General features: G+C 37.3%; 3 protein-coding genes across 3 annotated transcripts; 2 read left to right on the top strand and 1 right to left on the bottom strand.

The window, feature by feature from the left end:
• Positions 1–2,950: 2,950 nt before the first annotated feature.
• On the top strand, positions 2,951–12,916 carry LOC128998816 (loricrin-like). Its single transcript, XM_054425172.1, has 2 exons — positions 2,951–3,136; positions 12,614–12,916. Exons 1-2 carry the CDS (start codon positions 2,951–2,953, stop codon positions 12,914–12,916), a joined length of 489 nt encoding a protein of 162 aa, XP_054281147.1.
• An 11,965-nt stretch (positions 12,917–24,881) lies between these two features.
• LOC128998815 (DNA-directed RNA polymerase III subunit RPC5-like) lies at positions 24,882–45,331 on the top strand. Its single transcript, XM_054425171.1, has 10 exons — positions 24,882–24,914; positions 28,663–28,764; positions 29,489–29,637; positions 30,295–30,488; positions 31,858–32,033; positions 32,854–33,013; positions 34,975–35,063; positions 43,324–43,443; positions 44,292–44,458; positions 45,157–45,331. The coding sequence occupies exons 1-10, from the start codon at positions 24,882–24,884 to the stop codon at positions 45,329–45,331; spliced, it is 1,365 nt and encodes a 454-aa protein (XP_054281146.1).
• A 4,482-nt stretch (positions 45,332–49,813) lies between these two features.
• Positions 49,814–55,615, bottom strand: LOC128998814 (chromobox protein homolog 1-like). Its single transcript, XM_054425170.1, has 4 exons — positions 55,541–55,615; positions 53,013–53,499; positions 51,474–51,615; positions 49,814–49,910 (listed from the first exon to the last, which is right to left on the bottom strand). Exons 1-4 carry the CDS (start codon positions 55,613–55,615, stop codon positions 49,814–49,816), a joined length of 801 nt encoding a protein of 266 aa, XP_054281145.1.
• Positions 55,616–72,089: the final 16,474 nt, after the last annotated feature.

Below are 72,089 nucleotides of genomic sequence, written 5' to 3'. Positions count from 1 at the left end.
CAGTCTGTAGGCTACTGTGGCATTTATATTAATAAAGTGTAATTACAAAGTATACCATAATATATAGGTACATTGTTACAAAACAAAACAAAAAACACTCCAAAAACTTGTCGGCACAACTACATTTTAAAGTTTAAAATATGATATGACAATATTTTATCCTATAGCCCATTTCACAGGAGCAGGACTCTGCGGATACAAGGATACAATCATTTATAATCAATCTAAATCTATGATAATCACAGATAGGGAGTGTTAAACCTAGTTTTGAGCATAAAAATGTATTCGTGCTAAAGGACTTAACTTTTACCAACAATACACATGTTTCAATATTCTTTAAAAAATAATGACATTGATTTTCTCAAACCATTATTTATACAGGACTAGAAATATAAACACAGTACAGAATCAAGTATGGGATCTTCAGTTATATGATCTACAACTTACACTGGCTGAGGTGGGATGCTATTAGAAGGTGGCGAGTCTTTGACTACTCTCCCTCTCTCCATCCTCTTTTCCTCCCCCTTGGATCTGTCTCTATCTCCACCTTCGCTTGTGGACTTCCGAGGAGCAGGGGATTTAGACTTTGCCCTGGGAGACTCATGTCTTTGTTGGTCCTAGGAACAAACATGTTTTTATGTATTGTTTAAGCTGATAAAGATATAAATGAACATATAAAAAAAAAATGATCAAACAATTCCACACAGCTACAGCTTATGAACGCTTCATATTTCAGAATGACCAACACTGGCACAACAGGCTAGAATGCTTCAGTCCCTCCCCTAACCAACCCCGCATCAACCACCGATTGTATATTCCACCTCTGCCAAAAATAGAGAATGGTTTATCCCACTGAAGTCTCAAATCATTGGTTTACTGACCCTTTCAAAATATCCTGAGACAACTCTTATCCTCACGGCTGTATCAAAATGGAGTCTTGTCCCTGCAGGTCTAGTATTGCTCAGAGCCATAGGTGAAATTCACACGGGAAAAGATCACTCTTTTCAGGTATATTTTAGAGCATGATTGTACTACTGTGTAAATGATTTATTTCAATAATATTTGTATACATTAACATTAATAATTATATGTAATATTAATAAGCACGGAGAAAATTTAACATGATACGTAACTTTTCTAACAAAATACAAAATCCCAATTTAATTAAATATGCACTAATTGTCCAAAACTCTGGCCCTGTTAATATTTCATGTTGATCTGTTTCTAGTAAGCATCTTTAATCAATAGCCAAATAAAATTTTACATCAAGAATCAAACACATTTTTGACCGAACCAGCACCTTCGGATTTGAAAGCGAGCACTGCAATTACTTGGCTGATACAATCAATTGTTATGTTGGTGTAGTTGGTAGTTTTCATCCCTAGAATGGATTACTGTTTAATGTGTTTAATCTTACCAATTTAGGAGGATCGGAATTAGTGTGTTCTTGCTTGTCCCTATTACGTCCACGACTGCCAAGGTCAGGATTCTCTTCTTGTTTGTTTTTTAACACAGTTCGTTGAGGAGCTGTGTATTTGTTTGGCCCCCGTCTGTGTACAGAACATATCAATATGAAAAAAATACTATCCACGAGTCAATTTTAATATTTAAACATACAATATATACAATAACATACAATTTTTAAACATTTTGATTCACAACATATTCAACGAATTACAAATTTTCCCAGCTTTATGGTACCTTCCTAACCTACTTATACACACTGGACCAAAGAATAATTATTCTTTCTTAGTTAAAGTTTACAATATTTAACAAAGAAGTTTGATCAAAGATCGTGTGTAACTTAATTAGGCATTATGACAATGTGTCTCACAAAGTAAGCAGATGTGTTACGAAATTTTACATTATGCTACAGTGAAATTGGACGCAGGTCTGTAGGCTACTGTGGGATTTATACAAATAAAGTGTAATTACAAAGTATACCATAATATATATGTACATAATGACAAAAAAAAAAACAAAAAACACTCAAAAAACTTGTCGGCACAACTACATTGTAAATGTTTAAAATATGACAGAACAATATTTTATCCTATAGCCCATTTCACAGGATTTACATTTAGTTTAGCGACATACCCGTAACTCTGACAACGCCGAGCCTTTGGTGGTGCCTCCTCGTTTCTGATGTCATATCCATATTTGTCAATTAGCTCCTGTGTGGACTTTGGTTTTTGATCGTCCTCGTCGTACAAGTCGTGCTCCCACTTTTCATCTTTCTTTGTCCACACCTTTCCCCCCGCCTTCTTGGGTCCTGCAGCTTCGGCCACTGGCTCCTCTGCATCTGTGTTACTCTCAACTTCCTTTTCTTCCACTTCACTGAAAAACGTGAAAAGTTAAGTAAGAAAAACAAAGTTATCACAGAGCGAGACAATGTCTTTAAACAAAACACAAGTTAAACCCTTTTTAAATTAAAAATACTATTTTTAGATTGTCTTAATCAGTTGGATGGATAGCTGCATTGGATGCTGTCTTTTGCGCAGCAGCTCAGATCAATTGCAAATCGGTTTTCTTCCCACCCTGAATCCTAGCAGCAAAAAAAAAAAGCATTTTTTTTCTAAACACGATTTGTTTCCACTATCCAAAATAATTCTGATCTGATACCAAGGTGGCTGAGCTGATAGGCAGAGAAAGGTGGCCGGGAGAGACAGTTTGATAGGTATTGAAAATAGCTGTGCTGTTGAAATTATTGCCGTGGACTTGGCGACCAAAAGTATAAATGGTTTAAGTTTTATACTGTGGAATCCTTGACACAAGGTGTAGTAACAAAATCAAATTGATTATTGATATTTGTAGGCCTAGTTTAGATTCCCCCCTTTTGATTAAAATATTTGTTGTTAAGTACAATTTATTTTGTACTTTAAAATGGCATTTTTGTTGGTTTTATTAAATATGAATATTACTATGAGTCACTGAGGTAAGTCGTAGAAGTATGAGATGGGCAGGATATATCACAAGAAAAGAAGACATCTCTTTACGAAAGACAGTACTGGAGATGGAGAACAACCCAGAAGGAAGAAGACCCTATGGTAGACCGATAAGAAATCTGGGAAGAAGAAGGATGCAAGATGCAGAGATGTATGAAGGCAGTCTGTTGGGAGGCCAAGTACCATTTAGGGTAACAGTGATCACAGCAGTAGCAAGAAAATTTCAAATTTTTCTTTTTTCAGGAGTTATTTAAAAACAAATAACAGTCACAATTTCCAATGAGTTAAACGTCAACTCAAAGATTATGTAACTAATTTTAAATACTCATTATTTTATAATTTTTCAAAGGCTGATATATTTTGTTTATTAAGTGTTTTCTACAAATATTTTCCACTCAGCTGAATTATAAATTGTTCATGATTATATTCGTCATTGTTGCCAGTATATCTTTAAAAATAATTATTTATTTTTTTACTTAAATAACGATATAATTTTTTCCCATTATTACTAAAGAACTACCTGAATTCCAGCATAACCTGTCTGCCACAAGGCTTAGTTGTTGTAATAACGTCAACCTGAGAAAATGCAGAGTTAAAAGGCCTGATGTTGTTCAGATGATTTTTTTGTTTCCCTTAACTATGAATAATAATTGAACGCTTCTATGAAAGTTTCATAAAAAAAGGAAAAGTTTCTTGGGTGTGTAATATACTTCTAAAACAACTTGACTTTGATGAAAACAAAACATATTTTTTAGTAAGGACTAAATCGGGTTCTACAAATTTCACTTAGCCTAAGAGGAGTTTCCGCTGCAATCATCACAGAGTTAATACAGTAGAGGTTTCCTACTAAAAATGGTAGCCCTTTGGCTAATATTCTCGTTCACCGTTTGTAGGAATCATCTTACGGGCATTCTTTATTATAGGCTAATAACTTTTTTTTTTTTTTTTTTGTCCTAAGGACGCTAGACACGAGCCTGGAATTGTTTTTCACATTACTTCAGGCTAGACCTAGGGGTTGCGGCATTATCACTTAGATAAAATCCATTGGTGACTTGGCGGGGATCGAACCCGGGACCTCAGGGACTGAAGTCCCGCGCTCTAACCACTACGCCAGCTCCCTCCCCTAGGCTAATAACCTTAAAAAAACTATCTCCATTTCTACTAATTGGTGGCATTCTATGACTTTTCAATGTTTCCATAGTTTGAAACTTGGTTCTTTCAAGGATCGCTCAAGAAATACAACAGCACTGTGTCAATTCATTTTTCTTAATTGGTGAATTATATCAAATTGTGTAGGCTATCTAATGTTTTTCATTTGTAATATGTATGTAAACAAAAATTTAAATATTAGGCCTAAATATTTAATTTAAACCAAATCAGTAAATCTTTACACTGAATTGCAAAAATAAATATTAACAGCAATTGAACAAATAATAAGTAATCAAATTGTTCTTAATAACAATATCATTGGGACAGGCCACTGGGGCAGAGCCCAAGTTTGTACGTAATGTAAAAAAATTACAACTACGCAATACGCTCCAAATTTTCAATGAGATGAAAATCGTCAAAATCGGTTAAGAAATGGCGGAGGAGTTCAAAAGACAAACTTCCTGTTGGCATATTAATTATATAGCTAATAGTAAATACATAAAATTTTTGTAAGTACCTATTTTATTGTAAATAACAAATTGTTATGTAATTAATGATAAATTATTTATAGAGTAATAAAAAAATACATATACCTGTCAAACTAAACAATAATTCAATTACCTAATATTGTAACCATTTACCATTACTTGTTATTTCCATTTATTAAATTAAAAAAATTTGGAAGAAAGAGTTAAATTTCAGTTAAGTTATGGAAAAAATTCAATAACATTTATTTTTAAATCCCTACAACGACACACAAACACAGGACGTTGAGGTTTTGACAGAAGACGACAGTGATAACAACGACAATTTGACGAGTGCAGTTTGGATGTTCCATGTTCCTTTCCGATACCATTCTGTTGTCCCGGGCGCGGTGGTGGGAGGTCTGGGTAGTCCAAGGACGGTATCATCATACAAAAAGTAGGTCCATGAAATTTTTTATGTTTTCTTCAAATTTATCTACAAAATGTTTTAATTTACTTACCTCCCTTCAGCCATCGTTCTGTCATCGTGCTGATAAAATTTCCCTTTTTTGGGAACATATTGTGGCTTTCGCTTATCCTCATCATCGTCCTTTTTTTTTTCTTTCCGAATAGAGTTTTTCTAGACAAAACATTAGTCATTATTATTTTTTTTTTATAATAAAATAGAATGTAAAAAAGACAACTGAATGCCGATATATGAAGATGTACAGTATGGTACACTAAGTAAGATAATTAAACTGACATGCTCTTTATCATCAATTGCCTTGAATAATACCAACAGCTAGTCTTGTAAGCAAACACTTTTTGCCCTGAGGTCTCAGATTCAATTCTCGCCAATCACAAAATATAATTTATTTGCTATGAGCTAATGGCATGACTTAGTGGTTCGAATTATACCAAGGTCCAAGATAAAGAATCACTTTTCAAGTATACAGTCCAACCTTTGTAATCCACAAAATAACTCAACCTCTTGATAATTCCCATGACATTTCGTTTCCGACAAGATTGTGAGATTGAAAGGTGTATTTTATATTTTTATAATGTATTTTTATATTTTTGGGTGTGTTGTCGTCATAGTGATTGTCTCGTACTTCGATGCAGGAGGGACGGTTTCAATTCCCAGAAAACACAAAACCTTGGGTTTGGACCGCTTTCCTTTTAAAACTAAGAGCGTTTGACTTTTGAATCAATCAATATTCAAAGATATAACATAAGATAGGCTATTGGACATGTTGCAAAGGGCTGTGGGAATGGTTATTGTATAGTAAATCAGTAAATTTAAACTATTATAAATATTTGTCTACTATGTTGTACTTAAAAAAAAGATTGTTGTAGCTTCTTCATGCAATTAAATTGTAAAAATGATTAAATTGTTAGGTCTTCAAAAAATAATATTTTTCTAATTACATATAAAAAAAAACAGATAAACCCTTATGGGTTGAAAAAATATTACTCCCGCGGTCACGAAAAACTCATCATCGTCTTCCGCGGTCACGGAAATATCATCGTCGTCTCTCGTGGTCACAGAAACGCCATCGTCGTCTCCGGCGGTCACGGAAATGTCATCGTCGTCTCCCGCGGTCAAGGAAACGTCATCGTCATCTTCCGCGATCACGGAAACGCCATCGTCGTCTCCCGCGGTCACGGAGACGTCGTCATCGTCTCCCGCGGTCACGGAAATGCCATCGTCGTCTCCCGCGGTCACGGAAACGCCGTCGTCATCTCCCGCGGTCACGGAAACGTCGTCATCGTCTCCCACGGTCACGAAAACGTCATCGTCGTCTCCCGCGGTCACAGAAACGTCATCGTCATCTTCCGCGATCACGGTAACATCGTCTTGTCACCCGCGGTCATGGAAACGTAGAGGTGTCTTCAATGGTCATAGTCCGCATGCGCGATCGCGGCAAAATCACTATCCCGTAGCCGTTTGGACATCATCATCGTCTCACGCGGTCACGGAAACGTCATCTTCGTCTCCCGAAGTCACGGAAACGCCATCGCCGTCACAGGCGGTCACGGAAATATCATCGCCGTCTTCCACGGTCACGGGAACGTCATTGTCGTCTCCCCCGGTCACGGGAACGTCATCGTCGTCTCCCACGGTCACGGAAATGTCATCGTCGTTTTCCGCGGTCACGGATACGTCATCGTCGTCATGCGCGATCGCGGCAAAAAATTTCCTGTTAAATACAATATTCAACTCGACGTTCTGTACCCACGAGCATCTCAGCTTCCACATGCACAGAAGGCCTTGGAACAGTTCCTAGGATAACAGCTATTTGTGTAATAGCTTCACTGTACATCTTTATTTGACTGGTTAGATAGTTGTTTCTTTCAACAGTTAGTTGCGAACTGTGCATTGTTATTTTTGTTAAGGCGTTTATTCTTTACTGTTTCACTGTTTGTTTACTTTTGACTTGAGCTTTGAGCTGCTTGAAAAGGTGTTTTATGATTATGAAAATTAAAGTGCTGTGAGTGTAATAAAGCTGATTTTTTTTATATAAATGTTTTGCGTGCATGAATTATTTATGAAGTTTTAAATGTTCACTTAACCTATATTTTTCAGATTCCTCAAGAAAGAGTGATTGTTAATAGGTTGGGTTGAGATGTGTTTGTGTGTGAATTTGTTAGATTGCAGTTTTGGTAGTGGTAGGTCTAGGTAGATTTTAAGTTAGTTGAAAAATTAAAATATAATAATAATAATGTTTGCGTAGAATTTTACACATTCCAGTTGACATTTAGAGCCTAACTTAGGCCTACTCTTATAAGTAGATAAGTTATTAATTTAACTTTTTCAAAGGCAATAACTTAAACTTAGACCTAAACTCAACTGAAAGGCCCAACTAACTTAAAAAAAACCTAGACCTACCCCTACCAAAACTGCAATCTAATAAATAAATTCACACACAAACAGAACTCAACCTAATCTAATTAACAATCACTCTTAAGTAATCCCAAAAATATAGGTTAAGTGAACATTTAAAACTTCATCAATAATTCATGCACGGAAAACATTTAATTGTCAATACCTAACAAATCAGCTTCATTACACTCACAGCACTTTAATTTTCATAATCATAAAACACCTTTTCAAGCAGCTCAAAGCTCAAGTCAAAAGTAAACAAACAGTATAGAATAAACACCTTTACAAAATCAGTAATCACAATGCACAGTTCGCAACTGCTATCTAACCAGGTCCAATAAAGATATACAGTGAAGCTATTACACAAATAGCTATTATCTAAGGAACTGTTCCAAAGCCTTCTGTACTGAGGCTCGTGGGAAGCTGAGGTGCTCGTGGGTACAGAACGTCGAGACAAAATTCACGCATAATTCCCGGTTCCAACAATTCACGCATAATTCCCGGTTTTCCCGGTCGGTGGACACCCTGTAAATTGTTGAAACGGATATACATCGATAAACTTATTTATTGTTATTCAACCGATAGTATAGGCCTATTAGGTTCTCTGCTGAACTAGTAGGCCTATTCCACCACTTAAGTGTAGGCCTACCATTAAAGTAAGTTAGACCTAGGCCCAACTAGGCAAGACTAAATTAGTAGTAGGCCTAGGCCTAGTAATTTAAAAGGCCTTAATATTTTAAGTAAGCTATTAACTACTTAAGTAAGTTATTACTTTAGTAGGCTCTGGCTAGCCCTACCAGTGCCAACGAGCGTAAGTTAATACGCGCATTCGCCGTGACGCCTAGAATGGCCACCATCACCATCGTAATGTGCTAGTATGGGCCGACATTTTTTAACGCTGAAAAACCACTTATATTATTGTAATCAACTATGATGTGAACAATATGTAAGTTAGGCCTATATACATTTATTTGATAATAACTTTACTTACCTTTTCCATTTTCTCGCAGTTAGAATTTCTAGGATCAGGTAAACACGCTGTTAACGACGCTGACCGAAAACCGAAAATGTTCAATGCAAATGTTATTCCGAACTCCAAAAGATTTGGGAACAATTGGACTGGATTGGGTTTGGTTTTAGGTGGAACTGGAACTGCAACTGGCTCACTGGCTGAAATTTGATTAGGTCTCGGTTTTGCTTGCTTAGATGTCAGCTTGGTATGAGAAAAAGATGCAAACTGCCAACAATAGTGAAATAGTCATAATTGATTTAGAAATAATCATAGCCACATAGCCCTCTTAAAAATAACAGAACTAAATGTAATTTAATATTTTTGATCGGTAGTCGCTCAAACCCTAGTATTTGTTTTACACGATTCCATTTTTATAAAATATCTTTAATCTTATCGGTGTCTTCCATTTTGCGGTCAGTCCATTTACCGGTTAAGTGTGGAGGTGAGGAGGCTCTAGAAGGGAAGGTTTTGGATTTTGCGGTCAGGTTTCGATTCCTAGAATACCTCACTATTTTGAATGAATAGGTTCCATGCTCATAGAACATCAACAGTTCTTGATTGTTTGCAGATGTCGAGTTTTAGATCTTCACGAAGAGTTGTTGACCTAGCCACTTTTATATTAAGAGACAGATTCTTCTTAAATCACAAGTCATGTTAGTTTAAAAAATTGCTAGATAGGCCTAATACAATAAACAAATTGCGATTAAATAAGAAATGTATAAATTATTAAAAAAACACAGTTCAATACAAAAATCCGTATAAAAATAAATCTGTCCAAAAATTACAAGTTATTAATTAAGACAGTATATACACATACAATATGGGACAATTCAATACAGGAAATAAAGTACCAGAAAAAATCAAATCAAATAATAGGCTACGAAATAACAAAATAATACAAATGGAAATAATTATAAGTTAATACAAAAATTGCAAAATAGGATTAAATGTAATTTAATAAGACAATTAGGAAATATTCCAAACAACAACAGTTACTATTTAATGCAAAAACACGTATTGAAATAAATCAGACCGAAAGATAAATATGGCATGGGACAATACAGCCCAATAGAGCAAATAAAGTACAACAAAAATCGAATTAACAACATATAATTCAATAAGAAACAATAAAATCGGCCTGGCTCGCCACTCTGAGTGATCAACCTGGCTCACATGTTCTCGGGATTTTATTAATATGTGACCACAAAATGGAAAACTATTTTTGGGGACGCGGAAAAGTCGCCCCCGGAAACATCACCCCCCTACGTCATATTGACGTCAGAGACCGGGGGGTGATGTTTCCGGCCGCGGACACTCAACTTCAGTTGCAGCATGCACTCGTCGATATGACGAGTTATTTTTTAATTTGCGTATTAATTAGATAATTATATTCACTTATCATATACAATTTCCAGATTTTCTAATTAGAATTGATGTTAACCGGATACGTTAGCCCCGATCGTTTTCAAAATGCACACCCCGGAAAGGTCCCCCCTGCCAAGATCTCCCCCGGTATACCTGCTGTAGGGCTTGGGCTCGTGACTTGAGCCAGCTATTGTTCACAAGGGTAGAGACTGTCCCATATTACCACCGCTCGACTGAACTCGCAAGAATGGGAAGGATTTGGTATTATTACGCAAATGTTGTGGATATTAAGATAAATACAAATTAACACTTTGATATTGTGCTTTCTCTAGACATTTCCCCTTAATTTTTATACATCAAATGATGTATAAATTACATATAGTTTTTTTCCGTCAACGTATAAAATGTATTTGAAACACGTGGAAATGAAATAAAATGTTTATAGTAATAGTGACAATTAAGTAAGGAATCAACTCGTATTAATATGAGCATGCTTCAACCACTCAACATCATAATACAGTCAGTACACACTTGACAAACATATTTTCACATTTCCTAATTCTTAAATTGTAAACATTGAGCAATAAATGACGTATATAATTTTTATACATTTATATAATTGTCTGGATTTTATGGTAAAATAAATGCATTGAGAATATTCCTGATTTGATATTGGTGAAGGACTCTTTCCCGTAAAAAGAATTTAGAAAGTAAATATTGGTTAGTTTCTTCGGCTCAACACTGTTTACGTTTGCGTTGACAGAGAAGCAAGCAACAGTGTCACATTCACTTTATTTCATGATTTCACACTGCTGATATTAAATAACTAAATTGACATTGAAGTAGTACAGTTATTCCATGAACGGTCGCCCATTGTTTTGAAAGTTACACATTTAAATCTACCTGTAGTTCGCAGAATATTAATACGTATAACTTAAAAGTTTGCAAGAGAACATAATCCTAAGTATAGTATCCACTATTCTCAGAGTATTGATTTATGGAATTCGTCTGTAATTTGCAGACTATTAATTCGTAGAGTACAACTGTATTTATAGCGGGAAGTATTTTTTTGTAAAATAGCTTAGACTTCCCCACTTTAGGTATCCCTCCCAAGAATACCTGAGCCAAATACGTTTGTTTAACAAAGTCAAGGAAAAGTTTAGTTAGTTATTTACTAAAGTCAGTTTCATCTTTTTACCATAATTCGTACATTAATATAATTCATAATTTATCAGTGTTATCTAGCCTATGTACTTAATTAATTTGGAAGGGGTTAATTTGTGAACAGAACGCCTCATTGAGTTTTAAACAGATTTTGAAAATGTTAATGTAATTTGTAAAAAGTATACTCTGAAGTTGCACTAACAATAAAATCAGCTCAAAATATTGTAGGGGATTTTCCCCAGTGTTTTCTAGAGACCTGCTACACCGGTTCACATTTTTATAACCCTCGAAATTTTGGTATATCGATATAGACTACACACATTCTACAAACATGACATAACTTTCATGGCATAAACTTATAGGCCTACTTACACAGATTTGATTTCAGACAAATCTTGATTTTACCCAAGGGTAGAAGTATTAGAGATGTATAGTTCAAATCAAATCTACAGATTTCCTGAATACGAAGATCCGTTACGGTAGGAAAAAACAACATTTAAAATTGAAACAGTATGCGGGCAAACACCGACGATCAATATTTAAGTAAACTACTTGTAACATAAAAACGTCAATGACAGTTTGAAACCAGCTGTTAGTTAAAACAGCAATGAAACGACTTTAAATTATTAGCGTCGGCTGCTAGACTAAAAAAATTAAACTTTAAAAAATGAAATCATGGCATTGACATTCCCTTCCTTAGAAAATTATATTTATTTCAACACAAAAATCACAAAATCGCGAAAGTGGTTGATTCAGAATCCTGAAATGAAAAAAAAACTCTGTCACGTTTAAAAATATAATATATCACAATTAATTGCACACTCTAGTGGAAATCGATGAAACCCACCCATATGAATTCTTGCTTATCCGTTTACTTTTCCACTCTTTGCGTTTTTGTACATGCCAAGTCAAGTCTTAAAACATTACATATAAAACAATTGTATTAAATCTTCCATAAATTACAAGAAACAGTGACTCATCCATTTTCCCCGATTCCGAATATTTGTGCGCAATCTTGGCGACTTATGTTCAGTCTCCAGCATTTTGGAGGTGTTCGCAATTCAGACACACCCGTTCCCATAGTCCGATTATGCTGGTTCACGAACTCGTTCTAATAAACTTAGGCTTACACGTTTGTAACAAATCTCATCAAACTCGCAGCGTTGTTGCCCGAGTTACCGCGCTCACGGTCACATATACAGGGTGTATTTATAAAGTCCCGCATGGGCTTAATATTTTCAAAACGGCAATAGATAAATCAATAAGATTTGGTACATAAACACCACACCTAAAAACAACGTTTTAAAGACTGTCAGTTTTCTGTCACATAATGGGGACATCCCGCAAGGAGTCAGAAGGAAATCTTAAGAGCATAGGTTGATATTTACAGATAACCGTAGGCATATTCTACAACTTAGTAAAACGTTATTTTTTGTATTAAAGCCATTTTTCATTTAGGACACAAATGATTTTTCTTTTTGCTTTCTTTATTTCTGGTTTCTTTTCTGGCTTCTAAATGAATGTTTATTATTCACGTCGTACTTGTTAGCACTAATAATGATAGTCAATTGAAATGTTTTTAAAACTGTCTAAATAACAGTAACCAGGTTTAAATTAACAATATAAATAGGGATTCAGTGGCGGCAAACCAAGAGGCACACTAGGCACGTGCCAAGGGGCGCCCGCCGTTGAGGGGCGCTTGGTCGCGGCAGGTAACGGGCGGCAGGTGGCGGGTGGCGGGTCAGCGGGCAACGGGCGGCAGGTGGCGGGTGGCGGGTCAGCGGGCAACGGGCGGCAGGTGGCGGGTGGCGGGTCAGCGGGCAACGGGCGGCAGGTGGCGGGTGGCGGGTCAGCGGGCAACGGGCGGCAGGTGGCGGGTGGCGGGTCTGCGGGCAACGGGCGGCGGGCGCGAGGCATGAAAACAAAGGCGTGAACGTTGAATGTTATAACATACTTTCATAATTCCTTAACATCAGTCTGGTTTTCGTAGTAAAACTGTTAAAAAATTAACAAACTTTATATTCCAGATAGAAAGGACATTAGTGATAATTGACTATTTGTAAACTGTTTTAGCAAGTTCCCAACATAGAGAATAAGCTATTACCAGGGTCTCATGGTAAGGCATAGACCTGGGACCAATTTACTTTTTTGTTTTTAGGTCCCCAGAGGCCAAAAACACCATCTATTCAAATTCATATATTATATATGTGTGTGTGTGTCCGTTAGCGCGATAACTCGAGCAAAAATGATCCGATTTTGATTAAATTTGGTACAAACGAGTAAACCTACGTGTATTCGAACGAGTTCGCGAACCAGCATAATTGGACCATGGGAACAGGGGTTTTTGGGTAATAATGGGAGTTTCCCATTTTTAAACCTAAAAATAAAAAATCAATTTCTTTGTCCTATTAATTAATTATTAATTATTTTAATTATTATTTTAATTATTTTTATTATTATTATTTTAGTTTTATAGAGCCTAGAAAAATAAATAATTTAGTATATTGAAGCGCTGTTGTATGCCTAACGGCCATGGAGAAAATTCAAAAAAAGTGTAATTTAAAATTCCCATGTTATTCTTATGGAGAAAATGAAAACTATTGTAGTTTACATGCTGTTTATGGATATATGTTAAAAAATTAGGCAAATTTATTTATTTCATCCTTTACTATTGACGTATGGCCAAAAAAACATTTTTTACCTTCCCCGTATTAGCAAAACTAAGCACTCGTTAAATCTAATGTTATGTAAATTGGGAATAAATATGTATTATTTATGGACAGTATTTTAGTAAAATGTAATTAGACAAGTTGAAATTCGCTTAGTCTGCAGGTTTTCTGCGGCGGGGGTATTTAACATTATATTGTATTATATATTCCGTTACATTAAAAATAATACCCCCGCCACAGCAAACCTACAGACTTACAGAATTTCCATTGCCCTGATTGGATTTAAACAATATAAATAACTCCTTAAAAAGTTCAGATTTATTCCCTATTTTAATAGCATTAGTAGGTTTGCTGCAACGGGGACGGTAAAAAAGTTTTTTTAATAGTTTAGTATGAAATAAATTTATTTTCCAAATGTGATCAAAATATGCTCATAAACAAGCAAATAACAGTTAACTTATTCTCCATAAGAATAACATGAGAATTTTATATTTACAATTTTTGTTATTTTCTCCGTCACATAAGAACGCTTCACTATACTAAATTATTAATTTTTTTGAGCTCTACAAAATGGTTTGGAATGAAACTGCAAAATTTTATGTTTTTAGGGTCAAAATGGGAACACCAATTATTCTCCCATAAACCACCGTTCCCATAGTCCGATCATGCTGGTTCGGTTGAATATATGTGGGTTTACACTTTTGTACCAAATGTCATCATAATCGGATAATATTTGCTCGAGTTATCGTGCTAACGGACATATATTTAAGTGAATTCGAACGGATGGTGTTTTTGGGCTCTAGGGACCTCAAAACAAAGTACAGTACTACGGTAGTAGTTAATTCCCTATATGGGAAATTCACCAAAAATAAGAGTTAAAAAAGAATTTGACCTGCTTTTGTTTAAAAAGTATTGCTACAATATTTTAAGATTTTTTTTAGAGAGAGGAGGGAAAATTCTTTTACGCACACAGGTAGCCAGCCTAGCCTGTAGTGTGAGACTCCTGAAATGATCAGACTACTCACTAAAAAAGCCCCTCTACTCTGTTGGACACAGACCTGGAATTGTTTGTCACATTACTTAAAGTCAGGCCAACATGTGACCTAAGCCCTCGGGGCTAGCACAGTTTCTGGCATTTAGATTCTTTATGATCTACACCACATCCCGGTCAAGGTCAAGCTTATTGGCGCGGAGAATACGCTGGATGTAATGTGACACACAGGTCCAATTGTCCTCACCCTCCGTCATCATCGGTATGACCGTGTCCACCGACAGCAGCCCTGCTAACTGTTGAGCCTTCAGGCGGGGCCTTTCTCAACGCTGGCAGTGGAAAAAGGTATTTTCCACGTCATCGAGAATGCCTGGGTAGTATATGCAATCGGGTGACACGGCTTTGCCCATCCTAAACAGATACGACCGGAAAAAGCCGTGCCCGTCAGAAATAGGGTGAGGTAGAAGTTCACCTCTCCGCACCGCCGATTAACCCAAGGTTAGACTTGCTGTATCAGTCGCCTTGCCCAGCGTCCCCGACCGAGTCTCCAGTTTCCAGCTCTCCTGCCACAGCTGGTAGGTGCGGGTGCGTTTCTCTGTTCATGCCTGGTCCTCCCCACGGCGCCAGTAAATTGTCTTTCTCTGCCGCCAAAAGTTTGACGGGGATGACTCCAGCAACCACCAGGACGGCGGGCTCGGACACTGTTTGGTAGGCAGATGCTACCCTCAGTGCTGCCTAACGCTGCACTCGGGTGAGCCGCATCCTGCATGCCTCCTTATTTAGTGCGTCTGCCCACACCTCCACACCGTACAAGAGTACGGACTGGACCAAAGACATTAACAGCCTTCTACGAGTGGACCGAGGCCCTCCGACATTGGCCATCAACCGGCTAAGAGAATAAACCACCCTAGCAGCCTAACCCACTGTACAGAAGATCTCATCTCGCCAGCTAAGCTTGCTGTCTACCATGACCCCAAGATACTTGGCAGAACAAACGGTTTGAACCTCGACGGCTCCCACCCTCAACGGCACGATGGTGTCAATTCGTTTTTTGTCAAAATCACGATCTCGGTTTTGCTCAAAACAAGCGAGAGACTGTGGTCTTCCATCCATGCGTATATGGTAAGCATAGCTCGGTTTAGCTTTAGCTGAGCCAGTTCAACGCTATCAAAGCTATCAAAGCTGCAACGTCGTCTGCGTACCCAACCAAAATAGTTTCCTAAGGTATTTCAGTCCTCAGAAGGCTTCATAAGCGACATTCCAGAGGTCTGGGCCGAGTATTGAACCTTGGGCAGCACCAGAAGTGAAACTCATCGTCCGCGGGCCCTCCGTAGTGTCATACGTGAGGAGGCAGAACCGGAGATAATCCTTTATGATGCGCATGAGGTATGCCGACACGTGGAAGGTGTTCTCCAGAGCGTCCAGCATATCGCACTACCTCGCGGAATTAAATGCATTTCGCACATCGAGCGTTACGAGCAGCACAACCCTACGAGAGTAGTGGTTAAAATCCTCAGCTCTCATCACAGCTTGCTTCACCTCCTCAATCGCATCATTCGTTGATCGCCCCATCCTGAATCCATACTGGCGAGGGGAGAGGTCCCCCGCAGCGACAACGGCTGAATTCAGCCGGGAACGGATCAATTCCAGGAGGACTTTGCCAGCCGTATCCAACATACACAGAGGTCTGTAAGAGGATGGCAGATCTGGTGCCACTTGCCCTTCCCAACAAGCACAAGCCTAGCTGTCTTCCAGCACAAGGGGAAAACCCCTTCGACCAGGCAGGCGTTGTACATGCTCAATAGGATCAATGGGTTGGTAGTCTAAACCTTCTTGAGGACTTCACCGGGTACCCCATCGGGACCAGGAGCATTGTTGTTCTTCAGAAATATGACGGCCACCCCCAGATCTTCAGGGCTGAAAAGTGCGACGTCGTCCACCTTTCCTAAATCCCGCAGTGGGCGCAACGCTTGAGCCGGGAAAATAGACTCGACTATCCTCTCCATAGTTACCCCGTCCATGACGGAAGGTGGAGAGCGGGTTCCAAGTTTCTTGGTTACAAGTTACCCAGGCCCCACGGGTTGGAATCAACATCGTCCCTTAATTTATCCCAGCAACTGCGTTTACTCCGATTGATGGCTCGACGAAAAGACCTCCTAGCAACCCTATAAGCATCCGACTTACGCCGTCTTTCTAGGGGTTCACTAGCCCTGGTATCAAGTCTTCTGGCTCTCATTGCTGCTCGACGCAATTCCGCAATCTCGGCAGTCCACCAGTACACAGGACGCTTATTGCACCGGTATCTCCTGCGAGGCATAGACTCATCGCAGTCCGAGACAATCAGTTCCATCGTTGATGCAACTGACGCCTCTGCGTGAGCCACGCCAGTTGCGGGATGAACCACCGGCGTTCTTCGTAGGATGGCTCTATTGAATTTTGCCACGTCCAGTTTTTTTAAATGTTCCATCGAACGGACACTTGACGAAACGCGGCCACTTGTCTCTGATGTCCATCCAGGACGTCAAAAATTGTGTACTGGTGGTCACTGGCCGTGTAATCCTCCAGGACTCTCTAGGACCTGATCCTTGGCAAAAGGGACTCCGATGCAAGGGTAATGTCTGGGCAGGGCCGGGGAGCTTAGCTACTATCCCCGGCCCTGATGTCTGGGATCGTCCCAGGGTGAGATCCCAGGGCGGCGGAAAGTTGGCGTGTTACCCTCGTTGACGACAACGAGTCCGGCTCTGGCAGCAAATTCCAGAATGTACTTATTTATTTATTTATTTATTTCATACGGAAACACCATTATTACAATGATATACAATGGCAGATTGCACTGTTTTGCATGACAATATAATACCAATAACAAAAAGATTGGAAAAAATAGCATTATACAATAACAACAAGAATAACAACAACAAACATAACGAGAATCAACAAGAACAAGAACAATGAGGTGAAAGTTTATCAGGTACTTATGCAGATACAAGAATTGACTTTGGCAACAGATTAATTTAACATGGTAATATGCAATAACAATAATAGAGTGGCAAAGAATAAATAACAACATATAAATAACAGCTTATAAATAAAATGACAACAAGGAAGCTACAAGACACATAACAATGATAAATAGGTAACATAAGCGTGTAATAACATGATAGTGTAATTTGAAAAAGAAAAAAAAGCCACGATCACTGATGAGATAGGCAATTGCAGTGGCGAAGGATAATATGCATATTCCACTCAAAAACATCTTTTGTGGCCCTTTAATGGCACCACCTAACTCTTCACTGACACCAGTTAAACACCTTCTAAATATGAAGATGGGGAGCCGTGGAAGAAGTCTACCCTGGAAGCCACGTCACTGCCACTCCTGAGAAGCCTGGAAATACCACTGTTGAGGGCATAGCTTGTAGGTCTGTAGCATCTTTGGAATGTTGAACAGGAGCGCGTCCCACGGGGTACAGTGAAGTCTATGTCCTCAAGTAGGCTGGGGCAGTCAATATAACCATTTACAAGCTTGAAGAGAAAATGGAGGTCACTGACCTTTCTCCTCCAAAGAAGTGGTTGAAGTCCAAAAGCTTTTTCCACCTCAGATGTGGGTGTTTCAAAGTATGGATAGTTCAGTCACTCCAAGCATCCTCACAAAGCGCAATTAAATTCTTTCAAGCGTTTGAATGTCTCCAAAAGCCCCGGGAGTTGGTGAGGCTCATTCCCCACTCGACAACCCTAGCATTTAAGTCCCCACCCACGACGAAGTGTCCGGTGGTATCGCGCACGCTCTCTTCCAGGCGGTCTATCTTCTCAAGAAAGTCACGGATTGCCTCGTTGGGAGTGAGGTAGACACTGAAGTAAGTGAAATCCCAGCGCCGAACCAAAACAAAACCACGGCCCTTCGCGTGACCCCGCACTTTTACTTTAGCTGCATTACGCGCCCAGAATGCAGTAGTAACAAGACTATCAGGGAACCATAAAGATGGGTCCCTATCTCGATTTTAAGAGTAATAAATCAGCAAACTTAACAAACCTTATGAGCTGTTATTTTGAATCTTCCTCCCCAAAATTGGGAAAATTAAGGTATGAATATTTTCATAATATACATTAATATAACATTAAATATATGTAGTTCATTATTATATGATACATGATATTATTACATTAAATAAATATCTATATATGTATAATTAAGTTCATAGATATTAGAAAAAAAACCAAATTAAACTAAATACATGTTAATTTAATTTTGTAAAGAACGCAAATGCGTCCGGCGATTAATTTAGGCTATTCATATATTCTTGTATCAACCACAAAAGATGTGTTTTTCCTAAAACCTATAAATAAAACATTAATATAATGTACTAATAGTGTACTATGTATTTTTTGGGAAAATGCATTAATAAGGGTGCCAACAACGGGAAATTCAATTTCGTTTTACATATAAACCTTAACTTTTTCGCGAAACAAGTAATTCACGCTACTACTATTCTTAATGAATTTGCAAATAAAGATGAATTGTCTATTGTCTATTGCCAAAAAACCAGAAATGGGCGTCCAGCCGAACGGGCCTAAGGGCGGCACCGCAAGTCCATGTTAGTAGTCCTGGGTAAGTACTCCACTGTAGGGATTTACAATTAGTTAAGCTTAGCTCTAGAACTATTTATTTGTCTATACCTGTTTTGAGTATTACGTTGTTGGTTCGCAGAAGAGTAGTTGTCCATTTCGAACCTTACTGTACGGGATGTAAGCAAACTTAAAACTGTTGCTCCCAGGGTAACAGAGTTGTAAACTCTACTTGTCGTAGTGCTCTTATACTGGTTTTAACAAATTTTCGTAATAAAAAAAACTTATGGTAATTCTCATATAAATATTGTTATGGTAGGGGGCTAGTGTGGCTGAGCCTGCCGCACAATCGTGGGCCCGTGTCCCGGTAAAATTTCCAGAAAAATCCCGGCCAAGGCACAGGGCTGATGCCCAGTTGCACCGATGATCAAAGGAATTTGCAAGGGTCGACAAAGTCCTTCATCCCAAGAGTGCCCATTTGCACCGGCGGTCAACAATCTGTCATACTTGGATTCTCCTTCCCCCGTGTAGTAGCAGTTGCGCCGAGTAGCATTTGCGCCGCGGATTAAATCGTGCTTCCAGCGCCGCGGAGTTTGATTAGTTCAATGATGCAGAAGTGACGAGGGTCATAATTAGTTACACATTACTTGACTGAGTTGCTTGTAAATAGTGTCGTTTTCCATACTCCTAATTAACTTGTACTAGTAGTGCACTATTGCACATAAAAAATTATTAAACACTTGTATACCCCCACATGCAGTATTGAGTTAGTATAGATATTTTTCCTGAACTATAATTATTATAACCAGTAGACATTTTCTACTTATCACATTACTAATTTAGGAGAAAGGGGGGCTTTTGTTTTCCTATGAAGTTTTTAGAGAATAGTTGCACCAGGATAGTCTGCGGTGCTATGTGGAATGCAAACAGCTCGGCATATTGGTAATAAGGGGATTTGCTAGGGGTATATATCCCCATACCTTTCGTAGTAACCCACTCCCTTATGTTACCTTTGGTCGCTCAATGGTGTTGTCATTGTCAGTTTCGAGTAGAATTTAGCAGAATGAACATCGTAGAATCCACAAAGAAGGGCTCAATTTTCAATCATTTCGTATACTACAATTGACCTACTGTACATTATATGATCGATATGTCGCACAATTGATAAGAATGCAACAATAAGCTACAATAAAACCTTTCTGAAACCTCTAACCGAATAAATGAATCGATAAATAATTTCGTACCGTGCAATTGCTTACAATCGACATTGTAAGTTGACTTGTACTCCCTAGGGACTAAAAAGGCTTTTTACCACTGGTGATTAAAACGTTAGCTACCATTCGTCCCTCTGCTATATCATAAGATGTACAAGGACACCTACATCGAAAACATTGGTTAATCAAAACGGGTGAAAAGTTATTACACAAAAAACCTTATGGTATCAGGTACACAGTTTTATTGTGTGTTAACACTTAGCTAAACTAAACAGACAATACCCCCGCCGCAGCAAACCTGCCGACTAAGCGAATTTCCATTTGTCTGAACGAGTACCTAGGTTAGCTGCTACGAAGAAACGGGGATGCGGAATACTATCCCCCGGAAAACTACCCCCCCAGGTGAAACGTGACGCCACAAAATCTGCTAACTAACCAATATGGAAGCCGTGTCCGCGACTGGAATACTACCCCCCCTCCCCCTAGACAAATCATGCTATGTAATTTTAATTTTAATTCGAGTAATTCCGTTGGATAATAGGAAAGGCATGTGGTGAATATAAAACCGATTTTCGAAATGTTACAGCAAGTTTGGTTGGTTAGGTTAGGTTAGATTAGAACTGTTTGACAACTAAATTTGAGTGTCCGTGACTGGAAAACTGCCCCCCGGTCTCTGACGTCAATATGACGTAGGGACCTGCTTGGGGGGGGGGGTAGTTTTCCGGGGGGCAGTCATCCGGCGACCCGAGGAAACTATTAAAGTGGAGTTTTAGTAAAATGTGGAAAGCTTAGTATAAAATAAATAAAAATACATCCATTTTTTGCGAATTTAACATTATGGTACAGAAGACGTAAGTATCGTTAATTTATTTATATTAGGACCTATATGTGTAGGTAAATAACAACAGGTTTCATTCCGATATTCGTTGGTGGTTCGTAAACTTAATCAAGGTGATTCAACCTTACACATTCATGCCAAATTTAATCAAAATCGCACGAGAAGCGATATGCACAGGCCGGGAGCGCGCCCGAGTTCACGTGCAAACCTCGCACTGTCAAGTTGATGATTTTTAAAATATTCGTGGGAATGGATGGGGATTTGTAATGTTTATCGAGTTGTACAATAGTATTGAACATTTGCATGGGCTTGTATAGGCTGAAAGCAGGGTCATTAGAAAATGGCTAGAAAAACTCACCCATGTTATTCTTATGGAGAAAAAGTGCCTAAAGTGAGGTCATATTACTATATTATACCTACTGTACTTTACATTTAATGGGTCAGTAAATTAAAGAATTAGCCTTTTTAGCTTGATTTCGAATATAGTATATGAGGATTATATGTAGGGATATGTAGGCAAAGATCAGGATTTTTGGAATTAGTGGCAAAAAAATTATCCCCATGTTATTTTTATGGTGAAAAACGACTAAAGTGGGGTATCTTTGTGGTATTGCCACTACACGTTTTAGAGAGTTATTTTGTAAACTTAATATGTACTTGTATTTCTAGACTTAAGATAAACTTAAATTGATATAAGGCCTGTCTCAACTCCCAGGCTTCACGAAGCGCGATGTATTACTACCAAACCTGGTACAGAAACAAACTAATTTTTTTTCGTAATTTCCTCTCTTTTGAGTTATTGGTAATTAATTGGTTTTAGGTAGCCCTTATACTGAAACGGCGGAGTGTACTGTGTATTGTTGTCAACCAGTGAACGATATGTGCAGATATTTTTGGTGGCATCAATTTTGCAGTTAGGCCTATTAGATTTAAAATTATGTGTAACCATTAGCATGGGTCACGAGGTGACTGCATGCAACCACTTTACGCTGAAAGTAAAATGTGGTAGGAACATAAGTCCTCAATAATCCTATTAGTGGAGTTGATTGGTTCCGCCATTGTTAACCTGTCAAAACTGCTAACCCTCATCTAATTAGCTGGCGTGGCGCTGGTGCTACGCGGCGCAAATACTACTCGGCGCAAATACTACTCAACCCTCCTTCCCCACCTCGAACGCTCTTATATACCTATCCCCTCTTTTACGTTCCATCGTATATAGTCAGCGCTAAATATTTACCATGTATAGGGAACTACAGCTAACCCTTTTTTGCTACAGGGTAAAGAGTAACAAACGAACATTACAAACACATAGGCTGATATCAACACACTCTATCATATAATTTTACCATAAAACGTTTATCTCTTTGTCTTGAAATATATTAACTGAATTGTATTTTTTGTAAACCCATCCAAAATTAACCTAACCTAACCCAACCCAACCTAACCTAACCGTTTAACGTACTAACTACGTTTAACAACATTTCAATTGAGGGGAGGGCGTCAGGGATGATTGACCGCCGGTCCCCGGTGCAACTGGACATCACCCTAAAATGACCATCGGTTCAACTAGGCATTCGAGATTAGGGCTATCCCTAACCACCTCGGCAACTGCCAAGGCACAGAGGTCCCCCCCCCCGCACCACGGGCCCACTATCTCCACCACTGAATTTATTCAAGATTATTTGTGGTTGGATAAAAGTTTATGCTGGGAAACTAAATTTGTTAAACGTGAAGAAAAATATTACACAGTACGAAATAGTTATCAATTATAATTCATAAATAAGTAAGTAAATCAATTAATAAATAAGTAACACGAGCAGTATGAAATTTATGGTAATATTTTTCAGTGTACATATTAAGAAAAACAATAGATACCGAAAATATGACATTTTTTGGCCTTCAGGAGTATGAAATACGTTTGGTTTCGTTACGTTGGTGGTTGACTTAACGCAAATTATTGCCGAGTAGCGGCTGCTAGTCCATGCGATAACTTGAGGTTCATTTTCGATCCCCGATGACGTCATTCCCGGGCAAATAATTATAAGCTATGCCACGTTTTAAGAAAACCGTTATAAGCTATGCCCAGTGCCGGATTTAGGGTACTTGCGGCCCTAGGCCAAATTACTTGAGCGGCCCTCCCCCTGTGGTGAAAATTCCTTGCGATCGCGGAAGTAATAGTGACTATCTCCTATACATCAAGGGGACATCATCATCGACACCCGTGATCCTGGATGAAATCGTGGACATCTCTCCTAAACCAAGTCAAAGCCATCATAACTATATAACTATATATATCATAACTATCCGGGACCGCAGTAAAATCGTGAACATCTCCCGCGGGCCGCAATCACGGGGACATCATCATCGAAACTTGCGATCGCGGCAAAGTCGTGTTAAAAACCTCTCCCGTGGACTGCGATCATGAGGACTTCATCATTGTCACCCGCGGACGTGCCGAAATCGTAAACATCCTCCTCTGTAAGCCACCACGGGGACATCCACATTGACACCCCCAGCCGCGGCGAAATCGTTAACATCTCCCGTGAACCGCAATCACGGGGACATCATCATCAACACTCGCAGCCGCGGTGAAATCATGAACATCTGCCGCGGGCCGCAATCACGTGAACATCATCATCGACACTTGCGATCGCGGCAAATTCGTGTTAAAGAAATCTCCCGTGGACTGCGATCTTGAGGACTTCATCATTGTCACCCGCGGCCGTGCCGAAATCGTAAACATCCTCCTCGGTAAGCCACCACGGGGACATCCACATTGACACCCCCAGCCGCGGCGAAATCGTTAACATCTCCCGTGGGCCGCAATCACGGGGATGCGTCGTCAACACTCGCGGCCGTGGTGAAATCATGAACATCTGCCGCGGACCGCAATGACGGGGACATCATCATCGACACTTGTGACCGCGGCGATATCGTGAAAATCTCCCGCACACGGGCCGCAATCACGGGGACATCATCATTAAAAACTCGATACAGCATCTAATTCGTGAACGTCACCCGCGGCCGCGGCTAAATCATGAACGTCTCCCGCGGGCCGCAATCACGGGACATCATCACAGGCGCCCGAGGCCGCGGCAAAATCGTGAACATCTCCCACGGTCCATGGAGACATCATTATGGTCACCTTTGATCGCGGCAAACTGGTGGTTTAAAATAAATTATTTTTTAAAAATTTTATCTAAAAAAATGTTTTTCCCAATCCTCTGCGGCCCCCTCTTGCTTGGGGCCCTAGGCCGCGGCCTAATCGGCCTAGTGGTAAATCCGGCACTGGCTATGCCACATTTCTACGATTGTAAGCTATTGAACAAATTCGCAATTATAAGCTATGCCATTATAAGGTATGACCATAGATAAAAGGAGTATGTTCACTTCTTTTAATCTATGGTAAGACACTGTACCGTTTTTTACTCGAATCCAATCGTAGTATCGATAGATCGTGTGAGATCTAGGCTCTCGAGCGAGTCTCGATTCGATAGATGGATTCAATCGCATCGGGTCTCGTGTCTCGTCGTCTCGTCCTCACCTCGTGTCTTGGTCAGATTACTCAGATTAGAAATCTAGACCTCGTGATATAGAAGACGCAAAGTTTTTGTGGAGTGGACAAAATGAGTGACGAAGAAGACCCTGTTGTTAGCGAGGTAAACTATTAAGTTACAATAATGCCTATACTCCGCGCCAAAGCTGGTGGCGGCTGAGGGATTAGGACGGCCAGGTCGGTGAGCAGGTCCAACCTATAGTCCTACCTGGCCGTCCTAATCCCTCAGCCGCCACCATCTTTGGCGCGGAGTATAGGCCTACAGTACCTTGTTTTAAACATAGACCTTAAATAAATGTAATAGCACAGGCCTAGGCCCACCTTGTAGTAAAGAGATTTAGAGGCTAGCCTCTCTAAATTTAGGTATCTAAGGTCTAGGCTAAGTTAAGTTAGGCAGGGCCTAACTTATTCATTTTTTGCACTTGGGTAAGTTAGGTAGGGGTCATGGTTTATGATTTCTAATTAGTCTACTAAGGCTAACTGGCCTATCTTAAGTAGGCCTACCCTAGTATAGTATGAAAATTTTGTTTGGGTTTTGTAAGTTTGATCATCATTGAAAAGAGGGGCGTTTATACTTCGATTCTTACGTAGGTTTTTGTTTACATACCATCCAAGGATGTACGTAAGGTTACGTAAATTTCAAATCGACTTAATAGTTTTAAATTAGGGATATAAGTTATTTACTAAGATTTGTGGTGAACCAATTAATTTGTACCGAAATTCATTTAGACCCGCAAGCATAACTGACTTACAAAACAAAAGTAGGCTATGACCAAAACATTAGGTTTATTTCAGAATAAATCAGATTAGTATGGTAATCAGAGTAATTAAAAATCAGAAAAAGACCTAATAATAAATAAATTGAATAAATCAACGACAAAATTTGAGACAGATTTTTTATACATAATCAACCCAGGGAGCAGGGATTACAGTCTGAATTTGTTAATTCTTAGAAGTGGATGTGGATGATCCGTCACAACGAGTGGCGTAACAGAAAGGCCCGGGCCCCCAATGTAGGGGGGAGGGGGCGTAAAGCGGGAATCGGCGAGAAGAGAGGCCCGTGAGACGAATGGGACCAAGAGATTGGAGTTAATTCTTATTGAAATTGATTAGCAATCATTCAATAATTGTATTGAATAAGTAATTCACATTAATGTAATTAATATGTTGTTATTTTTAATTTTGTTAGACCTATTCGTGATAACAAACTAATTTACGGTAGTAAATTTAACATTTAATAATGTGAGTCATCTATATAATTAATACGCTATATGAAACTTTGTCGGTTGGACTCCTCCGCCATTTCTTAACGGATTTTATCCATTGACATCTCATTGGAAAGAGTGTGTCACATAGATTTGCAAACTGGCCTTACATTTTTTTAAAAGTCCCTTGGGCTCTGCCCCAGTGGCTTTGAAAGTTCCCATATATTATCCTTATGAAGAACATAATTGTTTACATTTTGATCAGCTGTATAATTTTATTGCTGTTATTTATTTTTCAATTCAATGAAACATAAGTATTGAGTACATTTAATTACTATTTAAGTTTGTGTAAACATAGCCCCCAAGACGGATGTATTTATTGTTGTTTTGTGTAGCTATGACGTATCGTGTTAGCATGATTGTAACTTAAATTTGTGCATTTATCGTTGTTTTGTGTAGCTATAATTTGTTTATTTGTTGTTTTTTTCTTTTAAATGCCTCCGACCACAGGCCCGGTATGGCTCCATTGGAGGCCCTCGGCTAGATGGTGATTTGAGGCCCCCCACCGGAAAAAAACCAGGGCCATGGGGTCCTCTCATAGCAACAATATTGCCAATGTTTTTTGCTGCTTGCGGCTAAGGTGGTCTTAAATGCTAATTTTTAAAATATAATTTGGTTGAAATTAATAATTGACAAATTTCCATCAATTAAAAATTGTTGTGTTGTATTTATAAATCTAATTCCAATCAATCAATTTAAATTGTATAGGCCTATACCATTTGACCGTAGGCCTATTTGTATTCACCTCTATAGCTGCAAAAAAATGTAAAAGGCCTATTCTAAAATTTTTTTTGAAGCCCAGCCTTGTCAGCTGGGCAGCAACGACGACCTATGTCGGCGTGCGCTCCACTCACCGATCCTGCCTGGCGTCCCGTGCCTCACTGTCTCCTGTGTCTCATCTCATGATGTCCTCTCTAAACTCAAACCTAAAAAATAAACCTAAAACCTAAAAGAACCTAAACGATTAAAGATATCCTAAAAGATATCTTGGTCAATATGACATTCTATAAGCGAAGTGGTACGGTATATCAATTTTAACCCCTTGGGGAAGGAATTAATGCGCTGCCTGCAGCACCCTCTGTCGGCAATTAATTTTACCAGATTTGTAGACATTTACTCTAATTGCTATAGAAAGAAAACCTTAGGTAATAAATTCTTTCACCATTTTGTTCACAGTAAAATTGTCTACAGAAAAGTGGTAGTTGGATAGTCAAAGTGTAAAACTAAAAAAAAAAAAACTAAAATTATAAAGATTATAAAAATAAAAGTTTAAAAAACAATTTTATGAAAGTAAACTTGATTTACAAACTCCAAGATTAATCCAGACGCCAAATAACACTACTATTATAAAGTTCAATTGATTCCCTACGTAGAAAAATCTAATTGAGATAAGCAATTGATCTTACAACAAACAAGCCTGAATTAATTTGACTACAACCAAATACTTAATATGTTCATTCCAATTTAGATGTTCATCAATGATCAAGCCTAAAAATTTGGTTGATTTCACTTGATTGATCGGGTTATTAATTAGAGTATTTTTAGGGGTTTGATCTTTTTTGATCTTATTTGTATGAAAGAGAACAAAATTTGTGTTGTTTGTATTTAGTGTTAAATTGTTGTTTGTTAAGAATTGTTCAATATTTTTGAGCTCCAATTCAGTAGAATTTTTAATATCAGTAATTGAACTACACAAAGTTTTAATACTGATATCATCAGCATATATAGGCCTACTTAATTTACTGGCTGACTCAGTAAATGCATTTGGGAGGTTTTTAATGTAGCATATAAATAAAATAGGGCCCAAAATAGAATCCTGAGGAACCCCTAGATGCATTTGTAGTAAATCTGATTTTGTCTTCTGTTTCAATTGTTTTTTGATAAATAAGAGAGTTCTACAAATTGATAGCGATCCTCCAAATATGAAGTGAACCATTTATGTGCAACACCCTTAATGGCCATTTTCTTAAGCTTGTTTGGCAAGGCCTGTGACATGTCCATAAACGTTCCAGCAGTATTTAAGCCTTTATCAACAAAATCTATAATGGCTTCAATGAGACTAGATTGCTGCAGTGACTGTTAATCATAACCTAATGATTTTTTTGTATTTAGAATATTTGATAATTGAAACTATTTCAGTGTCAGTTACGGGTTTTAGAAAAAAATTGAGTTCAATGAAAAATCAATATTTTTGTCATCTTGAGTGGAGAAAGATAGGCCTATAGGCTCGGGCCTACCCTCTAGAGCCGCCCCTGACTTTAGCTCATCCCCAGCAAGGGGCCTTGGGCTCCAGCTCTCCCAGCAGAACCCTGTCCTACAGTACACCGCGCTAAACACAAAACTGACCCTCTGATCAAGTGCACTGACCTACTGAAAGCAACAGCCTCCTGTATATCAGCACAACAAGCTATTGTTTTGTTACATATATAATGCATTATGTATAGTATATGTGATCATTGGTGGATAATACATTATATATGTAACATGTTTAACAAAGCTTTCAGCCTACTCACAAAAACATTACCAAACATGCCCTCTTCACAATATTTGCCCTCTAGTATTAGACTTATATATTTTGTTTCGCAGATGCCAGTGTTCTTGTCACATGCCTTGGAAAATCAGCTGTTTGTACTCCAATATCCTACAACACCTGCAGGACGTTCTCAAGAGAATGACAACATTATTAAGGTATGTAGCAAACCTCTATTCTAACTGTGAGGATGCAAAACAGAATAATTTGGTTTTGGAAATACATTGGTCATATGGATTGCCAAGTAGCTATAATAATTTACAATAATAGTTATACTCAAATGTAAACATAGCAATGGTAACATGTGCTTTAACCATCAACAGTATTATAGCAAATTACTATAATACAGTATAAAAAAGAACATTTGGATGGATACAATTGAATATATAATAGTCCTACACTTAATATGTATGTACATTGATGTGAAATGGGATAAATAGGTTTGTTCAAATACGTAGACTATTTTACAGCCAAATTGAAATTTTACCAAAATTGAACTAAGAGCCTTGAGGAAAGGCCTTGGACATTTTGTAGTTTTTAAATGACAAGTGGCTGGCACGTTACCACAATCGCATTGCTGTGACATTCCTCGAACCCAGTCCCTCACGTGACGCAACAATGTTGGTCAACAGATGTTTAATATCACGAGTTTGTAATTTACATTTATTATAGACATTTAAAATTTTGATTGCTGGTCCGTATGAAAAATGTTTGTTAAGTGAATTAAGAATGTAGAGGGGTCTTCTACTGTAAAGAAATTGGCTTTACAGCTCAATTAGATGTGGCAAAACTGAAAATAAATTTGACATGCAAAACCTATCAATTATATTTTTGTAATATGTAGGTCTAAATTTAAATTAGGTTGGTTATTTTGTTTGACAGTGCTCCTTCAAACCAAACAACCAAGAGCTTGTGATGGAGAAGGCGATTGACACAAACTCTCGTAACTACGACATAAGCCACGGAAAGCAGATTGCAATCGACGTTGACGACAGAAAGAACCAGAAGCCCAGTGAGAAATATTTCCAAAGGTACAATAAAAATGTTTTAGAATTCATTCCGAGTAACATATTTTATAAATCATCTACAGAACTACTTTCAAAGCTCTGTGATTTTCATAAGATATTTATTTTATGATTTAACATTTCAATCTTGCTATTTATATACATATCTGTTATCCTGCTTATGTTTGTGTCTATTATTATCTTGTTAAATGTTAACACATTATGATATTTATGATGACCATATTATATGTGCTAAATATTTCATATTATTATTATTAGTGGGTTAGAAGTCAGGAAATGGATTAAGTGATATTTAATATAACCACCTTGATTACATATAATAAAATATAAAAACACCAGTAGTGCTACATTGTATAAAATATAAAAATAAATAGTCTCTGTAGGAAGCAGGCACAAAAAAATTGTGTGATACATTAATCACTATTTGGATAAAGAACAACTAAGAACATAAACCTTAACCACACAATAAATTAAATAAGTATATTAAATGGAAATCAAAAGATCTCCAACAAAGTATTAACTATTCTCCAAATTATTTCAGCATTTTTGGAGGTAGGGTCAATTAGGAGCTAGTTGTACAGTTTTCTTATAAACTTAAACCACAGTCATACTTTTAGTTTAACTTCTCAGAAGGTGATGACAGTAAAACCTGATTTGTTTTAGTAATGCGATGGACAAACAGACGCTCCAGTCCACTCGAGTGATCACAGACGAAGGCACTGTTGCCGTGGCTACCGTCTGTGATGGTAAAATGATCATTTCTCCTATCCAAGGAGTATTGAGTGTAAACCCAATCTTACCACATCTCGATGTCACATATAAAAGAGCCAAGGAAGAGGCTAAGGACATGGGAGAAGGTAAGAGTGTATTTGTATCGGGAGAGGTTAGATTTGGATGGCAAAGGTTGGTTTTAATACATATATCTAGTTATCAAACTAACTGTCATGATTTATGTTAATCTTACTATATATGGTAACCTATTTTTATATAAGGATCAATAAGTATTAAGAAATGGTAAGTTATCCAAGAAAAATATTTTACTAAATTTCTTTTTATTGCGACTGAACTGGTTTGACTTATTGAATGATTATAGATAGCCTACCTTTGTTTCCAATTACGATATTGCTACAAATTCTACAACCAGATAATGGTTATGTTATGTTCTCAAAGTCATTGTCAAACTTTAAACTCTTTTTAGTCCTAAAGTTGTCAACCAAAGTCAATTTGTAAGAACAAGTCTTCAAAATTTACTATTTAATGATGAAATGATGAATGACGTTTTTGTATTAGCAGAGTGTCCAGGAAACAGGGAATTGTATGTGAATTTTGATGATAGGAATGATATCTGTAAATTTGTATGGGCTCAGGAATTTTGGAATAATTGCCAATAGCTTATCAAGCCCATTCGTTGACAGTTTTATGTAAGTCATCTTTTAAGATTGTTGTGTTAAAAAATAAAATTTTGACTGCGGTATCAACGAGATCACAAGAAATGGTTCCTACGTTGCTGCAATTCTAATATAAACTATTTGAAAACCAAAAACAAATTTTGAAACAGAATCAAAATAAAGTAAATACAGTAATAGTTAGTAAGTAAGTAAATAAGTAATATGATTTCATAGTGAACTTATATATATATTTTTTCAATTTCACCTTGATCCAAGATTTTTATTTGGATTAGGATTCAAGACAAGATTTAAAATTCCTAGATCTTATCATCATCGAATATATTCACAATAATATATGTATAAAAAGGTTTGAGAGAAAAATTTTCTTCAAGAATTGAAGTTACCATAGTAAAAAAAAAAAAATTAATGTACAAGTAGGTAGGTACTAATAGCCTATGTTTAGTTTTATCTCGTTAACGGTAAGTTTTGAACTGGGAATTTCAACTTTGGAATTTGAATAACCTGAAAATGTTGTTGAATTTTATTTTCATTTCTTGCTGGGCACAAAGATTACCTAGTTTTTAAATTGTAAATCATAATTGAAAATTTTTTATTGTCTCAAGACATATTGGCAAAATATAACTAGCAATGTACTAGCGCTTAATATTTATAAGCTAATGCAATATAGTTAATCAATATTGAACCTTGTACTCATTATTACTGTTCAATAAAATAAAATAAACAGATTTCCCAACAAAATTCACTGTTTTTATAGAACAGGTCCCGAACCATGTTCAGTGTAGATGACTAATTTAATCTTACATTTTTGCTATCACAGATGTTTCGGAAGAGGAATCAGATACCGGTAATAAAGAAAGATGTCAGGTTAAGTTTGCTGGGCTAGAGAGCGATAAAAAAGCAAAGGAAAAATCATACAACTTCTTGACTAAACGTAGTGCCGAGGAGAAGTGGTATGAGACACAGTACCATCCATCCAGTAGTAAGATGGCCGAGGTAATAGTTTTGACTATTGTTACAACTAGACATTCCATCCCCATGTTAAAGTTGTTGCCAGTTTTTTAATCAAAATTGTCGTAGTTGATGTAAGCCAGACAGATTGTGAAGTAAATTACTAGTTTCTGTCGAATATACAAAATCTTTTACCAAGTCAACCTGATGGAATGACTTATTGAAAGCTGTAGCAAATGCTATGACCCATGAACTTTGTCAGCAACAAAATACATGGTAGAATATAACATTTTAGACACTAGCACATTCTGTGACTGGCTCACACAACTATATGTTCTTAAGTAAAATATTTGTGACAGCTGGTCCATATCGATGGGATGTCTACTTCAGTGTCCAATAGCTGTCAATAGTAATAGTCATACTCTCCATAAACCAGCTAATCCAATCCAGACCAGAGTTGCTTTAAGTTTGTGGGCACAATTTTACATTTAAAAATATGCTGAACAAATGGTAATTAATTAGTTAAAAATTAACTAATTAAATAGTTAATTTCAGTGATCCAATAAGGCTCGGCCTTCTAGACACAAGAGTTAATAAGGTTCAACGTACAAGATAAGTTTATAAGGTTGTGTTTACAGTTAGAGACAGCGGCATTTATAGTTGACTTGATGCAGTTTGGTTTCTATTTAACCTTACTTCATTGTCCAAATACACAAGTTTGATTTTATGTAATAGGTACAGATCTGCTTTTTCACTGACCACATGTAAGCTGTAGCTTTTCAACAAAACTCAGGCTATATAGTCCTAATCTGGCTTAGTTTAAATCTTCTGGATTCCTCTACTTGTTATTTTGACATAATTTCAGGTGGAGAGGTCCAAATTGACAGCTGTAGAGCTAGAAGATCAAATGGACTCTATGTGTTTAACACCCCGTCAGTACATGGACAGTATTGTCCCAGTGCAAATGGACCCCCCCTCGGAGTTTCCGAGTGTGTCTGATTTTGTGTTGGAAATTATAAAACGAGGTCAGTGTGCACAAATATTGAGAAAATGAATCCGTTTTTATATATGTCTTAGTTATAGTACAGTCCAACCTCAGTATAACGAATCTGAAGGGACCGAACTGAATATTCGTTATATCAAGGATTTCGTTAAAACAAGGTTCGTTATATAGAGGTTAGGTTTGCAGGAATTTCGCTAAGTTGAGGTTCAGAACCAGCGTCGATCAATATAGGTCGGGATTTGACCTCATTAAAATACAGTACAATTAAAGTAGCATAGGCTACAATACAGTACTTAACAGTACAGTGTTTAGGCCTACATTGTACAGTAGAACCTAAATTATCCGGCATAATAAAGGGGAGGGATCTTGAATATTGCGCAATCATGGCAATGGCATTGACCTTGGTACAGGTTAAAAACTTATAAGTTTAAAATCACAGCTTGTTCTAACCCTCCTAAAACCTAGCCAAACACTGTATTGTGTAGTCATAAACCATGTAAAGAACAAAACAAAACAGTAAAAAGTTTTGTAAGCTACTGCTCGCGATGGCCGGTAGGCTACTTACAGTACAGTACTGATTTATCACAACAGAGGAATGACAATAATAATCATTAACTATAGCATTGGTGTTGCTAGTTGAAACAAATCGTATTGAAAACAATAAATTATTAGATAAGTCATTATAAAAGTGTATAATCATAGCCAACTTAAGGATAATAAAAACACTCGTAAAAGGAATGTTAAAATAACGATGTTGTTATTCTTTCTCTTTGGTTTTGTTTTTATATTCTTTCTTAGGTTTCTCTTTATCCAAAAATTGTACAATTCACCATAGTTATGCCATATCACCTAATCACAGCTTACTAAACATTACGTCATCAGTCCTCCCTCAGAGAATGAAATCAGTTCTCAGTTGCAAGTTGCAACATAGCGCGCGCAGGGACAGCAGACAAAGATGTAAAACGGAGCAGACGAATGTTAGCGCAAGCGATGACGTGACCTTTCCATTTCATTTGATAAAGAAACAGATTTTCCCAAAACAATAATTGGGTGGGGGATTTGTTATATCGAGGGAAAGACGTAGACAATTCGTTATGCAGAGGTTAAATTCGCAATGTAGAGGTTCTGACAATGATAAATTCGTTATATTGAGGTGTCTTATTTTAGCCGAAATCACAAAAAATTCGTTAAATCAAGGTAGTTGTTATGGTTTGTTCGTTATGTAGAGGTAAAATATACATTGTGTCTTATGGAAAGTTCTAGGGGATTAAAAAAAATTCGTTATATCAAGGAATTCGTTATATCGAGGTTCGTTATATCAAGGCTAGACTGTAGCTAATTATAAATACTTCTAGTTGATGATTGAGTTCTCATCAAGCTGTAGAAGGGGACAATGCAAGTCTAAAATGTTTTTGAAGTGTTTTAAAATTTGAAAGAATTTCAATTAATCCAAAAATATTTTTTAGAATGTTTTTTGTAAAAATTTCGTCAATCAGGGTAAGGTGTAGGAGGGATGAGGGAAAACCCCCAACAACCCTGAGTCACACCGCTAGGCGCTAGTGGTTTTAATTAATTTCCACTGACCACACAACTTGTTAAAGTGGTCAGTTATATTTCCAATATTAATAGTGTTCACCTTGCAAATTTTTGATGGAAATAAAATCATTTAATCATCATTTAATCATTTAATCAATTAATCCGACAACAATTCATTTTTGAGATGACTGAACAAAATAACGAAAACGAAAGTGAAGAGGGAAAGGTTCTTGTGTGCATGCAGCTTCCCAATCTAAATGACACAATCCATAAAATGTTTTTATAGTGTTTTTCAGTATGTCATGTAAATGACTAATAAAAAAATGTTATCTTATCCAAAAAATTCCCTGCAAGAAACAACTAATTCATTTAAAGTAAATTCATAAAATTTAGTTTGGAATCAATAAACTACTTCCTTACAAAAAACTAATTAAACACTTTTCACAGTGAAGATAATGACATTCAGTCAATTGTCATCATTGGCGGCAGGTGCAGGAGAACCAGATGAGGTGGAGCTGTTACGCAGCATACAAGAGGTAAACTCTACATATTGTCAACTGTATCATTTCATTCAGGTTGGCCATAGACTGGGAGTTCTGGGAATGCTGGGTATAATAAGTTATTTTTTTTATTTCGCCAGAAAACTGGATTTTAGTGCCATTTTGTTGTAATATAAATCTAAGAGGAAGTTACAAAAAGCATTGCTTACTGCGTAGTCTAACTTTTAACATGTTCGCTACCGAGCGTATACAATTTAATCTTACACATAGACTGGCTGTCACTTGGTTAACAGTACATGCAGACCACTGGCAAAAACCTGTGAAACAGCGGTTATTTACATTTACTGCAGCCTATTACCTGCAATCGTGTTTGTAAATAATATATTTTTGCTTTTTTATATTTTTAATACCTCTTGCATATTTGCGATGCCCGATCTATATAGCAAAGACAATAGTAGTTTTATTATTCTTGAAATAGCCCAAACGCAGCAATTATGCGACTATTCATTTTTGTTTATGTTTTTAAGTGAAATTAAGTAAAAAAAACAGATTTTTTATGAAGAGTTTATAATTGAACAAATATAAAAGCTGCATAAGATAATTCAGCATACTTACAGCATACATACATACAGTGATGCAGCAAAGTAAAGAACGGGTTTTCCAACTATCATATGACGTCATCAATCATCCATCATATCCATAGACCAAATGACGCAATTGTGCGACAGACATTCCTGTAGACCACTGCAGAGAATTAAGGTCCTTCAAATGTTACAAAGATGCGTTTTGATTACATTGGAACACCGACACAAATATGGGACGTCATTATTTTTAAGTGACTAGCAGCCGCATATATGTGACGACATTCTATGGGTGGTAACCAGCTGTCGTATATTTGCGTCGCTGGTCCATGTGAATGAAACATTTTATACTATTACGGTAGCGAACATTTTAAAACATTGAGAGCATTGTCTGAGGAATGTCTTCTGCGGTTACAGCTAGACTTCAGACTAATTTAGATTACTCTATGGAAGTTGTAGTTGTCCATCTGCTGTAATAATTTAGTTTCAAGAAAAGATAGATATCATCTGAGTAGCGAAAACAATTTTCAATGTAGACTGCAAAGTATGGGGAAAGTATGTAGTTTACCACGAGTACCCTCTGGTGTCGTGAACTCCAGGTGATCGTCATCATCAGAAAGACAGTTCTCTAGGGGGTGGGGCCCTCCTGAGGACAGATGTCTAGGCTATCAGAAGCGCGGGTTGGTCCTACGATAACATAGGCGTCACAAGTGTGGTCATCCCAGAAAATTGAATTCCTGTTACCAAAAATTTCATAGTATACTACATATAATAGACCCATGGTTTAATCAAAGCCAAGTACAGCTTTTAAAACTTGAAGTTTTTAATTTTTATCTATTATTTATGGTACATTTTAATGTATAATAAATTATCTACATACCATGGAAACAAAATATTTTTCTATCAGAAAATTTGGTGTGTGGACTAATAACAATTGTTCCATTGTCTGAACACCAAACTTTGACACAGACCTTTAACCAGTGATTGGGTCTAGAGGTGCACATCCCCTCCCCAAACCCAAAGGCGCAATCCCCCCAAGCCAAAGGAGTAGTTCCCCCCAATTTATACTGCCGTCTATTTAAACCTACCCTCCCCCGCCAATTTACATGGCAATTTCCCCTTTACCTCTTAAAACAAGCATTTCAAGTATTTAGTAAACTTGAAGTAAAAAAAAAAAACTTGCTGATAATCAAAATTAAATCATGATTGGTTTGTAGCAAACGTTTGTGTTGTAAACAAAATTAAATGTTTAATAGGAAACGTCATTTAACAATACAAAATTATACAGTATATAACTAATGGATTAGTTGGATAATGAACAATATAGGGCAGATTAGGAGGGGTTGCTCGCCATTCCCAGGCTGCCTTCTACAAACATCGGTGGGCAAAATGTCCACAATACCTTAATTGCCACTAGCACAAAAGGTTTGTGTGACAAAGTAATCTTACAATTCATTTTGATAGACCCAGAATTGCGTTTTATGACTAATAATGGTAGAAACACATCTTTTCAGATGATCCTTACATCTTACATTGGCGCTCCTCTTCACAGTTGTGGAGACCGGAGAGTTGTCAATTTCTTGTCAATCCTTGATATACAAATATCTTCTTGATCAGCATTGTACATGTATTAAATTTACGGAAATTAAATAAAAGAAACGTCTTATAACACTTAAAACATATATGTACGCTTATACTGATACTCACAAGACGGTAAATATACAAAAAAGATGGTAAGTGGTGATCGATTTCGATTGGACACTCCTAATGTTCTCCTATTGGGTCTGATGATACGACTACATATATCCTACATGGCTTACAAAAGGATCCACTTCTTCAGGTGTCGTCAGTATAGGCCTATGTTACAAACCAGATAGGCCTATTAATTCACACGTGTACATTGCCATGGGCAGGACTGGATGTAAACTGAATCAGGCTATGACGGACCGACGTAGTCTCTGGATTGTCGTCTGTGTTATCAATAAGCTGATAGGTATTGGACTAATTGTAGTGACGAAGGAGAGTGTTACAAATGTAATGGGATTCATAATTGAATTTTCATGATTTAATAATACACAATAAAAATATTGACAAAAATAACTAATTTATATGCTGGATATAAATTATGGTCTCGAAATTCTAAGTTACTACAGAAAGGCAATTTATTAAATACTTTGAAAGAGTTTGAAATTTATAAATACATAAAACTAGGGACAGCACACAAATTTTGAATGAAAAGACTCAATTAGTTATGAGTCCCATCATATTTTTAACACTCTTCTCAGTCACTATAATAGTCAAATATCAGCATCAGCTGTTAAAAACGCAGACGACAATCCAGAGACCTTGTCGGTCCATCATAACCTGAACCTGATTCAGTTTACTTCCAGTCCTGCCGACGGCAATGTACACGCGTGAATAGCAATGTACACGCCTATCTGTAATCGTTTTGTGTTTTGTGTTAAATGTTTGTAACGTATTCTGATGACACCTACAGAAGTGAATCTTTTTGAAAGCCTGACAATCGTGGAGTTAAAGAACCGCCAAAACAAATGTAGAAAGTAAAATTTGACATGAGACGTAGGAATTGGCTAACTCAGGAACTCACTAACTCGGTCGTGTGTCGGAACTGGCTAACTCTGGAACTGGCTAACCGTCTCAGCCAGGAATTGGCTAACTCCGGAACCCGCTAACTCGATTTTGTCTCGCGGCGGAATTCGCTAACTCTGGAAGTCGCTAACCCGGCCGCGCCCACTGCACGGAGCGTTGCCAACCTTGTTCGACGAAATACTCGCACACTGCCGTATTTCAAAATGTCAGTGTCAATGAAGATACAGTAAATGTTATTGTTTTTTGTTATCAATTCCACTTTTAACAGATAACTAGCTAGCCCAAAGTAATTCAAAGACAATAAAAAAATCATGAAAAAGTGTTTTTTTATTTTTATTCAACTGTACAATGGCAAATTAAATGTTTATTATTTCGATCTTAAATATAAATGCCATCAGTATAAAATAAAATAATATAATATGAAAAATATTTAAAATTCAGTTTAATAGGTACTAAATAATTAAACCTCTACGAAATTAAGCTAAAATACACGCAAGTTCTCAAACACGGAAAACAAATTTAATCGTAATGTCGTAATAAACCAAAACTATTAATTAATACAGTCATCAACCATCGTAACTTTCATAACTAATTCATAGACTTAAAATTAAATGTTCGTCGTTGAATCGTTCAACGTGTACAAATATGACATAGACCAAGTTTCATATCAACTTATAGAATAGCTGTAGGCCTAATGGTTTAAACCAAAGCATGTTAGGCCTACTAGTAAATAGTTGCCTAATTCTAAAATGTGTTGAATTTTTAGTAATAATGTTACATGTTTTAACACAGTTTTTAGATTGTACACCTAAGCATCACACTAGTAAATAATAGGAGAAGATATAATATTCATATAATAAAACGTGACGGGTTTATTTTAATTCACGATTTTTAATCAACGACTTGAAGGATTTTTCTGATTTGAGTGTTGGGTTTCCTTTATATTGCTTTCACAATCGAAATAAACTATACCAAGCCATTGCTCGGTTCCCTATTCCCCGGTACTGAGCTACTCAATAGACTATAGCTTTGTTTTTGGATAAGATCAGGTAATTTTAGCTATGGCCACCATTCATAAAAATGATAACAAACAAGAACGTCTGGGTCCATTTAGAACTATAAAAAATCCACACTTTTAAAAAAGTAGGCCTACTGAAAGACGTAAAATTAATATTAATTAAACAAAATTAAGAGGATGACCCGACTTCTAACTAATAGCCTACGATAACAGAAATTTACAAGTTGTATTTATGCATATACAAATTTGTAATGAAATCCATGAATACATTAGGCCTACCACTTTATAATGTATTGATCAATATTTATTTAAATTCAATAGCTCTATAAAAAAAAAAACATTACCATTATTTCTCAATCATCAATCATTTCAATTTATTTCTGTAATGACGTTTAACGTGTACATTTTATCATGATTTATGATTCAATTTCGTGATTCAAGGTTACAAGCCCAGTATATAAAATACGAACTTAATAATTATATTTGCAGAAGTTCACAAAATGGCATTTATTTGAATAAAAGAAACAAATGGCGGACTACGAAAATAGATATTTCATAACATGTAAAAGATCCAAATTAAATGTACAGTATTATCTTTTTGCATCCCAATAAGCTACTATTTAAGTGAGAAACCCACATATAAAACATACCCCCTTATATTAGTACATTTCTCATCCTTATGGATCAGCTGAAGACAGTTTTATTGTTAGATCTGTCCGGTGCACTGTCTTTAGAGGTCGTGTTTTGTTTACATTTGTTGCTTGTTTTCAGTCATCTAAAACCTCGTTTAACCAAATAAATCGTTCTAATCACAACTAATAACACGTCCCCTAGTTATATAACCAAACATTAAAGAACTAATCATAAAGTTAACTATAAAATAATAGAAACACAATTTCGTCGACACTAGCGATCAGTGTCACCGGACATGAACTAGACACGAAAAACGAGCTTCAAAGTTTACTTGTGTTGGTTAGGCTATGGTAAGACTATAATACATTTTCCACCCTAATAATCATAAAAATAATATTAAACATACTTCTAAATATAGTTTATCGACTATCAACTATAATGTAAGGTATATTTTTGTCGATTTTATCAACTACGTTGCTCTTAATCCTATAATTATTCGTAGGATAGGATTTATTGTTGTTGTTACATATGCACTTATTTATTGCTGGGTTGAAATGTTTACAAAAATGTATTTAAATTCTACAGTCACCTAAGAGAAATATTGTTATGTCTAGACTATAAAATTGGAGATGTTCCGTTGGTATATAAAATAAAATAAAATAAGGATACGACATTATGGTACCGATACGATATAGGTACTACACTTTCGGCAACACTGGCTAAAAATCTTCGTGCTTGGCTCCCATTGGACGGCCCGCGAGGCTTCTGATTGGGAGTTAGCGAGTTCCGCCGAGGGACCGAGTTAGCGACTTCCGTACGAGGACGGAATTCGCTAACCCAGCTCTAGAGCGGGTTAGCGGGTTCCGGAGTTAGCCAATTCCGAAACTGAACAAGTTAGTGAGTTCCTCTCATCGACCAAATTTGAAGATAGGGCGTTTAACATGGGGTTAGCGAGTTCCAGAGTTAGCCAATTCCGCGGACCCCGTCATTAACATACACATATTAACATACATATTAACCCTCTAGGTTAATAATAGGCTCTAGGTTAACCCTCTAGGTTAATAGGTTAATAGGCTCTAGGTTAACCCTCTAGGTAGAGGGTACATATTAACCCTCTAGGTGTCAATCAACGTAATTACGGCGACTATTTTTTGCCGCAAGTGTCAATCGCCGTAATTACGTCGACTTGACAGGCCTACGGTTTCAGTTGATATAATTCCACAAGATCGAAAAAACCCGGTCATCGGGCATAATATCCTGTTCAGGAGATTCTGGGCTTCATGTTGAGCATAAAAGACGGCCGTTTCCCGAACTATTTTTCTTCTGTGATAGTTTTCCCATATGTCATTGTTTGTTTATGTTGCTAGGGAACGAGTGTTTACGTTGTACTGTTAGTTGTGTAGTTGTGTGTCGTGATTTTTAGAGTTATTATAAAGAAAAAAAGGTTAAACTATCTATTTTCTTTTTCCTTATTACATTCAGAACAAAATGTATACCTCAGTTTTTGTAAATATAGCGATTTTTATTTTTTTACAATTGAGGTTATGTAAAAAATTTAAAACTTATTTGGAACATCTGGATTTGAACCAACAACAAATTGCTTTTATACAAGGTAAGACACAAATATCATACATTTTTAGATAGACCATTTTATTTGCTTTAAAAAAATATACAATGTTATATATCTATGTCATCATTTAGATTTTTTATAAATTTTTTAATTAAAATCCTCAAAAGTCTCGAAAATTGAATGACATTTACAGGTGTTCAATGCGGCACCTAGAGGGTTAAGGGTTGTCTGACAGGGTGCGTTTTTACCATTCTTAGAAGCAATATTAATTATGAATGGTAAAATGTTGTTGGTGTTGATAGTGAACTACTTAGAAACACTTTTTCGGGCTGCTTATAAAAAAATATACATACATTATGACAGCTAGCAAAAAAATATCCCCCAAAAAAGCCCCCCCCCCCCCCAAAAAAAAAATTCCTGTGGCGCAATTGCGCGACAGTACCCCCCCCCCCCCTCTGGGCACCCCTGATGGGTCTAAAAGGCCTGGCCTGTACTCTTTTAGTACTCCAAAGTATTGCAATGAAAATATGCCCTAATTAAATTCTATTGGTTGTCTAGCCAAATATACCACAGAAAAAAATACTTTAATTAAGATAAAGTCTACTCTTAAAGATGTAACAAAAATAGGTTCATTTCACAAACTTCAAAGTTAATTTAAATGATAGGATACGCTAGGAATACAATAATTATTTATAAAACAAGAAACATGAAATAGTATGTGGTAGAAATTTAAATTTAATTAGCTAAATTTATAAATTTCTTAACTTGTCATATAGACTGATTAATCTTCTCACGACCGCAAGATATGTTCATATATTGCCACGAACATGAAAGACGATGATTATGTCTACATGACCGCACAAAATATTCCAAATTTTTTTGTGCGATTGAAAGAGGCGACGATGATCTCTACACTACCGCTGAAAATAATTAACACATTGCCACAATCGTGGGAGACCATTACAATCTCTATATAATGCGATAGACGAGACGGCAACGGGAGACGATAATGAAGTCAAAATGGCCACAAGGGATTATCAGAAGTTTACCACAATCGCATGCTAATACAATCACCAAATTATATTTTTTCAAATTTTTTAAATTTAATCCACTGAAACATTTATAATAAAGTAAAAACAACTAAAAATCATAGAGCAAAATTATTTTAATTATCCAACATGATTTCCAATACGCCTTAAAACCTAGAATAGACAAAATAAACTTCCACTTGATTTCCTGTAACGTCATCGTTTTTGGTTTTCATTGCTGTAGCTCCCAGTTTTTCAACTTGAGCAAAACTACAATTTTAAAATCCTGGTGACCCATACTATGCTAAAGATTGGTGGAGACTCCTCACCTTTGATACAGCCCTTTTTTAACAAGACATTTCCCGACAGAAAAATAAATATTGAGAATTTCTGGCACACTACAGATGTTATTACATCAGTCCCAAAAAAACACCAAAGAGCAATGTTAATAATTCTAAGTTCAATGTAAATCTAAATCACAACTGGTCTTTAGAGAAAAAAATTAGCTAGTTCAAGTTAATAAAACTGAAATGAAAAAAATAATATTTGACAGATTGGTAATTGAAGGAAGTAGGCCTACAACTGGGTTCAGTTTAGAACTATCAAAAATCGGTCGTCTTTTCTCTATACTACCTTACAGTATAATACATACGTTTATTGCATATTATAGTCTTATTAGCTCTCTCTGTGTTCAAATACATGTGAAATATATTTCAACAGCTTAGGTTTTGAGCAGTTATAAAATAGATTTCTATATAATCCTTTAAGCTACTGATTACAACCACACTCACCAACTTATTAATTTTCTTTTTTCAACTCGCCAACAGTTAAAAATGGGTATTACATTTTTGTAAAGGTGGCAGTTTTAGTACAAGGCAACTGGGTGATCAACAGCAAGTGCCTCTATGGTAAAGGCACATTGAGTCCTAACAACGGGGTGTCGGCAGAACTCATGTGTCGTGCTCGAGATTACATTGTGAGTAATAAGTTCTATTAAGGATTACATGGTTCATATTGTAGCTGTCATATTTTCTAATTGTATGTTGGTTTAATTCTTAGTTTTCATCTTTTTTTCTTAATACAGGTTAGAAAAGCTATAAGAAGGTATTGTATGTATTCAGATGCGATATTTAATTATTCTTTATCCCATGCCATGGAATGAGAAACCTAAAAGAAGAAGCTTTGCTGGTTTGCACCAAGTGTCCTTGGCTTGGAAAATCTCTCAGGTTTTTAACAAAAGTGGTAGGTTCCTTGGCAAAGTCATACTTTGAAGATTGTGGTTGCTCTTAACCCGTTCATTGATGTTTTCTGGAAACAAATTGGTGGCTGCAGATAGGGAAATATAAGTTATTGGTACTTTAACGGCAGCTATGTGTATTATGAGGTGTATTTTAAATCACACTCATCACAATATTTCTGGTAAAAGAACCCCAAAATCTTGCCCTGCAGTATTTCACCCAAGTTTTGAAATGCAAAAACTTGACAGGATTTACATGTTTCTCCTTATGTTCCATGTGAAGTTTTATCAATCAATAATCAATCAGTAACAGGTAGGATTTAAGTCAAGTATCTATTATGTTCTTTAAAGATATCAAAACAGACTTTTCTTCTTATAATAAAACAAAATCTATTGTAACTCATTTAATAATTGAATGATTGATTTGATAGAGATTTGATTCAATACTGACTGAGTTACTGAGCCAAGTGAACTACGTAACAAAATCATAAGTTCAACTTAGGTGTTGATTAAATTTATTGTTTTATTTTTTTTTACTAAACTACCTTTGAGAGCTCAGTAGATTTCATTTGAACCTTTTCCTACAGCTCTACGAATTTTCCGAGGGGAAAATTCTTCAACGGAGGCAGGTCGCTGAAATGGTGGCACTGCCTCCCGAGGAAATCGAGGGGATGTTTTCTCAAGTGGCAAAGAAGTCGAAGCCAAAGAAAGGTTGGGAGCTGGCATTGCCTCCCGACAATGACTTCATAGAGAGGTAATAGAGAGAACTCGAGTAGGCTATGATATTTTTGTTAATAGTTAATTAAGTAAGACAAATTTTGCCAGGACCAAGAAGACCAGAACTATTATTCTGTCATAGAACTAGCACTGTGTTTTTTTATTTTCAAACCAAGCCAAGCCTAGTCTATAACCTGGAGTTGTTGAGCACCATGCATGAAATCAGGCTGATCTGAGCTTTTATTTGCAATACCTTTATTGTATAAATAGAGAGTAGAGACACAAAAGATGTCTCAAAATATTGTGCAATTATTCATTCCCGAGGCTTGAGACTATGATAGTTGATAGTTCCACGGCACTGCTGTGATCCTGGGTGCGATTTTTCAAAGAAGAATTAATTGTAACAAGTCATCTTATTGAATGGAAATGTGACACATACATTATAATATGCACAATAGCTTTGTTGAGTAGGATAAGATTGAGTATTGATAAAACTTCTCACGCATGCACATCTCTGAATTCAACAATTAATTACTATCTAGTTAAGAGTTCCAAATCAATACAAAATCGATTATAAAAACATGATTTTGCAAGGATTTTTAAATCTACTACTTATCAATTCTATTCTTTGTTTGCATTTTGAAAATGTACTAATGTTCAATAAACAATAGCATTTATGTTCTATTGAATGTTTACTTTTAAATTTTACAACTTACGTTTTACAATTCTACTCAGGAACCCAGAGGTGGTTAGTCAGCAAAAAAGAGCCTGGGCGACCAAGTACAAACAACTCATGGAGACTTTCAAAGAGGAGAAAACCTTGAGATCTCTGAGAAGGAAGTCCTCTATGAGTGGATCTGACTTAGAAACCATTCGTCCAAAACTCAGAAAAGATGTAAAAAATGTATAATTTGTCACAAATAAATCAACATTCAAGTTACATTTTATAATTATTGTTGTAGTCCCTTGCAACATTATTTTAGACATTCTGTTGAGATGTTTTTAACCGTAGGCAATAACTAGGAAAGTGTTAATATAAGTTTTTATTCTTATAAGAAATTGTTAAAAGAAATCTACCTTAATTGAGTTTCACTAAAGCGTATATGTGAAACTCAATCTCGAAATGTTATGGAGGTATAGTAGGCATAATCCAAATCTACAATAGGTTTTAAGCCTATAACAAAACAGAGGGAATAAAACTATTTTCTAAAACAAACTAAAGAATTTCAAAATTAATATTCTGAAATGTGAAGAGTACACATATAGAATCTCTATGGATGAGAACTGTCAATAGAAAAATAGCAATAAAAGTCCATGTAGGCCTTGTATTAGTTGAAATCTAGACAGGTCACTTAGTCTGCAGGTTTATTGCGGCGGGGGTATTTGATTATCCAATGGGGTCCAGTCTAAATTGAACATTGTAGTTCTAACGTACTGCATAATCATATTTTATGTATTCGCTTACAAATAATAAACAATGCCAAATCATATTTAAACAAAAAAATGATTTGTGAAATAAAACCACATGGTGTAGCATTGATGGATTAAATATTGGTCTCAAAACCATTATAATCCATCTTCTTTCTATATAGCTATGTACTGATTACAATAAGGGTGTTCTCTGTAACATTTCCTTTTTCACCTGTGACGATTTTTACGATTTAAGTGTCATTGTAAAGCTTATGACCTGGAGTGACAAATGGTAATTAAAAAGGTAATTTCCTGTTTGGGCTTCACCCTCTTAGTGTTTGATATATTTCTGTACTTTGCTCCAGTGATACTACCAAAATTTCTTTGTAATGGTTTTAAGTGAGAATCTTAATCTAATGGCTGATTCTGCAGTTTAATGTTAGATTAAGTTAGATTGTAAACAGGAAACCTAGCTGACTATTTATGACAGACTACTTTTACATTTACGATTGTAACCTGATTAAGGTTGGTAAATCACTCTTCACTCTTCAGGGTGTAGATTTACAACCCGCAAATTTAATTTATCATATATTAGAAGTTTTCATTATACTGTATGACAAATGACTAACTGTCTGAAACAAGCTTAATATTTGAATGAAAATAGTTATTTGTGCAACTAGTGAGAAAAGTAAGCAATTGACTCACTCGAGAGAAATCCTTATGGTTTCTCGAGTGAGGCAATTGCACTTTGAACTCGAGTTGCACATTATACTTTTCCTACAGTTACCATAAAACAAATAAATTTGTGAAGAAACATAACCTATTTTTACACAGAAGTGAGCTTTTAATATAACATTTAATGTGAAGTGACAAATACAACAGTACAACAGCTGACCAGCTGATTTACAGCCAGTGCTGCCAACGTATTTCGCGCGCATACGACGTTGCCTGCATGTTACGCGGTCACTATTTCGTGCCTTCACGTTGCAAATCTGGAGTGAGACAAAGTAATTAGAGTGAGACAATGTTAACATGAACACATGGATGTTAACATTGTCTCACTGATGAGCGAATTGGCCACTTTGCTTTCTCAAATCAGTGAGAGAACATTTACATTGTTAGGTAACTGTAGGAAAAGGATATTTTTTTCTTTGCAAACAAGTTTCAAGCCCTATTGAAATGTACAATTTGCACATGGGCCCTCTCGTATTTCCATATTTGTCCTGAGCGAATTGGCCACTTTGCTTTCTCAAATCAGTGAGAGAACATGTACATTGTTAGGTAACTGTAGGAAAAGGATATTTTTTTCTTTGCAAACAAGTTTCAAGCCCTATTGAAATGTACAATTTGCACATGGGCCCTCTCGTATTTCCATATTTGTCCTGAAAAGCTAAAAGCCTCCAATATTCTTAATTCAGGATCATTCGCAAATATAGTACTTGTTGATGCTCCAATAAAACTTAGTAAAAGTATTATTTCTTGAGAAGAAAAATGTGACAAAAATATTTAATATTCCACTAATTGCATAAAATAAATAGTTAAATTAGTTGAGTGGTTTCCATCGGCTCAGACAGCAGATGGTCTACAGTCTCCTCAGACGGCCCACGCACAATACTTTATAGACTGTTGAACAATGCAGACGCTTTTTCAGGTAAACCCATAATCTCATAGAAATAGCATAAGAATTTTTAATTTACAATTTTTTTAATTGTCTCTGTTACAGATAACCTTACAAATACACTTTAAGACACCAAATCACCTATTTGTTTTTTTAGTTCTTCAAAATTGCTTAGAGATAAATTGGGAAATTTTATGTTTTGATGGACAAAAATTAAAATACCCCCGCCACAGCAAACCTGCAGACTAAACAAAATTCTATTTGCCTGATTTAATATCCAAAGTCTGATGAAAACATATCCATAAACAAGCAAACTACAACAGTGCCATAATAATAACATAGATATTATAAATTTACAATTTATAAAAATTTCTGGGCAACCAATAACCGTACAAAAACACTTAATATACTAAACTATTTTTTTAAGCTCTTCAAAAATGTTCAAAGACAAATTGGGAAATTTTATGTCATGAGGGTCAAAAATGAGAAAAACCAATTTTTACCCCATAACACCCTTTTCCCATGGTCTGATCATGCTGGTTCCCAAACTCATTCAAGTTTATTCCACCCTACACAAGCCAAATTTAATGAAAATTAAATAAAAATTACTTTATTAGCGAATTTCCCGTATAGGGAATAAGCTATTAGCATAGTACTAATGGTAAGGCCTTTCGTTCAAATTTTTATATATGTATATATATGTATACGTCCATGAATGCGATAACTTGAGTAATTTTTGTCCAATTTTGACAAAATTTGGTTTAAAGGTGTAAAGTGGGATAAACTTGCATGATCGGACCATGGGAACGATGCTTTACAGGGGGTTTTATGGGGTGAAAATTAGTTTTTCTTACTGTTGACCCTCAAAACACAAAATTTCCCAATTTATCTTTAGACCATTTTAAAGAGCTTAAAAACAAAAGTAATTTAGTATGTAAAATTATTTTTGTTCGATTATTGGTAACGGAGAAAATTTAAAATTCCCATGTTATTCTTCTGGAGAATACTGTCAAATGTTGTAGTTTGCTTGTTTATGGATATATTGATCAAATTTATTTATTTTGTACTAAGCTATCAATATTTTACTAAAAAACACACTTCATTAGTTTCCTTGTAGCAGCAAACCTAGGTACTCTTTAATCCTAATGTTATTTAAATATATTTAATTGAAAATCAATTCAGACAAATGGAAATTCGCTTAGTCGGCAGGTTTGCTGCGGCGGGGGTATTTTGTCTTAAGGTACCTTGAGGCCAAAAACACCATCCATTCAAATATATGTACGTGTCCGTTGGCATGATAACTCGAGCAAAAATGATCCGATATTTTAAAATTCCTGTTTTATTCTTATGGAGAATAAGACGAAATGGAGAATAAGACGTCAGCTGTTGTAGTTTGCTTGTTTGTGAATATATTTTGATCGAATATGGGAAATACATTTTTTACAAAACTATTAAAATTTTACTGTACACTGTTGCAGTAAACCTAAGTACTCTTTAAACCAATTCTATTTTGAATGGGAAAAAATGTGATATTTTTAAGGAGGCATTTTAGTGTAAATCCAATCAGGCAAATGGAAATTTGCTTAGTCGGCAGCGGCAGAGTATGTATATATATATATAAATTCAAACAAATAGTGTTTTTGGCCTCTGGCGACATCAAAGTGAAAAGGTAAATCGGTCCCGGGCAGACCACATCAACCTTGGTGCAGAGGAAGTTTACACCCTGGCTGCCTCATGGATTATGGCCCCCTCTAAGCCCTGTTTTTTGCCCCTCCGGTGCTGTTCACCTGCCCAGAAGATAACCGTCCTACTGCAATTATTGTTGTGTTATATATTTATAGGTTTATTTAGAAATTAATTGTTGCTGTTGACAAAGAGACTTTATTTGATGTTGAATTTTTAAGCACATAATTATATTTATTGTTATTGTTTTTTCCTTTCAAACTTTATTCTATAGCCTTTTATTAATAATTAAATTCATTCAAATTGGGGCCACTAAAAGGTAAATTTTTTACAAAGACTAAATGCTGTGATAAAAGAAATACAGTTGAACCTCGTTTGTACGAACCTCGATAAAACAAATTCCTCGATAACACAAATTTTGGTTAATTCCCTTGACACTTTCATATAGGTCAATGATAAAAACACCTCTATACAACATAGTAATTAAGTTAAAAACCTTCATAAGACGAATTTGTTGGAAATTTATTTGGAAGGTTAAATTTTACTAAATTCTTTTACAGAATATGTTCTGATAGTTTAAGTTTAGGAAATGGCTCTGAGCTAGTAGTATAGATGGAATACAAATTTTTTGGGCTTTGAGAATGATTTACTTGTATTATTGTTGGTATTGTTATTAATGGTTTAATACAGCTGGTTTCTCTCAAATGTCGTGTTGTTCTTGATTCTTCCTCCAGGGGTTTTCTTGTTGTTTGGTAGATTTGTGAGCCCCTCCTCGTCCCTGCACATGGGATTATGCTTCCAAATGGTTTGCCTGGGTGCAGGTGTGGGGGCGTGGTTCAATACTTGTAACATGTAGAATGTTACAGGAAAAGTATGTAATCAGACAATCTATCACGGCCACCTTTAACTCCAGGCTGCGACCTGGTAGAATTGGCAAAGTAGCAAGTAGTGATGTCTAGTGTGAGACGTCCCATAAGATAACATGGCAGACAGGTGACACCAGCTACTTAATTAGCATATTAATAATTTAAATTTATGATCATCAAATTATTTAAAGATTTAAAATGAAACTTGTAGAATTGAATACCCAAACAATATTTAAATTGATAATCTATTTTTGTACATTTAAAGTGGAGTCAATATTTTCATAGCTGAGTAACCAAGTTTTCCTATTCTTAAAAAATACACAAATACCATTAGCTGCCTCCAAACAAAACAGCTGTTACAGTCAGCTGTAACAGTGTTAAGTAGTCTACTTAAGATGTTGGCACTTTGAAGGCCACTGCTTGAAGTTAAAGGTGGGTGTGGTTCTACACAAAGCCTAAAATGAACCAGGCAAAGTATGAAATAGAGGTCATTATATACTTTACCTAGTCAATTGCAAGACCCTTTAGGCTTAGCCTGAAGCAATGTGTAAAACAGTTCGGCTAGAGTAACGTCCTAGGATGTGGAGGAAGAACCTAAAATATATTAGCCCTAAAATAGTAAATACCTTCATTACAGATCATATGAAGTAGTTGAAAACCAAAAGAATAAAAACATCAGTATGAATAAAATTTATTTCCCCGTTTTTACATATAGAACAAATCTTAACATCTTATTTATTTATTGCACTATTATTACATTTGGGGCACAAATTCTAAACATTAAAAAATTAAAAAACATTAATTAAGAGTGTATATGTAAGGCATACAATCACTGGTTGTACATCTGAATATATTATTTACCCAAGTTTTTATTTCTAAAAAATATTGATTATAACTAAGTACAGTACAACTAACAATTGGTAATTCAATAATTGCAACCAACTAATTTGTTTGCTTGATTGACAGGACTAATAAAGATGGTCGAGGTTATTTAAAATATTGCCTCCGTATCAATACAAATTTAGTTTTGGTTGATAAATATACATCACACATAGGAAGGGTAAACAGCAGTTAAATAAAATATAGGTTAAAATATAGGTTAATATAGGTTAAAATATAGTTATAGGTTATATAGGTTATTAAATATAGGTTAAAATATAGGTTAATATATTTTGACATATTTTTTTATATTTTACAATAATTAGGTTTTAGATATACTGTACAACACACAAAAGATTCTAAAATTACTCATAAAAAATAAAAATAATATAAATATATAATATAATAATATAAATAATATAAAAAACTGTATTTGTCAATTAAAGAATTGAAACTACACATAGACCTACAATAAAAAATCCTGTAAAAAAATAGTATCTTGCAGTAATATACACTGGTACTGCTTTTAAATAACTCGTATTAGAGGAAACTCACAACAGACCTAATATTTTTCGAGTAGGCCTATTTAAAAATACATGGCACAAGGAAGAGACCTATGAGTATAAGGTTCCTTCAGAGGGGGGATCCAATCCAGCCGTTCTTCGTAGAACTTGATCACGTTTTGGGGAAACTTTAAGTTTGCCTCTTTGGCAGGCACCACACTAATCTTTTTTGTGCCTGGAATGAAGAAATACAAGTATTATAAACAGTAAAATAATTTGTAAGCACTTGACAATAGTCAGTAACACAGTTATTACAAAGTAGAAAAATATATTTAAGCTAAACCTCTTGGCAGATGATCGAGTAACGTGAAATCATACACTTGTGTTTTGAATGTACACCAGAGCAGGCACAATGGAACGCCATTCCTTGTTTGTGCTCCAAAGATTGGAGCCAGGCTTTAGGCACCTGCGTACCTCATCACAGTTTGTCAACTAATTATAGACCTGCAAACCTCTCTACTACTCTTCCACTACTCTCGCCCAGTGACAGATTTACCACTAGGCTGACAAGGCTGCAGCGGACTGTAGTAGTTGCTTAACAATCTTTTAGAACATGATAAGATTTTTTCAAACAAACAATAATGATGTCTACGATTTTTTACGATCAAGGGAAATTCCACCTATATCGCTCGGTTAAATTTGGCCTAATCTGTTGTGTGTATGATGTTACCCGCCAACCCGGATGGTGCACTTTAACAGTAGCCTATAAACATTTAAAACAAAGTATAAAAATATAAGAATAAATAAAACCAGTAAGAAACTTACTCAAACGCAATGATTGTACACAAAAACAAACAACAATAACAACATATTTGACAGGTGGCCCAGCTGTGTGAATTAAAAGCAGTACCGTCCGGGTCGACGGGTGACATCATGCGCACGTCTTAGGCAACCTCTTTCTCAGTTAAGATAAGATGAGATTACTAACATAAACCAATTCAATCTAACAGTTATATCAAGCTTTTTATACTGCCTAGGCCAACAATGATAAAGTTCAGTTTGAGAATGACATTTTCAACTTGCTTGATCCTGTGTGCTGTTTAGCCAGGGACAATAGCTTTAGTACCAGTACCGCCAGTAGACGAAAAACAATAAGTAGACTTGACAACAAAGTAGTATTTAGGTTATTTAACAAAAATCAACACTAATACCGAAACCCCCGGTCTGTGAGACCCCCATTTGAAAAATAATGGAACCCGCTTAGAAACACACAAACTGAAACCCTCGGCCTGTAAAACCCCGCTTTAAAATACACTAAAGCTGGGCTTCTGAGACGGACATGTTATGAACAGATAACCTGTCAAGGTCACAGCACCCATGCAAAATGAAAAAACAATAATTAATTTGTATTGGAGGAAAAGGGGGGAAGGTATTTGGGGAATGGAATCTCCCAAGTAAACAGTGTTGCCAACATGCGTTTTTGAAAATTCCCGTGGGCCTGTCAGACCGGGGTTTCGGTATTAGTGTTAAGGCTAGGCTACAATTATAGGTTTGTTCACTAGCTTGTTTCATAATATAATAGCCTTATATATTTAGCTAGCTAATCATAAATTAAAAGTTTAAAAAATGTACCTTTCCACTTCATCCAAAACACTAGCTCTCCGTTGGATTTGTCTGCATCTATTATTTTCTCTGGGATTAGCTTCTTATCAAAACCCTTCGGTGCTTCAGCCTCATTTTCCACCTTTTTCTGTTTTGAAGGTTTGGGCATATCTTTGTCCTTATCGTCTTTCCTGTCCCTTTTGCTGGCTGGTTTTGAGGACGTATATGGTATCATCGATTTGTTCTTCGATGCCTCAGAAACAGAGGGTTTCTCATCCTTCTTCTTTTTTAAGTTCTCTTCAAATTGTTTGATAAGGCCAGGGCAATGAAGGTTCTCAGTCGGTTCCCACGAGTTTTCACTGTCTGGATAACCTTTCCATTTAATAAAATATTGATTTTTGCCTTTGACAATCCTTTTTTTTTTAATTTGCTCTACAGGATATTCCTGCTCTCCACCTGCTTCGGAACAGTTGTCGTGGTCAGGGAATGTTGAGGCCTTGACCTTTGATTTCAACATCTAAAAACAAAATTCATAATTAGCACCATTAAGGAATATTAATAAATCAAGTAAAATTTACTCTGAGCATTTTTAGAAGAATTTGTGACACTAAATTTTAGGGGGGCGAATAAACTGGTATTCACCAAAGTCAGGCTAGGCCTACCCCTAGAACCCGCCACACTCAAATTTCTTCCCCGAAGTGCTCAGAAGGAGCCGAGAAAAATCCAGGGGTCGAGACAAAGTTGTCACGGCTTTGACTGATCAATTTATTAGACCGAAGGCTCAGAGCTCAAGAAGCGCTCAGGAAAACCTGCAGACGCTCAGTTGGAGCTATATCATCCTCACCTTCTTTAAAGTGTTTTGGATAATTTTGCCTAACTTTTGATTGACTCTGTAGGACCAATGGGTATTCTATCTTAGCCAATTTGATAAAACTAATCGTGTGAACTTCAAACTAATTTAATGACGTTGGTGGTTAAGACAAAATGCGGCGATCGAGTGAACAAAATATTGTGTGAAATCCCTACAGAGTCTACGGAGCCTAATTAATGTATTTGAACTGAGAATTTAGCGTGGTACGGTTTAAATGAATTTAATGCTAATATTCATAACTACTTATTCAAATCTGAACACACCCAAGACTAGGTTCTCTCGCCCGCCAAAGACGGGGCTTAGAACTCAACAACAAGTCTAGGGGTGTTACAACGGCCAATTAATTAACTAAAATAAATTTACGTAATAATTATTCGTTTAGCGAACGTAGTGTTCGTAATTTTGATACTAATTCAAATAAAACCAAACGATAGCCACTGCTAGTCACTGCCAGGCAGGAACTGGCGGGTCTTTTAAGTTGGTGAAATTTTAAGTTATTAAATTTTAGACAATTATGATCCAACTTGAACAGGTAAAATAAGTGGTAGACGAGTATGCGTAAGTTATAACAAAAAATAAATGAACGTAGGAAAGTCTAAAAATAAAACGTAGCTAACCTGAATGGATAAAGTAGTAGTATGGTGTGATTGTATATTCGTGTAAGAAGAGGCTTCTCACGAGCGATTCGACGGTCAAACAGCGAAAAAACTCTTCTCCGGCTCAAATCACAATTTCCTTGGCCAAGGCTTAAGTGCTCTGGTGGTGAGTTCAAGAACTAGCCAACAGCTGATCGCAAATTCACCTGTTGAGCCGGTCAAGTTGTCGGTTGTAGTGTCATTCATATGCCTTTGCATTTAACATATGTTTTATAATTTAGTTTGTTGTTGTGGTGATGATGACTCTTGTTGAATAATAAACACATTCTTTACTTAGCAGCATTTATTAGAATTTTATATTATCTTACATCGGTCAACAAACAAAACACCAGTTTGGGGTTATGTCGTCGTCGGCGTTAAATACTTTATCTTTATTTGGCGAAATGGAGGGCTATTACTGATGTCGTGTGAGTGTGTGTATATACTTCACTGTGATTAAAAATAGGCCTACGTTCTTTGGCCCATAGCCCAAGCTATGGCCAACACATAGGCCTAGGAGCAGGCTATTTTGGATTAAAACTGGTAAGTTATGGTGTTTGTTGAGTAGCAGTAAATTTTTACCCCCCCCCCTTAAAATTTGGTACCTCACAAATTAACACTCAAAACCTTTCCAGATTGACAGGTGGCATAGAAAACATTTTGTAAAAGGGAAAGAAGTCTTTTTTTTATTATTTATGGCCTGTTTTATACATTTATTATCTGAATTTTAAACATAACAAACAACTACTTAATGCATAACAATTTTTTGCTACAAAAGAATACCATGGCCTCCTCTAATACAGGCTGTGGCTTGCCAAATAAAGAAATTCTAGAATTTTATTATTTACTGAATAGTCATTTGTCAGAATAAAGGGAAATGTGTATTGATTCATAGCAAAACTTGTTGAAACTTGGGTTTTACGTGGACATTTTCAAATCAAATCAAATCCATTTATTTCCATCAACATTATAAATACATGTATAGCAACGCCATACAGTTTTCATCACAATATTTCCATTGTATTGCACAATATTGCAGCACCAGAAGTTACATCCATCGTCCTGGAGCCTTCTGTAGTGCCATAAATGAGGAGGCGGTACCAGAGGTAGTCCTCTATGATGCGCATGAGGTATGCCGGGACGTGGAAAGTGTTCTCCAGAGCGTCCAGCATATCGCACCATTTCGCGGAGTTAAATGCGTTTCGCACACCAAGCCTTATAAGCAGCACAACCCGACGAGAATAGTTGTTATACTCCTCAGCTCTCATTACGGCTCGCTTTACCTCCTCAATAGCGTCGACCGTTGACCGTCCCTTCCTGAAGCCGTAATGAAGAGGGGACAGATTTCCCACAACAACCACGGCTGAATTAATTCCGGAACGGATCAACTTCTCCAAGACTTTCCCAGCAGTGTCCAACATACAGAGAGGTCTGTAAGAGGATGGAAGGTCTGGCTGTCCTTTTCCCTTCCCCACGAGCACAAGCCAAGCTGTTTCCCAGCAGGAGGGAACTTCCCTTGGCCAGACAGGCATTGTACGTGCTCAAAAGGATTTGTAGATTTTTTGAAAATACTTTCTTCAGGGCCTCACCATGTACCCCATTCGGTCCAGGAGCCTTGTTGTTCTTCAGGGATATAACGCCCGCCTCCAACTCCTCGAGACTGAACAGCGGTACGTCGTCCAACCTTCCGAAGTCCCGCAATGGGCGCAGTGAGTGAGTCGGAAAAGGGACTTTACTATCCTATCCATTGAGGCCCCGTCCATAACGGAAGGTGGAGAGCGGGTGCCAAGCTTCTTGGTTACTATCTTGTAGCCCAGGCCCCACGGATCGGAATAGACATCGTCCCTTAATTTCTCCCAGCAACTGCGTTTGCTCCGGTTGATGGCCCGGCGAAGAGACTTCTTAGCCACCTTGTAAGCATCAGACTTAAGACGTCTATCTTCAGGTTCTCTGGCCCTGGTAGCAAGGCTTCTGGCTCTCAATGCTGCCCGTCGCATTTTGGTGATCTCGGTTGTCCACCAGTACACAGGTCGCTTATCGCACCGGGATCTCCTGCAAGGCATTGACTCATCACAGGCCGAGACTATCAGCGTCATCAATGATGTAACTGATGTCTCTGCGTGAGCCATGCCAGATGCAGCAGGTACCACTGCCTCTCCCCGTAGTATGACTACGATGAATTTGGCCACGACCAGCTTTTTGGTGTCCCACCGAACGGGCACCTGCCGAAACACGGTAGCATGTCTTTGATGACTGAAATTTTTGCAACAGATACAATTTAACAGTCTCAACAATTTCAACAGTCTCAATTAACTGAAAAAATATGCCACCAGCAAACGTTTTGACCAGCTCTGTTTGGGTCAGGGTAAGTCCTGAATTTGGGCAAAGCAGACACTCGGGCGATATTTTATAGTTAATTCATTTGAGGGCGCCACCTTGTTGAGGGTTTACTAACAGGATGCAACAAGGAACCAATCCTTCCCAGTCCGAGTTACTCCTTCAGTAAGCAGGGAGAAAAGAAAGAAAAATCTAACTATGACAATGATGATCAAAGGTTTATTGCGGACATTTTCCATCACAAATGTAAAAAACAACAACACAACGTTTCGGGATCTGGAATCTGATCCAGTCCTCAGGTGAAAAAAACTTAACTAACAAATTACAAATAACAATACACAAATGCCCAACCTAAGTTGGAATACACTACAGAGGGTAGTAGTAAAAAAATATGCACTGTATAGTAGTCAAGTCATGATACAACATGCAAATAATAACAAATCACAAAACACTATAATCTATTAAAGGTTTAACGTAAAAAACTCACACAATGGAACACTAATAGCACCATTCGCAATGACTCCACCAATGAGACTGAAACAACATGGCTGACCAATCGGAAACACGGAGACAACAGAAATGGCTTCCGATCCCTGGAAAAGTAAAACCAACAAAATGGTGGAGCGATGTACGATGCCGCAAGATGGGTGTTAATTCTGTTCATTCCTATCACGAGTTTTACTACGAGTTAACATAACGTGCGAATTTTGAGGAGAACTCGTTATTTCCCTATTTATTGAACAATTAAGTTCCCTATCCTTTAGTTCCTTGTTCAAAATGGGTAGCCAAAGTGGCCTGATTTCAACCAATGACTGACTGATTGGTTGGTCTGCTAATTTAATGTATGAGGCTTCAATGAGTTTACGTTTTAAAAAATGAGGTTCCTTATGGACAATTTTATCCTCTTCAAAATTCGATGATTTTCGGACCAGCAATGATGAGCGATCTTAGATTTTTCCACTAAACCTTTTTTGGTGTTTTCTCTGTGTTCTTTGATTCTAATGTTCAACGGTCTTTTTGTCTCGCCATAGTAAGGCCTGGAACAATCATTGCAATTTATTCTGTAAACACAGTTTTTAGTATCCTGAGTGTCATTTTTGGGTTTTGTTTTGACGAGACTCTGCCTAAGTGTGTGTGTCCTAAACGCTGTTTGCACATTAAATTTCCTAGCAACCCTTCTGATTTTTTCCGACAGTCCTGACACATACAGGATTGACATGTGGACGAGCTTTTCCTTGCGATTTTTGCATAGGTTCGCGTAGCCCTATCTTTCTTGCATTTGTTTATAATGGATCGAGGGTATCCGTTACTAGCCAAATCCTGTTCTACTTTCTTAATTTCATCCTTTAACTCATCCTGATTGGAGCAAATACTCTTAGCTTGGAGCAAATATGTCAATGAGCCGTATTTACACTAATGAGGGACATTTCACACCCAAAAATAGACAATCTTAAAACTAGCAAGAAATATTCAATCAAGTGAAATACTATGTTCAGTTCTAGCTTAATTATTTACCAAGGATACCAACAACATCAATAAAAAGACTAAATGGAGCTAGAACACAATATTTATTCAAATAAATTTTAAAAGTCAAATATTTCTTTAATCACCTAATAATATTGTAAAATTCAAATATTTATCCTTTTTCTCAAAGAAAGTTACATTTACTCGAAACAGATTACAATAAATGAACAACAGATAATATTTACTCAAAGACAATTAATTTTTAAAATATTTGTTTTGGTCCAGGACCAAATTATATTTAAAGCCTAAGGAAAACGGGAAAGCGAAGCCCCCAAAGGGGAGGTAACTGCTCGGTGTTGAAATCGGCGCTGCAAGTAGGCCATAGCTATGGACGACTGGACAAGCCAGCCCCTTAGGGGAGAGTAACCAGTGACATTCCTCCATCCAGGTTGGTGGGATGTTCAGCTCTGCGAGAGGTGGAAGTGCACCATCAATGTCTCACTGCCTGTGGCTATGGTTCTATGGTTTTCGGCCCGCTTGCTGTGTGCAATCAACATTATGTGGGGAAAATCCTCGACTTTGGAAGTAGCCTTTCCTGGAGGTGAAATCGGGCAAGTACCCGTAAGCTCACGGGGACACTCTAGGGGAACGTAACTTTCCGCAGTGTGAGGGTAACGGCTGGGCGCACTCCATAAGCCAATCCCTCCCAATTCCTGTCTCTGAGCCCAGAAGGTATGGTTATCTAGAGTGTGGGGGGTTTTCTCTGGAACCTCAATTGAGTTAAGGGTGTTGCCACCTTTGGTGGATAGGTTCATCCGGGTGGGTCCCACTTCTAAACCCGCCTCCTTTTGGGAAACCCTGAGGGCCTGGCAGTAATGTTGGGCTTGATGGGCAAACGAAGTAGATCGGGTATTGGGATCAAGCCCGCTAGGGATATCTGGGGATCTATCGCCCTGGGTATCCCTGGTTTCCCAGCAATGGGATGGCCTCGATCGGGTAGTGGTGGAAATGGAAGCTGACGGTCCCCTTCTTCCTGGCTTTGATGGCGGGTTTCGGCCTGTCAGGGATTGGATAGGTCCCGAGTGTTGCACTAAATGCGTCAGGGCACTTCATTTTGGGCCTTCAGGTTTTCGTACCTGCTGGATTACAGGTGGAGTGATGCTTAACCAAGTAGCCGGTATCCCTGGTTAGGATTGAGGGGCAACTTTCTGAAGGGTATGTTTAATTATTAGGTACCAGGTTGCAGTTGAGGGGCTTCGGCTCTTTCGACACAAACAAATGGAATGGTCACTGGCCGTATAATCCTCCAGGACCCTCCAGGCTCGTATCTTCGACGAGAGGGACTCAGATGCAAGAGTGATGTCTGGGATCGTTCCCCTCATTCCGGGACGCTGGAAAGTTGGCGTGTTGCCCTCGTTTATGACAACAAGTCCAGCCCTGGCAGCAAAGTCCCTAGCATTGAAATCTCCGCCACGACAATGTGTCCGGTGGTATCGTGCACGCTTTCTTCCAGGTAGTCTATCTTTTCGCAGAAGTCACGGATTGCCTCGTTGGGGGTGAGGTATACACTAAACACAGGTATGACACCAACAAATTAAAAATGTTTCAAAACGACTAGTCTCTGCCACATTTGTTATTCGTGTAGTTAGATATACCACAAATTTAGAAACACAATTAATGACATATCACGCTTATTTTTCTTCTATTATGAACTATGGATTAATTGTTTGGGGATCTTCCTGTCAGGCTAAAAAAATATTTACTCTTCAAAAAAGAGCTATCAGACTGATCGCAAGAGTTCCTAAGACTACACACTGTAAAGAATTTTTCATATCATTTAAAATTTTAACCTTATACAGTTCAAATATTTATCAACTCGCACAATGGTGAAGGGTGATATAGGATTATTCATGGAAAGCCAACAAAACCATTCTCATATCACGAGATTTAAAAATTTAATCAAACCGGTTCAACATAGGCTTTAATTGTTCCACCTCTCCCCTCAATATATGGGACCACAAATTTACAACAAATTACCCACATTCATTAAAAACACAGAGTCTGTAGCTAGCTTTAAAAAAACTTTGAAAAAATGGTTATTGGAGAAGGCTTTTTACAGTGTTGAGAAATTCTTATCAGAGCAAAAATAGATTTTAATTTTCTTATTTTTAATTTTAGTCTACTTTTAGTAATAAATAAGACTTATAGACAAATCACCTGTCAATTAACTTGATGTAATGTGATGATTGATAATAAATAAAAAAAAAAATAAAGTAAGTGACATCCCTGCACCAGGGCCCAAACGAAAACATCGGCACTTAGCGTGACTCCTCATTTGCACTTTAGCTGTATTACGAACCCAGAACGCAGCAGTACCAAGTGTATCGGATAACCAAAAAGATGGGTCCCTGTCCCGGTACTGGTACTGTTCGCTGACCAAGAGCGCGTCAACACCATGTTGAGAAGCGCGTCAGCCGTCCTGGATCGATCTACTGGAGGATCCTTATCTTCGTGGTTGGGCTTTCGCTTGTTGTAGTGCACCTTTAAATGAACTGCACTGCCCAGACCCAGTGATATGTTTAGCGTTTTTATCATTGAGGCCTTTCTCCTTACAAATGAAACAGGTCACGACTTTGCAGTCCCTACGAGTGTGACCAACCCCGCATCGTAGGCAGTTTTGGGAGGAATGGCCGAATTCAAGGCATTTAAAACACCTCGTTACTTCCACCCTCCATCTCAACCTGCAATTAACCCATCCAACCCTCAAATGCTGGAGTGACAATAGACAATTAATCTTTATTTACACATTCATTAAGAATAGTAGTAGCGTTAATTTACAATTTTTTCTAAATATGTGGTTGAGGTGTTGTTTGGTCAAAGATCTGTTGGTAGTATTCTTTTAAATAGTAAAAAGGTCGATTAATGAGCCATTGATGCAAAGCTGGTTTGAGGTCATCTTCTGTCTTGCTTTTTAGGTCTGGTGGCAGCCTGTTATAGATTTTCATTCCTGCGTATGAAGGTTTCTTTTCAATCTTTGCCGTGCGATGTTGTGGAAGGTTGAACTGCATGGTGTTTCTCAGGTTGTGTTGGTGCATTTCGCCACGCCTTGTAAGGTTATTTTTTACTGCAAATAACACAACTTCCTGGATTTAGAGTGCCAAAACCCTACTTGCGTTTGGGTCTGCCGTTTCGGCGTCCGCCATCTGCTGTTGACTCCTGTTTAGTTTTTTTTAGGGCACCAATTATGTCATCCTCCGTTGATACACAATCCATATCCCGAACCTCGACGGATGTCTTGGGTTCGAGAGCACGAACGGTGCCCTGACCTTCCACAGCTGCTATTAGTTCGGTAGCAAAGTCGGCTTTATCTTTAGACTTACCCAGTTCGAGGAGGACGTCCCCATACCGGGTTTGTCTAATCAACCTTACAACGGTGTCGGTTTCCTCTGGCTTAGCCTTGGCCTTGATAACACCCAAGACTTCGGCGAATGATCTTCCCTCCAAAGGCTTGACCAAGATTGCCTCCGTCCTGGGCTTTTTGGGCCGCGACTTTTTAGAAGCGAGTGCCGAGCCAGGCACAGCTTGGGCCAAGCCGATCGACGGTGCCCTCACTGCCACATATGTCTTGGAGCCGACTTCCGTGTGCCTCAATTTCCTATTGTCCTTTTTTGTAAGGCGCTTTTCCCACACAGTCCCGGATGGGGTTTCTACGACTGACCCGTTTCAGGAGCTCCCTTCAATAGGTGTCGCAGGTTGCTGTTGCTGTCGAGGCTTCGCTGGAGCGGCAACTACGTCAGAGAAGGACCTAGAAGTCTGGGTCGCCTTGACCTTAACTTTAGGCTTTGCTGTATGACCAACGTCTTCTCTTTTTGGAGGGCTTTCTGATGTAGGCCTACTGTGTTTCTTGGAAGGTCGAAGAATTGTCGTCAAGCAGGAACACCAACTCCTCGGCGATCCTTTCCATGGCCGCCTTGCTCACCACCCGGCACGCGAAGACAAAACCCAGTTCCCCGAGGCCCATCCTCTGTTTTTCCCAGCACCGGATACCTGACGTGCCGGGGGTCTCCTGTCACAATGTAGAGCCCGACATCTACATCCATGTCGCGCTCCCTGACCAAGGCCAGAAGTGACTGGCTTCTCACGACTCACTGAGAATTCACAATAAACATTCAATAAAGATATCAAAATTATTAATATCAGGAACTCTATAAACTTCCATAAAAATAACGTTCCACTCGTGAATGTAGACCGCAGCAACTTCACAGGCAGACGGTATCGAAAGCTCTACGAGGTATAAAAGTTCATTGTACGCCAGATTCTTTCACAGTCGTCCGCAACCTCAGCTTTAGCGCTCAGTATGTCGGCTGCGGAGTACGCTGCACCAGTATGGAATGCATCGTCACATACAAAAAAGGTTGACATTGCAGTCAATGACATGGCTCGGATTGCAACTGGGTGTTTGAAACCAACCCCAGTACACAAACTCTATCCTATCGTAGGGATTGCCCCTCCATCAATTTGACGTGATGTCGATACCGACGCAGAAAGGACTTAGCAAGAGACAGACCCTCGTCACCCATTACACGGCCACCAAACTGCAGAGCGACGGCTTCGGTCCAGAAAGAGCTTTTTATCACGGACACGAGTCCTGGATGGATCACTCTCAAGGAATCGGGTGGCAAGGTGGGAGGCCACGTTGACTAACCCTCCCATACGGGGAGGAACTGGCTCCTGGTGGAGGCCTTCATTACACGGTGTGGAAGACCCTAAATCGAATTAGGTACCAAAATGCAAGACAAACATGCAGAAATGGGGTCCCTTACCAGACGAAGAAAACATCTTGTACACGTGTGGTGCTGTTCAGGATCCTGGCCATCTGCTGATCTGCCCACGCCTAGACCAGTCTTGCACATTAGATGATCTTTTACATGCGAATGACAAAGCCATAGGCCTATCGGTAGCTAATTTTTGGAAAAGCAAAGTCTGATTTCCGGACACGGAAATTAAGTAAGTAAGTAAGTACGCCAGATCTTCCTTGAGATAAACCGCTGCTCCTCCTCTGACACCTCCAGGTCTACCATAAGCACTAGCCAATTTAAAACCAGGTAAAGAAATACAACTGATTTAATTGTCATTTAACCAATGTTCACAGATCCCAATGGCAAAATGTTTTTTATTTTATAATAAGAATTTGTATCTCATCTACCTTATTGGTAATACCTTGAACATTCCAATGTACAACAGAAAAATTAACTTCTAGGTCTGTGTTGGTATTTGACTGGTTTGGTCCAAAAAATGTTCACCATTGGTCACATTGGCCTTGTTTCGTGGAGCCTTGTATTTACCCACAACACAACCTTGAGGCCACAAATTTGGATGCATGAGTTCATCTGCTAACTCGACGGGGACTCCGACTTTAAATGAGCTGTATGTATCATAACGAGAGTCTTTAAGTTAGTTTTTCACACAAATAGCTAATGGACTTATTCAAACTATTTAGATATGATTTAATATCCTCGGTATCAACTTAATGGATCCAAGCCTGATAAGAACATCCAAAAAATCTCTTGGCTGTCTTAAGAACTAGGCTACATTCCCGTTTTAACTTTTTTCCAAAGACCCGTGTATTAAGCCTGACCGGTTTTTGAAAATGGATTTTACAACTTGACTAAAAGTAGACCTAACTTTAGGCAACTGTTGACTAGGTCTTTTCAGAGAATCAATCTTGGAATCAGAGTGACAAACATCCCTACACCCGCTTGACTCTACTCTAGGCCTAGGCCCACTGAATCTTGTACCATTCCTCCCACCTCTGCCTCGGTATCTTACTTCTTGCCATCCTCTATTAGAATTGGTAAAAATACGGTCATTTTGATACGCAGTCTCATCATAAACTATGATTAGACCCATACATGGGCTTAGGCCTATTCCTAGAATCTTTAACACTTGAAGGTGGACGTGTGTTAATGAGTTGACAATCTGTGACAATCTTTGAGACTTATGTCCAATATTAGCAATCAATATTACTTACAGTTTCAGTAGGCTTCCTAGATTTCCGGGCACTTTCCTTGACATTCATAACAATTTGTAGCCCTTTTTTGCAGAGACGATCTATCTTCAATGTGCATGCCTCACAGTACCACTTAACCTTCTCACTTACGGCATTAATTTTGGCATACTCATCTTCGTTAATATCCACACATCTTCCGTGATACCACTTCTTGCACAAACCCTCACATTCGAGAGCCAAATCATCATCATTTACTAATTTATTACAGCTTGGACACTTAGCATTACACTCGTCACCCGCCATCTTTCTTCTTTCTCCAGCACCAGCATAAGCAGAAGCACATATCAAGCTGGATGGATAGCTGCTTTGATAGCTAGGGTATTTACTCATTACTCAAGGGAGGTACAGAAGAGCTTTCGATGACGTCAGCTGTCGGATCTCCTCTTGAGGGAATACCATTACCTACCGCAACGATACGGAATCATCGATATATAGGTGAGCGAAATATACAGAGCAGGGCAGGTATGATGACGTCATTGTTCATACGATCGATAGCTAAGCTAGTCTTTCGATGTGGTTAGTTGGTGCTCGATAGTTTTAGTTTGTTGTTATCGAATAAGTTATAGCAGCTTTGCATTGCATTTGCATCGTACCGTACCGTTCCTGTAAATGGAAATAGCTTGTAGGAAATATAAATAAATAAATATGGAGGTCGAGAATTGATAGATAATAAATCCAGTTGGTCTATCAACAAATCACGGAATACATTTAAACACTTATTTAAAATAACATTGTTTACAGTTTAAAATTTCTGAGTGAACTGCTTGTTCACTATGTTGATCAGCTCTAGAGTTAATTTATTCAATACAATAACTTGAACTACCCAGTTGTTTTCAAGTAAATCTTAAAAAGGTACTTACTTAAGTAAGTACTTATAGGTAGGTCTAACTATATCGAAAGTTACCATTTCTGACCAAATTAAATTATATTTACAGCATTAATTAAGTAGGCATAAAGCCTATGTATTAAGTCTATATTAATTAGGCCTAAATTATGTAAAACAGTATAACTATCGATGTTCATACTTGTGTAAACGTAAACCATCTTGCTTTGATGTAAATGCTAGCTATGTTTGTGTTGAAATAGATAAAATAAATAAAATAAAGCCTGCCTAACATGTAACTTATTTAATTATTGAATAAGTTACTGTAGTTAACTCAGGCCTACTGATAATCTCCATTGACATGTTGGATCAACATCTTTTATAATATTTTTAAGACCTAACATTGAAATATCAGTTTTTGTTATCGGTACCTTTCATCCCTTAAGAGTCTTCCGTAGTGGAAGCCATGTTGGATTTCTTCCCCATAAGAACAATGTTAACTTTGGGGCCAAATATCTCATCAGCAAATTGTCATATAATTATGGATAAGGAGTTAAATTTAAGGAATTGCGGTCCTCTAGAGATTGACGTTTTTTATTTCACAATTTTTAATTTTTATAATGAATAATTGATTATTAATTAGCTTAAAATTAAGCTAATTATTGAAAGGAAATGAAAATGGATTTTCGAAATTCAAAAACCTCAGTCACGAGTCTATTATGTTAAAAAACAAATTATAAATTTCAAAGCTATATCAACAAATAACGCCGTTACGTGTCCACAAATGATGCAATTCTAACATTGTTCTTATGGGGAAGAAATCCAACATGGTTTCCACTACGGAAGACTCTTAAGTTAGGCGCCTTAGTTCTTAGGGGTTCTTATTTCAAACAACAACAGTGGAGTTTGAGACAGAAATATACAAGAACTAAGTTAGAAAGGTGCCTACTGGATTAAAAAATAGCTTTAAAATCAACATTTGAATTTCTTGTCACTGGCTTCATAAATAAAAACTAATTTTAACTTTGAAACCAAGATTTGTCCGATGCAAACTATGACGCTGCTGATTCATAATTAAGTAATGGCTAAGTTAGGTTAATAAAATGTAGGCCTAACTCCCAAACAAAAATTTGCCTAAGTTGGCTTTACAACGGCTGCACTTTAGTTTACAACAACAAACAGTCTTTGAATTAAATCAGCAGAACCAGAAGGCACTCCGCTCCAATCCATTTTCGACTTCCACTACTCCAACAACTCCAGTCTCCAGTCCCTGTGGCCTGTTCTGTTGTCACAGCAAAGCCGTGACAGATAGTCAAATATCGATACGATAACCACATCGAAAGACTAGCTATCGATCGTATGAACGATGACGTCATACCTGCTCTGCTCTGTATGATATTTCGCTCACCCGATATATAACTACTACTGGATTGCGCGCTGTCCATAGAGCTGTGTAGAACGTCCATGTCACTGGCCCGGCCATGACGGAATTAGTACATAAGAATTATGCTAATATTTAGTACCTATTTCGTACTATTTAGTACCAACAAACAAAAAATTAGTACCCCACTCGGTACCGGATAACTAATTAATTTAGGATTCCGGGCCAGTGACATGCTGGCCCGGCCATTTTCGAATTTGATCCTAATATGTATACCATCATTTAGTACCTATTTCGTACTATTTTGTACCTCCATTAATATAATTTGTACCTCAAAGAAAACCAAGCTACGGGCCCGTTAACTGTACAGGTCAATGACCTCTCAGCCCGGCCATATCGTAACCTATGGTTATAAAATATACTACTATTTAGTACTTATTTCGTACTATTTTGTACCTCCATTAATATAATTTGTACCTCAAAGAAAACCAAGCTACGGGCCCGTTACCTGTACAGGTCAATGACCCCTCAGCCCGGCCATATCGGAACCTATGGTTATAAGCTATACTACTATTTAGTACTTATTTCGTACTATTTTGTACCTCCATTAATATAATTTGTACTTCTAAAAAAACTACTAAAAAACTCTACTAAAAAAACTGAAAGACAAATAATTTTGAAAACTAGGGAATGTTGAAGCCATAATTTTAGTTTAGGGTTTCAGTTTTTTAGAAGATAAGTTTAAAATTGGAAAAAGTCTAGCAGCCGACGCTAACATTCTACATTCTAGAAATATTGATATTACTTCAGTTTTAGTTGACTACTAAATTCCCGTACGTAGGACGGGCCAACAGCTCGTTAAGTTGTACAACATAAATTAATTAAGAAAAAAGAAAGAAAAAATTAACAAAGTTGTGAACTTAATGTTGAATGAAATAAAAAAATCACCACAGTACCCTCGCACCAAAATAGCCTAAACCTCGACACATTGATTACTTGGGTTGTATGAGTAGTACATATTGTTTAATATGAAGAACTAAATAGTTGGAGATAACCACCAAATAACTGCATCACTTGTTAATTATTGAGTACTAAATAATAGCATACCTTATAACTAGAAACTGTGACATGGCCGGGCTGAGGGGTAATTAACCACTAACAATAACATGATTACACATACAATATGTAACATAAGTAGTTTGTTTATCTTTGAGGTAATTTTTTTACCTCGAAAGGTACAAAAAAGTACGAACAAGGTACTAAATAGTAGCATAGCTTATAACTACAGGTTCCGATATGGCCGGGCTGAGGGGTCATTGACCTGTACAGTTAACGGGCCCGTAGCTTGGTTATCTTTGAAGTACAAATTATATTAATGGAGGTACAAAATAGTACGAAATAAGTACTAAATAGTAGTATAGCTTATAACCATAGGTTCCGATATGGCCGGGCTGAGGGGTCATTGACCTGTACAGTTAACGGGCCCGTAGCTTGGTTTTCTTTGAGGTACAAAATATATTAATGGAGGTACAATATAGTACGAAATAAGTACTAAATAGTAGTATAGCTTATAACCATAGGTTCCGATATGGCCGGGCTGAGGGGTCATTGACCTGTACAGTTAACGGGCCCGTAGCTTGGTTTTCTTTGAGGTACAAATTATATTAATGGAGGTACAAAATAGTACGAAATAGGTACTAAATGATGGTATACATTTTAGGATCAAATTCGAAAATGGCCGGGCCAGCATGTCACTGGCCCGGAATCCTAAATTAATTAGTTATCCGGTACCGAGTGGGGTACTAATTTTTTGTTTGTTGGTACTAAATAGTACGAAATAGGTACTAAATATTAGCATAATTCTTATGTACTAATTCCGTCATGGCCGGGCCAGTGACATGGACGTCTGTGTAGAGAAATTAGGTCGCGTACAGGTGTGAGTAGCGGGACGTATCGCGGTGTTGCAGGCGCCCGGTAGGGGCAAAACAGCAACTCGCGCCGCCACCCGCTGCTATTCCCGCCAACGAACTATCCCGCCAAAAAATTATTCCGCCACTAGCAACCCCACCAAATCTATAATAGTTTTTTTTTTACAATTCGAGGTCATGTACGAAGAAGCAAAAGTAAACCACCTGTGAATGAATCATCCTGCCAGTTATTAGTGGACAGATAGCACTTTCACGTGGTAGTTTGGTTAGCAATGTATGAATTAATGAAATATGAAATCATTATTTATTCCACCATAATTACATTACATACAAATGACAGGAAGGTCAAAATTCTTCAACCGCGGCTAAACAGAATAGTAGGATAAAATCCATGCGTTAAATGATTGTAGTGTTTAAGAAAAAACTTAAAGCACCTGATGGATTAATAGAAGTTTTAGAGGAAAAGTTTTCAGGATTTCCATTAGATTTAATTGCCCATTCTATGAAAAATAGTAACACCAGTAAATTCAGAAAAATATTAGGTACAGTAACATGTGAAGAATGTGTCTTTTGACAGCTGACGAATGCAATTTAAGTAGCTACACCCATATGTCTAACGTTGACTTTGGAGAGGACACGCACGAAATTAAGCTGATACAGTTAATCGGAAATTTGTTTTTTTTTATTTGCTACAGTCATGCTAAAGAGCAAACCATTGCACTGTCAAAAGTTGGTATTCTTCAAAAGCTAAAAAAATTAAATCTTGCGTGAAATGTAGGCTACTCTTTGTGGTACTGTATTCAAATAAATGGTTTTTATACAACTGTACTGTATTTTTATTGTTTAATTTATCAACCTGTTTATAAAACCCATAACCCAAACCATCCAAGAAATTTTTTAATACAAATACTATGTTATCGCCCAACTTTATAACAATGTAAATACACGTTGTACAGTAGAGCAATTAATTGATTACTAACTTATATACTTTCGGTTTTTAATATAACTAGATAAGTGAGTCGAAATATCCCCAGATGAACATTTTTCGTGAATCAATAGTTAAAATAGGGTAAACAAATGCTATCACAGCGTCAGTGCGATGTAAAACCCAAGCACCGTGCGGGTTTCTTGCCCCTTTCTTGCCCCTACCCGACGCCTTCAAGTGCAGAACGCAACCACTGATTTCGGCTCGGGCTAGCGAGCTCAGCCAGCAATCCAGTAGTAGTTATATATCGATGTACGGAATTCAGTCATCGGCATCGGTCACGGCCGCCTTTAACTCCAGGCCGCGGCCTTCGAACTGGCAACGTCGCAAGTGGTGTTGTATAAGCTGTTTTTGTTTGGAAGCAACTAATGGTTTTTGTGTATTTACGAAAGATTGGTTACTGGACTATGACAATATTGACTCCGCTTAAAAAAGTACATATATGGATTTTAATTCATATTGTTTCAATTTTCAATTCTGTATGTTTTATTTTCAATAGTTTAATAAATTTATGTTCATAAATTAAAAATTAAATCAATAAAGTGCGAATTAATGAGCTGATGTCACCTGTCTGCCATGTTATCTTATGGGACGTCTATCACTGAACAACACCACTTGCGATGTTGCCAATTCTACCAGGCCGCGGCCTGTAGTTAAAGGCGGCCGTGCCTCGGTGGTGTACTGGATAGCGTGTCGGGCTGATAATCCGAAGGTGCCAGGTTCGAATCCCACTGGCAGCACTAACCTTTTGTCAACAATTTTTGTTCATATCAGCAAGTTTGGTTGGTTTGGTTAGGTTATGACAGTTTAATTTTAAAATTAAAAAATTATAAAATATAATTTTAGGCATTTATAATTTTATTTTATGAACAAAACTATTTTTTAGACTAGGAAACCTGCATTCGATTTTTTTATTATCAGCACGTTTGGTTAGGTTATGACAGTTTAATTTAATATTTGGAAATATAGCCTCTGGATCCTTATTGAACATGATTAAATCTAAGGCTTACCTTACGATCCAATTTAGGTCTCCACTATAATAAATTGGATCGTAAGGTAAGCCTTAGATTTAATCGTTAATTTAATAATTGAAAAAATAATTTTATAATTTTTTTAAATTTTATAATTAACTAGGCCTAATAGTGAAGTAAAAATTACGCGCTGTGCTCTCTACTACAACGCTGTTAACGGAGGAATTTTAAACTAAACTATGATGTCATCGTTGCCTCATTTGTACCTCTCGTACGTTTATGCACCAAGAGCGGGAGCGATAGCGACAGCGGGAGCGATCTTCAACACCATTGAGTTAAATGGGACTGTTTATGCACAAAGAGCGACAGCGGTAGCGTTTGACCTCCCGCTGCGGTTTCTAATTCGACCGCTGTGTAGTTAGAAATCGCAGCGGTTGCTTAGGATAGAGCGGTTTTCAACTATATTGAGTCAAATGAGACTGTTTATGCAAGGCGGGAGCGGGAGCGGCTGCAGCATTTTAAACTAAGGCCCCGTTTATGCACCAAGTGCGGGAGCGGTGCGATAGCGGGCCCGCTCCCGCTGTATATGAGTCTGTTTATGCACGAAGAGCGATAGCGGTAGCGGTTGGTTAAAGGAGAATGGAAGGGGGACACAGTCTTGCCAACTCAAACTCTGCCAAATAATTAACCCAACATCACAACAGTGAACAGTCTCGGTCTATCCTACGAGTGCAATGGATCCTGTTATTATTTATAGCGCTTACCTACTAATTTGTAACATTTGTCGACACACGACACGCTGCAACACAAACATATTAAAACTTTTAAGGCAGTTTAGGAGAAAAATCCCTACACACTTTTCAACATCATCACAGTCTTGGGTACAGATAACATAGGCTATAATGCTTAAAATACAATAGATAGCCTCCACTCTCCAGAGAAATTTTGAGCTGGTGACATTTTCCGGTTTGCAACATTTTATGACAGGCGACGCATGCTTTAACTTGGTATATGTTATATCATATCAATTTGCCAAACTTAGCTCAGTTTGAAAACGTATAACCTATTTAAGTAAAGTTTTGTAGCTAAGCCACATAGGCTAGGTCTAGCTCGACTAAGGGGTAAGCGTTTCCCGGGTTGATCTATGTTGGTGAATACCAAAAAAGGAAAACTTAGGTATAAACATGGTTGTATATCCAAGTTTGGCTGTCCTCGATATAGGCCTAATTGCACTATTTTATTGACACTGACAAATAATAGGCTAGGCCTATAAGTTATATTAGGAGTTTATTTAATATCTAGTCCTAAACTTAAAGCCATTCTTAAATAATTAGGCGTAATTAGGCGGAGAGTCTTTGAAGTTTGCACAGAATAATTCGCATAATTCGAGCCATTGCTGCTTCTTCAACACACGGTTTTTAAAATGTTCACTACGATTGTCCCAAATAGACTGCCTTATTCTCATTTCGTCTATAAACTGTTCCGTCGGAAAGTGTAGATCTTCTTCCAAAGACTCCGTCACTGATCACTCCACAAGACGAGCTAAACAAGCTCTCACCAAATCCAGAAGACAGTGCTACTAGTGCTAGTACACGTGCGCGTGGATCAAGTTGGCAACCCTGGCTTCAGCCGCTCCCGCTCC

This window comes from Macrosteles quadrilineatus, unplaced genomic scaffold (assembly GCF_028750875.1).
Source record: "Macrosteles quadrilineatus isolate MER2022 unplaced genomic scaffold, UCM_ALF_1.0 Scaffold_7__1_contigs__length_78375512, whole genome shotgun sequence".
Taxonomy (NCBI): Eukaryota; Metazoa; Arthropoda; class Insecta; order Hemiptera; family Cicadellidae; genus Macrosteles; species Macrosteles quadrilineatus.
The sequence above is the reverse complement of the archived record's forward strand: the minus strand, read 5'-3'. Positions and strand labels throughout refer to the sequence as shown.

What these genes read in the sequence shown, in the direction of transcription:
- LOC128998816 (XM_054425172.1), top strand. Translation starts at nt 2,951, where the DNA reads ATGAGATGGGCAGGATATATCACAAGAAAAGAAGACATCTCTTTACGA. An exon ending in GAGGCCAAGTACCATTTAGG is followed by an intron (nt 3,137 to 12,613) that starts GTAACAGTGATC and finishes CAATATAAATAG; the next exon opens with GGATTCAGTGGCGGCAAACC.
- LOC128998815 (XM_054425171.1), top strand. Translation starts at nt 24,882, where the DNA reads ATGAGTGACGAAGAAGACCCTGTTGTTAGCGAG. An exon ending in AGAATGACAACATTATTAAG is followed by an intron (nt 28,765 to 29,488) that starts GTATGTAGCAAA and finishes TTTGTTTGACAG; the next exon opens with TGCTCCTTCAAACCAAACAA. An exon ending in AGTGAGAAATATTTCCAAAG is followed by an intron (nt 29,638 to 30,294) that starts GTACAATAAAAA and finishes GATTTGTTTTAG; the next exon opens with TAATGCGATGGACAAACAGA.
- LOC128998814 (XM_054425170.1), bottom strand. Translation starts at nt 55,615, where the DNA reads ATGCGCATCATAGAGGACTACCTCTGGTACCGCCTCCTCATTTATGGC. An exon ending in AAGGCTCCAGGACGATGGAT is followed by an intron (nt 53,500 to 55,540) that starts GTAACTTCTGGT and finishes TTTTGTTTTTAG; the next exon opens with ATGTTGAAATCAAAGGTCAA. An exon ending in AGGTCTCTTCCTTGTGCCAT is followed by an intron (nt 49,911 to 51,473) that starts GTATTTTTAAAT and finishes TCCCATGTGCAG; the next exon opens with GGACGAGGAGGGGCTCACAA.